The 51,732-nt window shown below is 38.0% G+C and overlaps 4 protein-coding genes across 4 annotated transcripts; 1 reads left to right on the top strand and 3 right to left on the bottom strand.

The window, feature by feature from the left end:
• Nucleotides 1-965: 965 nt before the first annotated feature.
• LOC103709314 lies at nucleotides 966-10,896 on the bottom strand. Its single transcript, XM_008794606.4, has 5 exons — nucleotides 10,293-10,896; nucleotides 9,727-9,876; nucleotides 1,858-1,953; nucleotides 1,604-1,759; nucleotides 966-1,510 (listed from the first exon to the last, which is right to left on the bottom strand). Exons 1-5 carry the CDS (start codon nucleotides 10,761-10,763, stop codon nucleotides 1,379-1,381), a joined length of 1,005 nt encoding a protein of 334 aa, XP_008792828.2. The 5' UTR covers nucleotides 10,764-10,896; the 3' UTR covers nucleotides 966-1,378.
• Nucleotides 10,897-12,272: 1,376 nt separating this feature from the next.
• LOC103709313 (UDP-N-acetylglucosamine--N-acetylmuramyl-(pentapeptide) pyrophosphoryl-undecaprenol N-acetylglucosamine transferase) lies at nucleotides 12,273-27,776 on the bottom strand. Its single transcript, XM_008794604.4, has 5 exons — nucleotides 27,486-27,776; nucleotides 26,538-27,380; nucleotides 19,779-19,887; nucleotides 17,316-17,451; nucleotides 12,273-12,643 (listed from the first exon to the last, which is right to left on the bottom strand). The coding sequence occupies exons 1-5, from the start codon at nucleotides 27,659-27,661 to the stop codon at nucleotides 12,516-12,518; spliced, it is 1,392 nt and encodes a 463-aa protein (XP_008792826.2). The 5' UTR covers nucleotides 27,662-27,776; the 3' UTR covers nucleotides 12,273-12,515.
• Nucleotides 27,777-35,087: 7,311 nt separating this feature from the next.
• LOC113462868 (heavy metal-associated isoprenylated plant protein 21-like) lies at nucleotides 35,088-36,770 on the top strand. Its single transcript, XM_039131741.1, has 3 exons — nucleotides 35,088-35,227; nucleotides 35,397-35,472; nucleotides 36,160-36,770. The coding sequence occupies exons 1-3, from the start codon at nucleotides 35,141-35,143 to the stop codon at nucleotides 36,450-36,452; spliced, it is 456 nt and encodes a 151-aa protein (XP_038987669.1). The 5' UTR covers nucleotides 35,088-35,140; the 3' UTR covers nucleotides 36,453-36,770.
• Nucleotides 36,771-42,056: 5,286 nt separating this feature from the next.
• On the bottom strand, nucleotides 42,057-46,694 carry LOC103709312 (beta-glucosidase 1-like). Its single transcript, XM_008794603.4, has 11 exons — nucleotides 46,196-46,694; nucleotides 45,956-46,014; nucleotides 45,676-45,751; nucleotides 45,503-45,574; nucleotides 45,323-45,410; nucleotides 43,916-44,159; nucleotides 43,282-43,397; nucleotides 42,979-43,199; nucleotides 42,854-42,885; nucleotides 42,573-42,675; nucleotides 42,057-42,486 (listed from the first exon to the last, which is right to left on the bottom strand). Exons 1-11 carry the CDS (start codon nucleotides 46,446-46,448, stop codon nucleotides 42,212-42,214), a joined length of 1,539 nt encoding a protein of 512 aa, XP_008792825.2. The 5' UTR covers nucleotides 46,449-46,694; the 3' UTR covers nucleotides 42,057-42,211.
• Nucleotides 46,695-51,732: the final 5,038 nt, after the last annotated feature.

Raw genomic sequence — 51,732 nt, 5'->3', positions numbered from 1 at the left:
AAAAACTGGTGGAGTAATATCAGATTCAATGACTGCAGGCTGTATTAGAAAGTTTTCATAGAGCTGGATGTAATTTGTGAATTCACATCCTGACTTTGATAGGTTATCCAATACATTGTATTGATGCCTATGTATTGTTGTATGAATATCCAATATATATGATTTTCTAGTACCTGTGAACGCCATAGTTCGAACCAGCGATGATAACATAAGTTTTCCCTGTTCTATATAACAGACCAAGAACTGAAAAAACATGATTGTTATCTGCTGACTAAATTCAGAAGTTCAAGTAACTCAACCCGCAAAATGGAGGTTACAATCTTATGCTAGTGCTAATCCATTAAGGAAGGGTATTATTTTCCACTATAAGACTATCATAACAGCCATTATAACAATTATTAAATAATAAAAATTTAAAATGGTAATTTTTGAGACAAATAACGTCCATTATAGCCGTTACAACCAACATATGCTATCTCAAAATCGAACCTCGTAACGGTGCTACTTTATCACTGTGTTAATATATGCCTAATATAAGACCGGTACGGCATATTGAATCAGTAAATTTCTCATACTATATACCGATACAAAATCGCTAACATACAATATGTCCTGCATTGAGATTAGTCATGAAAATTATCAAATACTTCCCAACCCAACCAGCTCCCAGCCTTCCCCATGTTGTACTCAAAAGACTATTTTATTATTTGAACCAATCCTACATTTGAAAGGGGTTATGTAATAATACTTCCAACTTGAACTTCACAAGTACTCTTTGGATTATTTAAGCTTAAGGATAGTAGACAACAAATATACAATCAGATTTCTTCGGCTTTAATCATAGAGACCTAAGCAGAACTTCATGCGCAGGCATGACTCGAAAAACTATAGGAAGGGATGACCACCGAAAGAAACGTACAGTGTAGAACAGACACAAGTTTCTGAAACAGAATCAAACACATACCTTACCTCTGTCAACTACAGAAATTGTCATTACACATTAGCGTAGTTACTCAACCTTCCGCAAACAACCTACAGATGCAAAAATCCAATATGAGTTGCAAAATTCAAATGTTCTCTTCTTACAGTTTGTTTGGTGCAAGCATGTTGGATTCAAGCTGAATCACAAAACTACATCAAGGCATATATAAAATGGTTGTTTGCTCAAACAAAGAGCAAGTACATGGATTCAATTTTATCTGAACCAGAACTAATTTGAAGGTTATGACCAATCCAACCAAGAGCCACGGAACCGCAACATTTCTATCAGCAAACAAAACTCCCAATGAATGCTCTGTCCATCTTGGGGTCAAAGGCCAAAAGCTATACACAGGAGGTAGGAGAAATGGTGATCTCAGTTCTGCTGCACCAGTCTGTGCTAGTCCTTGGGCACAGCTGTCTTGCAAAGAGGGCAGGCATTCTTCTGAGAGAGCCACTGCTTTATGCAACATATATGATAGCTATGACCACACTCCAGCTTTCCCATTTCATCATTTGCTTCATATTCTTCCTGTACCACAGAAGATGAAGCACTCAACCTCAAAATGTGAATGAAATGAAAACATAAAAGTAATTGAGTAGATCCAAGATAGAAATAACTTACTTGACAAATGCTGCATTTCCATTCCATTTCAGACGAGAAGTGTATGGTTGAAGCATCAAAAGTCGAGTGTTTAACTTTCCTGAGACTGCGAATGATCTCATCCTCTCTCAACCCAGTGCTCACATATCCAATCCTATCGCCTAGCTCAAGCAATTCCTGTTGAAAGGGAAAAACAAAAATCAGAAATCCAATGCCATCATCCAGTGCAACCAGAACAATCATAAGAAACACAGGAGTAGGAGAAAATCAAGCACCTCATATGACATATTATCAACATCAAGACGCCAATCCTGGTATCGATCATATACATTCATTCCTCCCAGCAATATCCTAGTTTGGAACATCATGATCTGCATATTAACACAATGTATAAGTGATAATTCAATGTCAGTGGGTAAGCAATCCTCACAGGTTCCATGCTAGATATTGAGAATGCTAGTCCTAAAGTAATATTTCCATATCTGAAACCCACAATTTACATCTTCATGTTGCTTTTTAAATTTAGGAGACAGTTAATACTCTTGTTTCATGACACAACTTGCACTTTATTCAAATGAGAAATTTAGGCAAAGCTATAGCACTCACCCTTTTCTCCATCAGCTTAAGCATTAGAGCATCTCAGATTAACTACACTAAGAGTACTAAAATTTTATCATTTAAAAATGTTTAAAGCTGACTGTTGGAGGTTATGGCTTTTGTTGAACTGACCAGAAACTCCTGTGATGAATTCAATTTTGCTTTAATAAATGAATCCACTGGCAATATATGAAAATAATTGTCAAATCCTTGAACATGTGAGAATCCATGAAGATGACCACAAGAGCGAGAATGCTGTTAAAAAAGATAGGGAATGGATATACAAAATTAAAATTTGAGTAGTATGACCTGTCACATGATTGGTAGTTTGGTACTGCTGGTGGTAGTGCTGTGTTTTGAGAAAAAGCAAACAGAAGCCCTTTTATGCAACTAATTAAAGTTTCAGTAACATGGATACAATATCAGCTTAATGGCTTAAAGCTGCAGTAGAAATTACAAGGCTAGATAAGTAAGGCTTCTTACATCTTGTATGAGGGCAATGCTTTATATATTAGGTTGAATCGACTAAATGTCAAGTGACATCATATCTTGATCTGAAGGTTTGCGGACTCAAAGGTGGCATGACCACAACGCTTACCTTGGTTGACCTCACAAACTCTGGCTACCCCTTACCAATCAACAATTAGCAAAAGTGGTTCAGTAACCTTCCAAATGAACTCTAATATAACTGTAATAGATAATCTTCAACTGATTCTGGTTGCAGCATCCCTAACTGAAGTCTATCCTGTCATGCCACTAGAAAGTTGTGCTGCCTCAAACCATAGCTTTTTTTCTAGCAAAAGGGAATGAGACCTACCTGCACCTTAATTACCAAGTCTTGATTTTTGAGGATGCACCATCCAAGAATCGAATCCAGAATCTCTAGTTGCTAAGCAGAGGGGTACGACCACTGGGGCAATCCTCAGTTCATCTTAAATCATGGATTTTATAATAATTTGCAGTAAAATTTAAACAAACAGACGTACATGAGACTAAGCAGGACCATTGATTTGCTGAGTTGGCCCAACAGGCTTTTAAGGCTGCTCGAGTAAATTAAAAATCAGCTTGAGAGAACATAGGCCATGCTTAAAGTGCAAGTGTTTTTTTTTTTTTTTGAACCTTGATGATAATTGGGCTGGTTGCAGGCCTAACAGTCAGTTTGTTGACAATGAAAAAGCAAGGCCGAGCCTTATCATAATGCATAGTACAATTCCTAGCCCCATCTCACTAAAAAGGAACAGCCAGATTATATGAATCTCAAACAAATCTACAACCCCAGTTTCAGAACTCAAATCTGCTCTGGAAGATAACCATAGTAGCTTGGAGGATCAATAAGGTCATGTTTTGCTTGTCCTACTATATTCAACCCAAATCCATCTGTCAAGCTACTTCGCTGCCTGCTACTTCCTAATAAATGCGACAAAAAAACCAGATCTTGCATTGTCTCTGAACTAGTAGTCCTTGTTGAAGCTTTGATGTCGCCACCCACTCCTGTTTCTCGACCACAACAACCATGCTGCTACTAGGCTCAGCCCACACCCAAATAGTTGCTATCAAACAGTCAATTATACCAGGCCAAGACCCATTTATACAAGGGAGCAGATCTTGTAGTTTAAGCCAAGAACAGATGCAACCTCTTGACAGTATGAAATATCAAGGACACCATTACAGTTCATCGTGACAAGATTTGCCAGGTCCTTACAGTCCATGATTTAAATCCTGCAGCCTCGTTCAAACAGCAACCCCCCCCCCCCCCCCTCTTCAATCTGGATGAGTCCGTAGGATCAGGATAAAAATAGTATGATCCAATGTTTTCGATAAAATATAAAACCATCTAAGCTATATGACCAACAAAATATGAAAGCTAAGAGTCATAATGTTATGTTTGACAACTCTATACTCTTCACTAATTTATATTAACCAAAAACATAACCATCAAGCCTTGTGTTAACTATTTGGATTCACCTGTCAGTCTTCATTTGCCTAGGTTTCCTATGTAATACTACCTCTAATGTTACTACAAACTATTTCATTTCCATTCTCACAACTTCCAACCATGTTGGCTTAAATCTTCCCTTTCTTTTCCCTTACCCTCCCTCACCAAAGCACTCCCAAATCTTTTTTTTTTGGTACACTGGCTACTCACATAGATCGAGCGTGAGCACAGCTAACAAAATCAAGAGATAGAAGACGGCTTAGGGATAGAGGAACAGATACATGACATATCCAGAGGACCTCTCCAGAGTGTTGGGCAGCAAACGAGGCAACCCAATTAGCCGTCTTGTTCGCTTTCCGGTACACGTGCATAGCTTGGAAGGCACTACACTCCCTCGCCAACCAACGCATATCTCATGGCAGCGGGTGTTCTTCCCCCCTCCGCCTCTCATTCCGTATTCACACGATCACCACGGCTGAGTCTCGCTCAAGGATGATGCTCCCAACCCCCAACACCCATCTCGCATAGGAGATTCCTTCCCATGCTACCCTGAGCTCCCAGCACTCCAAAATCTTTGTTGTATATACACATATCATCTCAATTGCTTCTGTATCATTTTGACCAGCATCAATGTAACACTTATAACTCCTCAAATATACTCATTCTTACTCTATCTACATTAGTCGTATCCAATCCATCTCAAAATTCTCATTTTTATTCCATTAAACTTGTTTCTTGACTGTTCTTTATTGCACAACATTCCAAGTTGTAGAACATTCTGAGTTACACAACACTAACAGCATTGTTGTTCGAGTTGCTAAGGCATGCTTTAATGACATAGTATAGCATTGTCATTCGAGTTGCTAAGGCATGCTTTAATGACATAGTACAACATTGTCATTCGAGTTGCTAAGACATGCTTTAATGACATAGGACCCTAAAAGCACCTCTCCACTTCACCCAGTCAGCTATATTCTGTTACCTGTCTTTAAATATATCACCACTATACTAATAGATACTATACCAATAGATCCTAGAATAACCACTACGATCACTCAATTGTATCTATTGTCTAAACAGTTTTGTTTGGGGCCTCATCCTCATTTCCATTTTCATCAAGATGGCATTCCATTAACTTCACTTTTGTTTTGCTAATTTTTAAGCCCTTATCCTCTAAGGCTTTATTTACAATCTAATTCCACATTAGTCTTGCTCTTTTCTCCTCATCAACACTATATCGCTTGTGAATAACATGTTTCATGATACATCTTCCCAAAAATCAGGAGTAAATTTATTATGGTTATCGATAAAAAGATATTGATTTAGTGCATGCTAAGCCCATTATGTTAGGGAAATACTTGTGGCACGACAATTACTCTTAACACTTATAATAGATCCAACATAGCGATACCATCTTATTATAGTGTCAGTATGCCCAGTACGATATCTGATTTGGTATACCGGATGTCGATACATCCCCCATACTGCATACGGGTATGGTATGATCAGGTACACATCAGTACTGACCCGTATGACAAATCTTGGTGCATAGTCTTCCTTAACAAAACCAACCAAATTACTTTTCTAGTACCCTATTGTAAGTTCTCTCCAAGTAGATAAATACGATTTCTAGACCTTTCCTTTTTTCACATTCTTCTACTTGCACTAAATATCTCCATTTTTTTGTCTTTGATATAGTGCTGTTTATGCACCCGTTTCCATCATAAAGCTTACCCAATTATTATTTTGGTACTCTATCATAAGTTTTCTCAAAGTTGAGAACTACCGTAAGTAGACTTTTCCCTCTTCCATTATATTTTTCTATAATTGCCCCAAGAAAAAACTTCCATTTATTTCCTCCAGAGAAAACCATCCAAGAGGGGATTGGTGTTTGGCAAACCAAATAATAGTTTCCCTTGTTGACATTTTTTACACAAAACCAAATTTATATTCGGAAATTGTTGTCCTTTTTCCTAATTTTTGTTCTATCACTCTTTTCCACAGCTTTATAGAGTGGCTCATGAATTTAGTCCCACCATAATTAGAAAGGTTTCTGACATCCCTCTTACAGATGAGTGATATAGTACTTTTCTAATCATTTTGCATTTTCTTAGATTCTAAAATCTCATTAAATAAACTAGTGAGCTAACTCATTATCCATCTCCCTTCATTTTCCAGACATCAATTGGTATGTTCGTCTAGCTCAAGTGCCTTAACCTTTGCATCCTCTTATTTACAAATTTCTCTAGTAAAAACCTCATTTAATGGTTTTTGAAAATTACCATTTCATTCTTCTTTAATTTTGTAACACTTCACAAGATTCTACATCCTGAATCTTAATGCATTTAACTTGATCTTATATCTCAAAATACCATCTCTGTTACTTTGAATATTAGTACATTTCACTCTTACCTTCCAATAGATGAAACCTATCTTATAAATTATTACCATTTTGCATCATTTTCAGCCTTCCTATATCCGTCAAAGTCCTTGATATCACATATTCTTCAGTTCTGATTATTTATCTCATTTTGTGTTAAAACACGCCACTCATGCCAAGCTACACTAGTACAGCTTTAAACTTCTTTCCTAGTATATTCCCTTTAGCAATGTAACCCTATTTCTTGTATTATTCTTTTTTTCCCACTCTACACCAAATATTACTAACTTATGACTACAATGGCATTGTTAACCCCCGCTCCCCAATGCAAGTCCACGGCTTCAAACTTTTCCTCATTCGACATTCTGGCAATGTATCATTTCCAAGGTTTGCCATACCAATCCATACCATCCCATATCAACCATACCATACCGTACCAATAAAGTATTAGTATAATACTAAGGCTCGATTCAGTATATGAACCGAATCAGTACGTACTTATCCGAACCTAGCAGAACCATCCTGTATTGCCTAATACCAACCCATACCTCTCGATTTCAGACGATAACATGGTTGGGAGTGAGAAAAATTGTTGGAAGCCTATCTTAGGATGTGCACACCGCACCATACCCAAGTGGTAACGCATTAGTACGGTTCTCAGTGCCAATGTTACAAACCCTAATCCTTTCCTTTGCAAATACATACTTTCCTAGACTCTCTTGTCCAACTTGAAAAAACCATGTAAGCACATATCAATGTGTTGGATATGCATCAAAAACTGTAGATACTTATAAAATACTTTAGCTGTATATTTAAAGATGATGGACTTTGTTTCATGGAATATACTACCACCTTTTAGAATATATTAATGATATCACCAATTTACTAGTATAGCTCTTTCAATATATTCATTAGAGATGCTAGAACTATTGAAATTCTGAATATATAAAGTAATGCAAACATGGTTCCATCTCAGACAGGTGGCTCGTCATATACCATGTGTGCTCTATTGAAGGCAAATCTCCCTACACCTGCTTAATGTGTCACTAAAGCATCATAATCTGGAAAGCCTATTAAGGTCTTACATTCTAGAGCTACAAGCTAATATAGTAATATCTCTTGTTCAAGATTCATGATACTGCAAGATCTTAGTTTGGAAAACTAATGTGTTGTCTTTTGATGCCAGGATGTGTTTGGAAGCAAGTCTAATACGATCAGATTTTTAAGTTTCAAGTTTCTGAAGTCTTATTTTATTTTTCAGTTTTTATTTAGTTGTTATTTTCTGTTTTAGTGGGTCAATAAATTATAATGAACTGCTCGCGGTTACTATTCATGCTACAATGCTGTGACAGTAACTGGGCTGTTCTGAGGTACTTTAGTCATAGTTTTCAAGTTTCTTTTGTTTGGTTAAAAATCCTAGTAACAGTCAAATATGCCTATGTTTAGAATTAGTATATTTCCTTTTGGAAAGAGTCCTAGCAAGACTAGGAAAGCAGGGCAGCTGAGGTTAAATAGCTATGTACACTACAAGGGAAAAATAGAGAATACGTGGATTTTACTCTGTGATTGAAAGTGGTCATAGACCTTCTTTCTTCTCTATCATCTTCTTCTTCCTCTATCCTACTCTCTGTCATAATATATTCCCTGTTTTTTATTCTTTGCTATTTATAACAGGAGATCACTTCTGTTTTCAGATCTAAAACTATTTACTATTAGTCTTTTCTAATCCATAATTCCAATTTGGGGTTACATGAAAGTAGGACAAGGGCAATCACCTATCGCAGGTTAAAACCTTAGTTATATTATTGTAATCATAGTTCATTTAGTAAAATAGACAACATAAGCTGATCAATAACGTACACCCTAATCTTGATCACATTAAAATCTTAAATAACATAGCATAACCATGGTCTTCCATTTGATACTTCCAATGGAACCAAGCTCTAGAACTCTCAACACCAGTCATAATATTGCTCAATTCTTGGATCAAGGACATAAAATCAATGTTATGGAGTGATAACATGCCTCGACCACCCTTTCAACTTATACTAAGCTATATTCTTTTTGCACTACTTGACAAAGTATCTACTTTGATACTTTAACAGCATTGCATAAGTAATTACAAAAATATGCCAGAGGAAATATCTAATATCACTAGGTACACAATCTCAATCCATATTAAAGTATTATTAGCATTACAAAATAATTCATGTTTTTTATAGGCTTTTGAACAGTGATTGTGCTTAAAGTAATGCAAGAACTCATATTTACAGCAACTGATTCCAATGTTTCTGCATAACAAGACCAACCTTTCCAAACTGCAACAATTAACCATACATCCTATTTAGTTCAATCAAACTACGAATTTTGAGACATGGTATCAGGTTTAAGAACACTTTATCAGAATCAAAACATCAGTGTAGATAAATTATTTCTAACATTTAACTTCACCAACACTGCAGATCACTGGTCACAGTGCAAGAGTGCTTGAAATATGAAAGGAAAATTTGGTATGTACCGACCATGACTTGAATCTTAATCTGCTAGGAAATGGTGGAAAAAATTATGGAGAATTAAAACAAAGGAAGAAATGATAATAACAAATGCTGATTGTTCAAAACTATGTAGAGTACAGCATAAAATGAAAACAAAAAATAAGCAAATATATCCATCAGAAGGTAAATGAAATCAATACCACCTCTTTGAATTTTTAAACCAAAATGCTGAACTTAATACTTTCCGATAGTATATGTTGGATCATCTATTATAAGCCGATCACAAGCAAGCAATGAAGATGATAGCCAAATGAAGGTAGAGAAAATCAGTATAAAGGATTTTTTCCATGACAGGTGCCCAATTATGAGGTGGGGATCTTGATAATGATATTTCAGGTTCCACAAGAGACCTCCTAGGATTATTGTATATGTGTTTGAATAGATTAATTTATAATTAATATGTAAAAGTCCAAGAGCTTAAGTCCATATTTTGAAAACTTTTTGATGCTGAATGAAAATAGAGGTTTCACTCAGAAACCAATTGAAAAGAACCAATAATATGCATATCCACCATCTCCACAACATGGTTATAGGAAAGACCAATAAGATAAACTTTAAAATATAAATGTAGTTTCGATCCTCTTAGGCAAAGGCCATGATAAGCATGCAGGGCAATCTTCAGGATATATAACAGATTATAATAACAAAAATGAAGGATCAGTTGTAAGCATATCACCTCTTCGATCCCGCCAGGAGAACGGCGATATCCTCGCAAATGACGAAGATGCCCTGATGGTAGGAGTTCAGGTGTTTCAAGATTCACCGGAGAATCCATAAAGGATGAGATCTGTTCTTGGTTGCTACCCCTTCTAGCAATGAAAGCCCGCTGCCAAAGAAAACAACTTGGGAAGGTCAAAACTAATTACCAAAATTTTCCCTTTTTTGGTGCCGAACATATGAAGTTATAAAGGTTGCAGGAATGGATTTTAAGGGCGGCAAAAGAGAAATCAAGGTCTTTTGCTCAAACGATTTAAAAACAAGAAAGAAAATGAGCAAAAAAGATCGAAACCCCAACTAACCTATTTTGATGATATGAACTAAAATCAATAATATCAATGTGTAAATAGAAAACAAAAAATTCTCAAGAGTTTCCAAATTGGATAGAAAGACCATGAATCAGTCAAAACCCCATGAGAATTACATCTAAAAAAACAAAAAGAGACAACAGAAAATAATAGATTTAAATCGTTAAACCCGAAAATTGGAAAGAGTCGAACGAATTCCAAGAAAAAATATGGATACCTCTCTGTGAATTCTCTCCCCCTCCGGCCTCCCACGACCGATCATCTGATGGTGGGACACGACGCAGTCCACTGAGGCATCGGCTGCAAAGGGGATCCCGGGGGCGCACCACACATCGGCGCCGACTGCCTGGGCCCGCCGCTCCTTCTTCTTCTGCTTGGCCCTCCGCCGCCGGGGCCGCTTCCCCTGCCAGTCGGCGGAGGACCGGACGACGGCGGCCGCGGCCGGGGCGAAGACCTGGGAGGAGGAAGCGGAGGCGCATCCGAGCCCCCGGAAGGCCGCGGCCGCGAAGCCCTTCTTCTTGCCGGCTGGCGGGGGAGATGTAGGGCCAGGAAGAGGGGAAGGGGGCGAAGAGAACAGTAGGTTCTGGTCGGCGGGTGTCGGGGAGATGAAGTCCTTCCGGAGGGGGAGAAGCCGGCGGAGGCCGCCGCGGCGGTCCAATGACGGCGAGGTGCCGCCGGTGGACCCCATGATCAGGGTTTCAATCGATCGGCGCCGATGGGAGAATAGCGACAAGAATAAAGAAGGGGCAGTCTTTGCTCTCCAGAAGCGTACGGCTCGCGGATTAACAATTTTTAGAGCAGAGAGAGAGAGAGAGAGAGAGAGAGAGAAGGGAGCGAGACGGAAGTCAAGAAAATGGGGCCGGTAGGGTCAAAAAGTAGAAACGGTCATTTTATTTAAGTTTTATTTTAAAAAATAATTTTTCACCAAGCACCAGGCAGCCATGAACGGGAGAGGCTGACGTTCGCTCGAACTTGGAAGCAGGCCAAGACATAATGATGGAGATAGATCACAAAAAGTATGGAAAGTGTTTTCTGAAGTCATGTCATGCTTCTTAAAAACACAGCTGTTATGTTAGATTGTTGTTAGATTTCGTCAGGGAATGCACGTGATTTTTATTTAAAAAGAAATGAGCAGTTCAAGCATGCAGACACACAATCTAGAGTAAGCTTGATAAATTTATTTTTTATATATTATTTCTTTGAACGACTAATTTTTGCAGTCCGATACGGCCGGTGGCAGGACAAAGTAGATTTCCAACGAATTGATTGAGGTCGGTGGGAAAATTTTGGGTTGTCAAAAAAAAAAAAAAAAAGAGATAGATGATGCAAATAGTACTGGCGAAATGCTTCAAGGAGGAAATTCGCTTACGTACTGATATAATTTACCCTTCCGTTAGCACAATATCAACTTGTAATGGATTTTCTTACATAAAAACTCTTAAGTGATTTGAGGAAATGGAGCAGCCAGCGTTTATAGCCTATCCCTATTTTATCTTATTAGTTATCCCTAGAATATAGGGATTAGCTGCGTCCGTGGGTGCTCCATCTCTTTGCAATGCTCTCTGCGTTATACGAATATTTAAAATATGACCATAAATAGTTCCCATATTTGAATTTATCAAATATTTTCTTATCAAATATTTTCCATAGTCATATTCTAGTGTCAGATCTTTTAATGCATCAGGAGAAATCCCCTCTTAGTTATGAGTTTCTATGCTCACACTCTTCCCTCGTGAGTCTATTACAAGGCAATTCTTTTTCTCGTGGAATCACTTGTAACAGAAGTGATTCCTGCATTGGAAATATTAGCTCCAAATTTACCGATCAATAATTTTAGTAAAACTTATAGAGGTAAATTATCTTTCAGAAACACTAAAGGAAATTGAGAGTTTTAGATTGAAGGCAAATTATAAGCATAAAATAAGAATTTAGAAAAAAAGACAATTAAAATGAACGGAATATAATGTCTGTCAATTTTGGAGCCCATCTTCCCCAATGCTCTAGCAAACATGCTCTCCAGATACCACCACCCTCTAGCGGACACCGCCATCACTTCCATGCCCAATATTTATACGGAATGCTTGCAGGAAAAATCTAGCTAGCTCCAGTATCGACCATGTGCCAAGAGGCTTGATCTCCTTTCTCTTGTTTTATTACTATGGTTTCCACTAAGCATTCAAGAAATTGATGCACAAAATTGGAAACTGATGCATTTTGAAATTCTTGAACAAATATTGTTTCAAAAAAGAAAACCTGAGTGCTATTATAATCTGAGCTAAATGAGTAACACTTGTTACACTATGACCTATAGATACATCATATAAACTTCACCATAAAATAGATTAAAATAAAACAGCAGATCGGAAGTAACGATCTCTTTTTTTTTCGAAAAAAAAAAGAAACTGGAAGCGATGATCTCCAAAAATGAAAGTAAACCATTCTATGTTACAGGTTTCACATTGGAGAGGACAACTAGAGAAAGGATGCATTTGGCAATGTCGGCAGCAGCGCTGGGCCGTGCAAATTTAAGTGCTTTCTCCGACATCTCTGCCATCAGATGCTCATTCCCTGTAAAGTTTAGAAAACATTGAGAACAAACCACCACATATACACACGCACACGGGTCAAAAAAAAGGAGTCAGATTTGCCTAACATGTAACCAGACATATATAAAAATAAGCATTACAATATAATCAAATTTTGGTCTCTAGAATTAACCACTCATGATGAGTCAGATTTGCCTTGCATATTAGAAAAAAGACATTGAAGGTATAAAGCTCGATTGATGGAATGACATTTGTGCTGTGCCAGCATATTGCATATATGAGACAAGATTACAGCTGACATACGAAAAGAATCTAGTCTAACACCTTTAGTCTTTCTTCCACCCCTCGATCTATACTATCTTCCAGTTCCCTGGATTTGGATAACACGTGTTGGAAATACTAACCTTCACACAAGTTCTCTGGCCTGGTTTCAACAACCATTCTTTCAGTTAGACTAGATCGTGCCACCAAACCAACATTGAAGATCCAGTTCCTCACCTCACAAAGCAATAATTCAGCTAAACCCTGACAGGTCCTTTAACATTCCATTTCCAGCTATACCACATCGCAGTAATCAATGAGACACAATCCCTTGTCCTATTTGCACAGACTTCAAAACCTACTGTAGCTAGTTATCACTTTGAGAATAGTACGCCAATAGTGAGAAATATACAGTAACACTCATAACCTTGTTTTGTGATTGTGTCTCTAAATGATTTTAATTCAAGTCACATCCTCAAATATCTGAGAGAACTTATAATCTGTGAACATTTCTATTAGGTTCATCTCCATACAGCCATAGATGAACTTGATCCGATCTAACTTTAACTTCACACCATTAGCAGTCTAAAGCATGGGTATGGGGTTCTTATTCCCTCATTATACACAAATTAGTTTGATATATGGACATTCTTCAGCACTCGTTGGAACATACGATGGATTGCAGAACCCCAATCCCACCACCAAATCTTGAGGTTGAGGGCCAAGAAAAGCAAATGTCCAACACATAGCCCATCAAGTGAAATATACATAATAATCAAACTAAAATGAAGCATATGAATTACATGGCTTAGACAAGATGTCTTTATCCATGAATGGCACCAAGAGCCGAACTATTTGAAAAGGAATAGAAGGGCATTATAAAGGTCAATATGAAAGCCTTGAAGATGTTTTGAGATACACCCATCTAACCATCCAAATAACTTGAAGTTTTAAGCTCAGCCAGAGATTCTAGGACTCGCTAAAACTAAAAATATAACAGAAATAAAAAAGAAAATATGGCAATATGAAAGATTAAACTAAATCTACATGCAATGATGATGATCTGCAGTCCTTTAATTCATCATAAATCCTTGTGGAAACCAAACAAAAGAAGGTTAGCCTATAATGACATTATTAGAAAGTCAATCTGGTATCTATTAGCAATTACTATAGCATTCTCGCAACAATTGGATTAACTGGAGCAAGACGTATATTTTAGATTGCAATAAAAACTGTGTTAGTACTTAATGTGGTTTCTGGTTGAGCTAGTTTACGCAAGAAACCTACAATAAGTCATGCAAGAAAATCTTAAATTGCAATGATTTTGTTAGTATCATTGCTAGAGCTTGACTTGGTCTGGAATGGTACAAATAAATACAAAACTACAAAAATTGCAAAACCTTTTTTTTTTGTCTTGTCCCCTTTGACAATCTGAAATATACATGGTATTCTGTTTAGGGGTGGCAAAATATGACCCGACCCGCCAACCCAACCCATGTTCGACCCACCATAAATAGGTTTGGATTTAGCCTAAACAGATTCGGGTCGTAAACAGGTCGACCCGTTTAACTTATTTATTAATTGGGTCGGATATGGGTTTTAGATGTCTAACCCATTTAACCTGTTTAACTCGTTTAACTATTAGGCTGATAGATAAGGGCCACAACCCACAAAGCCCAGAGCCGGCCTAACTCCCCGCCTCAGCCCTTTTTCTTTGCCTCGGCCCAATATCAACGTGAAGTCCACCCCACCATCCGCGAGGCGCAACTTCTCAGTTCCGACTTCCCACTTCTCCTTAGTTAGAGTTAGGGTCCTTAGGGAATAGGGAGGCGAAGAATCTGGAGCCCCAAAGGAGAGAAGAGGGGAGAGACACTGAGGGAGGGCGGCGCACAAACCCTAAAGTCCCTAAGTGTTCCAGTGCTCTCTATCATTCGGCCATTCCTCGTGGATTCCTCCGCTCTCGTAGAACTCTCTTCCGATTTTCTTCTCTCTTCGAGGATTTTAGATCCCTCCACGGCTCTCCTTTCGATGACTTGAACGCGTTCGGGTTTATTGTTCCCCAACCCTTTTCTCTCTCTGATTTGAATTAAATGTTTATATTCGTTGTTTCTTCTTAGATTTCATTTTCGATTGTTGAATGTTGGAATGTTTATGATGAGCTTGTTTTGATCATTTCTAGTAGTCTTCTTCAATTTTTTTTCTTTTTAAACTGTGTTTTTGGGTTAGTTCTGTTGTTTGTTGGTGGGATCCGGTGTTTTAGGGTTTGATTTGAGTGATTTCTTGTGTCTACCAATGCGTTTTTTGAGTTCTGGCTGTTTCTTTGTGATTGAGATATAAAAAAGTTTGGATCTTGGGCTGGTTTCATTTGGATCTCCTCTTTCTGGGAGTTCTTTGAGTGTTTTTGGACTTTATTAGTACCAGAGTTTGTGTTGATTTGTGAGTTTTATCTCCGTTATTTTTTTTTTAAGTTATGAGTTTTATCTTCCTTTTTTTTAACTTCTCTTCTAAATGCTAGTGGAGGAGTCCTTAATGGGTCTTTATGTTTCGAGCTTAGCCAGTTAGCAATGCATTCCTCCTTTGTTGCAGGAGCTTGTGACCGAGTTTCAGGGCACATCTAAAGAAGGTAATAGATGAGTATTAGTCTGGCTGTGCAATTTTTTTTTTGGTGGTTTTACATAAGTGAGTGCATGTTTTCTCTTAGAATCCTTGTAGTAGGGAACACATGGTTCTAGAATTACTTGCTGATAGAGAGCATTTATCATCAGCAGAGTACTGCATCTGCTTTGTTTATAGAAACTTGCTTATCAAGTTAATGGTATGAGAAAGCCTTTTGTTTTTCTGTCACCTGGATTAAGCAGCAATGTATTGATGCTTTGTTGTTAGTTGTATAATAGAATCAGAACCAGTAAATGTGCTAGGCCAGTGCCTTCTTATCATTATTAATGTTCAGCTGGAAATGGATGAATCTTTATGAGGGGTTTTTTTTTATTGCATATCTACAGTCATGTTTATGCTGTAAGACTGATTATGACGGAATCAAGTCTGAAGTTCAATGCATCTGAGGGCTGTGCTATTTTAGTTTTTCTTTACATGAAGGGTGTCTTGATCTTGAAATGATAAATTTGTAAATGTTGTGCACTGATTAAAGTTTTCTTGCTATGGAGGTTTAGAGTATCTTCTTTTGTCCGAATGACTTTTAGGACCAAGAAATCCACGTTAACAAATGTCATGTTGAGATAAATCTGTGATTTCACTCAGTTTGTCAGGTGCAATGGCCTCTCAGGTATTATCTGAAGATGAAAACAATGTGAAAGCGTTATACAGATGAGGAAAAGCCAGAGCACAACTCGGTCAAATAGATGCTGCGAGGGAGGACTTTCAAAAGGCCAAAAAGTTTGCCCCAGAAGACAAGGCTATTATGAGAGAACTGCAGCTGCTTGCTGAACATGACAAAGCTATCTATCAGAAGCAGAAAGAGATTTGTTACCATAATTTATTTTTAAATGGGATCATAAAGGTCTTGCATTGCATGTTCCTTATATTTTCTGTTAGTGTTGATGCTTGTTTTTCGTATTGAATAGAAAAGCTCTCTCTCTCTCTCTCTAACTGCTAAATTTACGTTTGGGAGAATGAATTGATTTAGTGGCAGTGGGAGCTCTGTGATCTTCTAGAAACAATTCGAATGCTGTGCCAATTTTTTACTGGTACGTATGGTGCAATCCATTTCAAGTACAGAAATTTTGCACCTATACAAACATTTACGAAGAACGTAAGCTTCTTAAAGTTTGCTCGTTTTCTCTGCTGTTTAAGAAATAACAGCCTGTAAGATGGCTATGTGTTGCCGGGCACTTCATATTTTACGTCTTATTTGGATCATATAAAATTTTAAAGGGCTACAGACTAAAGTTGTATGTGATCATAGTGATATTGGCAGGTGACTGAAGTTTGCTTGAAAAGACAGCTTCTGAAAAGCGTGGGTTAGGTTGGGTTGGGCTAAAGCCTAAGGCTAAAAGCCTAAGAGGTTACCTATTTATTAAACAGGTTAAACCGGTTTAGTTGGGCAGGTTAAATAGGTCCAAACGAGTTAAACGGGTCGGGTTGGACAAACAGGTTAAACAGGTCGGGTCGGGCAAACAGGTTACTTGTTTATTAAACAGGTTAAACGGGTCGGGTCGGGTTACCTGTTTAATAAACAGGTCAGGTTCATGTTGTAATTTTTGACCTGTTTAATAAACAGGTCAGGTTCAGGTTTATGATTTTCTGATCCGACATGCATGTGACCCGACCCGTTTATGACCTGACCCGACCTGATTGCCACCCCTAATATTTCTGTTGTATTTTTTTTATAAGGAAGGCATTTTTCAACTGAAGAACATTGAAGAAACTCCTGAAGACCTTCAAAAATCATAAAAAAATTAAAAGGGAAAACATACCTAAAATTTCATCAATTGCAGTTTGAAGACTACTTGCATCAAGTTCATCTTCTGTTAGAACCTTTGATCCAGCTATGTCCGCCATAATATATGCATTTTTTGTTTGATGATCATCCGCAGCAAAAGGTGACGGTATCTGTAAGAAAGGTTAAAAATAGGTTCAAAGAAAAAAGAATGCAGGATACAAGGAGTTAAAACTTGAATTGTAGAACTAGGGATATAGGTAAACCCAAAAGTTTTCAATCACTAGTACAACTTACACATGCACCTAGTAAAATAATTCTCAAAAGCACATCGCAGTAACTAAGATTTACATAAAAGTCTCCCATTAAGATGGTTGTACACAGCCAATCTTACATGGTTCAACGGACATCCAGGGTTCCGCATATAGGGTAATTATTGGAATCGAACTTTCCAAATAAAGTTCCAAAAATTTGGATATACTATAGCATCTTGGATAATACCTAAATGATACCTTCCGAAAGTTAATATGATTGTGCTTTTCACACTAACTATATGCAGCTAGACAAATACATACTCATATATATTATATACCACACATGCCTCTAACTTAGAATAGGTAGGTTGCTGATAATGACTGTCAATATTGTAAACTGGAATGACCATGTAAATTCCTACATCTAGTGGCAATGATAGTAACCAACTGGTCAGAGTAACTTTGTTCATTCAAATAAATATTTAGCTTATCACCAAAAAATATATATTTCGCTATGTATACGAAAGAGCAAGAGTTATATAGTAGCTATGATGCAATTAACCCTGTCTATCATATGATATAGTTTATTTTATGGCAAAGGTGTTAGATTTTATGGTCTAGCAACAGCTCATCTACCATATATATTGGAAACTCTTGGAGTTGGGCAAGCAAAACCAGACTCGACCAAGTCTCCATAGGGGAGCACATTTTTCTTTTCTTTCTTTCAGTAAACCAAGGTCCTTGCTTGCACTCACAAAGAAGGGGGAGCAACTCTATCTCTCTCTCTCTCTCATTCTTAGAAAGGCATGTGCATAGCACATGCTAAGTTCTAGTGTTTCACAAAAGTTAGGCCGTAGGTCTTGGTCATAAGGTATGGCAAACAAGGATAGGCTCATTAGAAAAGATCATCCCTGTTAGGCTCATAAGCCTTGTAGACCCATGTAGAAATTTCAAGCATAGCATATAGTTGGAGTCCCATGACGGACAGGACTCATACAGAGAAGGATCTACTTATATTTGGTTCAAGTCCCCCTCTTCTCATAACCCGGGAAAAGAAAAACTCATAAGCGACTCAAGTATGTGATTGAAAAGCCTAGAATGGCCCGACCATCACTGGTAGAAGGGTTTAAAATCATCAGGATTCTCCAATGTTGACAAATATGCTCAAAACTCTATTCCATTGTCCTACATCATCATGATCAAGGCCGTTGTCCTAACCCCATTTAGTGTCGATTTCACAATGATGATTGAAAAACATAAATAACTTGATGATCGTGACAAAATGATGTTGACAAGATTCTCCAATATTGTGTTTTTGTTGGTCCATAAAAGCTTTTGCTTTATAAACGGCATGCAGCATACCAAGTTTTTAATGTAAGATCAACAAAATGATGAACCAATGATGCAAAGAGAAAACAATTGGATAAATTAAGTGTTAAGAGAATAGAAACAAACCGAATCTTAGGAAGTTTGTGATGGTCTATTACCTATTGGTCGGGACAAGGGAGTTTTTATAAAAAAATTTTGCTAGATGGTAAGGAATTTGATTTGCTTCACTTATGACATTTAACCTCTTCTTCTAGAGGAACATTTGAAGTTAAAAAATAAACATGACATCAGGTTTAATGAATGATATATTCTTTACAAATATCAGAAGGTTATCACTAATAAGGTAATTTATTTGAGAAGCATAATATTTTATTAATAATTATATTCTTTGTTATATGGCTATAAAGGACAATATTCTTAACATAATCGACTAATTTTTTTATTGCATATTTATTTTTTACCATTACATTTTGCAAATTCTAAAATCTCTCATGATGATTCGTGATCTTACTGATGTTCCTCTTTTGCTTCTGTAAGTTCTTTAAAATGTTTATTGATTGATAATGTTTCAAGTAAAAATATCAATCATAATGAAAGTATTCGATAAATGCCATTTAAGCTACTAAGACGATATACTGCTCTATCTTACTAGCAACTAATTTTGAAGATATCATTCTTTATTTGTCCCAAAATGTTTAATAACCGACAATTGTTAAGATGAAAATATCAGTCAAAAATAAAGTATTCAATGAATGCCATTTAAGATACTGCCATATTTAGCAAATGAAATTTCATCATATTATGGTTGGACACTAAAGAAGCATTATAGTGCATGATTCTTAATTTCCTAATTGCATATTTATCTGATAGGAGTTTCATATAGTTCAATTTTGTGAAAAGAATAGCATCCTTAATACCAGAATTGATGGCTTTCCAGAAGCCAATATCTCTGTGCAAGTCATTGCTCCAGCTCGAGAAACAACAACATCAGCAGCTGCATAAGCCATATCCATCGCATGCAAGAACCTTCATTAAAAGAGCAAATTTTATTACACTAAAAATAAAAGTAATTTTATACATACACTAGAAGTTAATATACTGTTGAGATCAGCACAGACTACAATGTACAAACTTATGAATCTCAAGAACAATAGGTCAAAAAGTATAAGCAGCAAATTGAACCAAATCACAACACGCGAAATGCTGCTCTCTCTCTCTATCTATCTCTATCTCGATTTGTGTGTGTGTGTGTGTGTGTGTGTTTTATCATCTCCTATGAGAGAAAAATGACATGGTACTGGAGCAGGCCAAATAAAACAGGTAGGTGATTCACGGGAGTTATAGGATAGCCACAGGCCTCTGAAACTAGAAAAAACAGAATAAATTGAAAGGCAGCAAAGAAAGCCAGTAATGTTGTATGACTTTCAATCCTGGGAAATAAGAAGGTTGTAAACACATGAAACGAGTAGGATATAACAAAGTGAATTTTCCTTGTGATATTCCAATAGGCCAATGTTCAATTCCATTGCAGATGCAGCTTTTGCAAGCACCAGAAGCAACCAATTCATGGAACATATTTCTTTAGGTTGAGTTTTTCATAAAATAGTTTTGTATGTGATTAAACTCAAATTAGGCCTTGAGATACAACCTGTCCTAACTTCAAGGACCTGCTAATCCTTTTTTAAAAGCTTTGTCCAAGGTAAGAATCGCTTTTATCTGGGGGTTGAGATTTGCTATAGCTGCAAGTTCCTATGTGGAAATACAAAAATGGAAAAATTCCAATAATGTTAAGAAATTCACAGCTTTCTACTAGAATTGATGAAGATATCAGAAACAGAAAGAAGATTGCAGAACTCAAGGAAGATGATAGCCCTCAAACAATGTCGGTCTTAATCAACTGAGATTTATTGGTCAGCTCCAACATCTAAACTGCGAAATCTTTTAACTGGTAGAAACCTCTGCATCGCTTCGTCATATTTGACCAGATGAGGGCATTGGACATACCAGAGATCAACAGGGACTTTATATTACTGCTTATGCTAGGTGGATTCCAGGGATCGTCAACATTACACATGAAATGAAAGCTTGCCTTAAAATCCTGCATATTTTTGACAAATCAACTCTATGTATAACAAAGAAACTTTTCATAAACATGAAAACCAAATTGCTTCAAACCCGATTGAGCTACACGAGCCATGGCAGTTGAATATGACTTCAAATGTTAAGAGGCATTGTATTAAATTAGACAACTGGGCACTCAAGCTTCTTGGAGAGGCTGATCACTTGCTGCTGCTTCTGAAAACAAGACTGTCAAAAGAATTGGCAATACGATTCTAATTGTGATCCTGAGCTCACCACTTTATAGGTGAGGATGCTAATGGGTACCATATATATCATACGTGAATGAAACTCTTTAATCAATTGTAAGAGTTCCAAGGCAAACCATATTTTCTTCTTGGGTGGAGGGTTAACATGCTGTAAAGCAACGAATACAAAAGAACAGAGTTAAATTTATTATTTTAAATATTCACAAGTCGAACCAATTGAGGATAAAGTGATAGAACCACTATATGGTACTAGCATGTGCAGTGAAGATCTAATATGGACCTTATTTAGGAGAGAGCAATTCAAGATAGATACAAAGACCAAAGTTACCTGGTTTCCGGTTGCAAACGAGGACATGGGATAAGTTAAAATGACGGCAAATGTGACAGGAACAAATTGTGAAGAATATTAAGCCCAACCCAGCAATTGGGAAGGCTTGTTTATTCAGAGTCATGATTAATAAGTTTGGTTTCCCACAAGAAGAATACCAGATTCTTTTGAAAAAACATGCAGATGGAAAAATGTTTTCAAATGAACAGTACATCAAGAAACGGTGTCTTTATAATGGTGCATGGAAAAAAGATAGATTAATTAAAAAACTGTCAGATATCAGGAAATGAGACAACTAAGAGAAATTAGCTAGAACTTTGACATAACACATATGATGAATCACATGCAAAGATGCAGGACTAACATATAAAGCATAATATTGTGATGATTCCACATTTTTAGGCAGGAACCTCGCTGATAAATTTCACAAAGCATGGAAGTCGAAAATCTTATCTAAAGATAATGCAGATGAGCAAATGGCTTAATACCAATCCTCCAATGGTTAAGTATGTAGATTCAAGAAACTTTATGTCATAAAGGAACGCCTTATAAATATCCCACCTTGGCCTTTCCAGAGGAGGGAGAGTTAATCAGGGAGAACGGGTATCATAAATAAGATGACCAGATATCGGAAACAAATAGTGAGTAAAAAACAATCAGATAATGATATATTATATTAATTACTAAGCATTGTCGTGATTACATGTGCTTCCTCAGTGGACAAGAAGTCAAAAGACTTGGGAGATCCATTACAACCTTTTTGTTTTTATTATATTGTTTCATGTCATGGGAATTGACATCATTTTACCATCAGAATAGAACATTTATAGAGCCACTAGAACCTGAGATTTTATATACAAGATATATACATATATATATATGTGTGTGTGTGTGTGTGTGTGTGTGTGTCATGAAAATTGTCATAACCACATGCAACACCATTCCCTCAAGCAAAAGAGGATAACAATGAATACATATATGTGCAAATCCTTGATGAAAAAGCTTCGAAATGACCTCGTATGGCCCAGTAGACACAGCTAAGTCCAAATCATAAATGTCAATATACTTCCATGGCAACATGAATACCCCATAGACATAGACTTCATACTATTAAAACATTACTACGTTAACACTTGCCAGCTTGTTGTCTCTAATCTAAAAGGGTCATCTATAAGGATCAAGCTATAAACTATAAAACATTGAAAATGTATTAAGACAGCTTCCGAATTTTATAACTACCTTCTATCAAATATCAAAATCCAGCCATTCTAACTTTGACCAAAAAAGTGCCTACCATAAAATTTAGGAGGTCCCTTGATGAGTAAAGAAGACCATGCTATTGGCTATGCCACTCAAGCCCATGCAAACAAGAAATAAGCCTTCAAGACATCCATTAATCATGAACGTGACAAAACAAGGAAACACGAGAAAAGTGAAATCTTATCTTATAATCTAATATAAAAGTATTTTATGATCACTAAAATCTTTTGTTGCATAGTAGTATAACATGTTCAATGAGAATAACTTGATTTTTATGTTATTGAAACACCACCATTTTTATTTCCGGTTATTAAGGAAAAAGAAGAAAATATAATAAGTTAACAAGGCATAAAGAAAAGTTGAAAATAGAAAAGTTTATGGCCATATAGTTATTTAGAATGAAATCAATATTAACAGAATTTTATATACATCTTCATATCTCCATCATGAAGATAAATATTGCTCATTCCCACCCAATGTAGAGATAAGGGGGTCTGTCAATAGATCAGGTTCTGACTTCAATTTGGGTCTATTAGTCAAGTTAAGTAATTTTTTAACCCAAAAAGCCAATTATGACTGAAACAAATGGCTTGACTCAATAATCAGACCGGCTCAAACCCAAAATTAATAAAATACACAAATTCCTGCATGCCCTTCTTGCTGCGTGTCGACATAACTAAAACTCAGCCATATGCTTGGTTATTTCAGGTTTGTGTGGACTGCTTCCAAGCAACAAGCTTGCTCCAAATGCTCAAAGATGTTCAGCTTCATGCTTTAAGCGGAGAAGTTTGATGAAAATTTTTTGCTCGTGGCAAAAGAAGGTAAAGGCCCCTCCAGTTCTACAGGGCCACCATAAGGCTTTATCAGGAAAAAGCACATGAAGACTAAAACCATAGGCTATGAAGCTTAGCTTATGTGCCTAGCAAATGAGATGGAGTACAATATGATAGATGAGAAGATTAGTGCAAATATACCATTTAAGCTGGAGAAATTATGCATAACAAAAACCCCTTCAAACATGTTGCACCCAAAAGATATATTTGTACAGGCTTTGCATGAATAATAATACAGTGATATTGGATCATATGAATGTCTTCAATAAAATCATGAAAGATCACTCAATATTGATCTGAAATTGGAAGAAGACGAAAAGGCACTTATGTTTCTATGTCCCTGCCACCAACCTACAAGCAGCTAGGGGCACCTATTCTTTGTGGGATGGATAAGGTAGTATAAAGATGTTACTGAGACTCTCTTATCTAAATGTGATTAGGAAGTGGCCAAGTGTCAATGAATCAAAGACTGGCGGATTGGCAACATGTTGAAGGAATCATGAGAAATGTGCTTGACCCAAATCAAGAATGAAAGGTGTGAAAGTTGCAATTATTTCCATAAAAAAAAGAGCAAATGAAGGAACAAAAAAGGATTACATAACATTTGAAAATAGAAAATAAATACTATGATGTGAAGTTTGCAGCAAAAGATAGTTCAGATGGTAATAAGCAATTGATTCTCGCAATCTCCTATAGCATTGATTTTTTTTACATGATGCAGGATATCAGACTTTGGGTGTTTTTATCTTGTGCCCTAATAAAGACTTGCGGATCATTTTAACCCACTATTGGTGGAACAATTCTTATAAGGACTGCAGGACAGCTATGGTGAAGGAAATACTCCTTTCATGTAAGCTAGTTCACACTCAAGTAGTGAAATCTAAAGGCTATCTTGTTTTACACATTCCACCCCCTTGAAGATGTTTGAACCTATTTGCTAGATGTCATTTGGGCAGTCTCCTTGTTAGCTGCTTCATCCAAGCGTTAAGTTTGCAATTGGTTCAGAGTTAAAGGACATCTAAATAGAATAAAGGCCAAACTTTTTTATTCTACGTTATCCCGCCAAATGTTAGAACAGTAACTAATTTATTTTAAGAGAAAAGTGGATATTTTAAAAGGTCGGTAAAGCTACTTTTTCCAACTAGCTTTAAACTATTCCACCTTATAGGCTGCATTGGTTCCAGGATAGTTAACTAAGGGGCAGCTAAAGTAGAATCCACCATTTAACCATGTAGCTGGAAAAAGTGATGTTTGGCTGCTTCTCTACTAACCTTATGGGGAGTGGCAAGAAAGCTATTTGGTTGCAAAAAGCATGAGTTAAGTGGTTAAGGCCCATTTTTGTGCTGTATGGACAACAATGTCCTTATACATTGTCTCCATAGAAAAAATGATGATTTTGGGGTAATAAAATAATGTGGGGAGCAATGTCCTTATACATTGTCTATTCTAGGCTATTCCTAGAATGGTCTTGGTGAAGCTAGCTTGGGCTATTAGCCACCACCACCTCGCTGGAGAAGATGGTACAGGGAGATCCGACTTCTAGGAATAACCTTGGTGAAGTTGGATTGGACCATCGACGAACACCACCTTGTTGGTAAAGATGGCATTAGGAGATCCAACCACCGAGTTCGACCTCCATGGCCGCCAAGCAAGCTTCGGTGAGGCCGAGAGTGCAGATCCACCACTGGCAACAATGGGAATCAGAACCAACGATGGAGAATCATGGGGTAGCACTGATGAGCACCAACAAAAAGCGACAAAAAGAAGTGGTTATGGCCCACCGACCAACACAAAACCCATGCCATCGGGATTGTGACTAGGAGTTGGCTAGGATGGTGAAGGATCCACAATGCTGCCGAGAATGGGAGTGGGGAAGAAGGGTGGGGCGCAGTGAAAGAGGACCCTCCCAAACCTAGCCACAATAATAAATGGGGGAGTTAACAAGACAAGCGTTACATAGTAGGAAAATAAGGGGATTAGGGCTTAAGTATCTTTAACCATAGTTGGTTTGTGGGTGTTGACAAACTAAGTTTAACCAGCTAAAAAGTTAAGGTGTTTGGTTAGTTAAATGAATAACCACCACTTGATTGAAGGTTATCCATGAATCAAACGCAGCCGTAGGGTGTCATAGTTTATTTCAGAGTAAAGTGGGTGGAGCATGTTAACCCATTTACTCTAGGTTAACTTTGCAATCAAATACAGCTTAATAGAGTTGGAATAAGGCAACTTCTAATTTGTTTACCCACAATATAATGGCATCCTCCTTGATACCGGGTTTGGCGTGTCCATCATTGACAATCTTCAGTTGATCTAGAATCCAAATTATGATTTCATCTATATGCTGAAATTGCCATACTTGTCATTTAAGACCCATCACATTTGGGGTTGAATTATGATTAACAGTTCGACTCACAGAAGAATTTTGTTAGGCATGAAGAAAAGAAGTTGAATGTAGATAAAGGTGATTACTTATCCCAGACACCTATAGATAAGGGAATTTAGCTTTCTGGCCACTATTAGTTTAGGTTACAATAGGATACAATAGTCAAACACAATACACAAAAGACTGATGCCTTTCAGTTAAGCAACGCAAGACAATCTTGTATCTTAGTCCCCTGAATTTATAGGAGGTCTCCTTTTAAAGGCCTCATATGTATGGCTGTTACAGTTCGCTTTTCTCACCTTATTCATTTATCTTTTCATGCCGCATACAAATATTAAGCATCAAAAGAGTTTAAACTCCACATAAGTGTTGGACTCTTTTAGACACAAATGATACTGGCATCTACAAAATCTTTAGGTTCAAACCCTTAGCCCACCATCGAACATTCAGGTTGAAGTGCTTCAATTACTTAAACAGTCTGGAACAAGAAAATAACGAATTAATTTTTTAAAAAAAATAGCAAAGGTGAGTATAGAAAGACTCACGGGGTGAGCAGCAACCGCCGGTTGTTCTTGACAAGGCTCTCCATCTCACGGTATCCCTCAGCCCCTGTCTGCCATATAATGTATCTGTTCTTGTGCTCCAGAAGCATCTCATAGTACATGTTCAGAACAGTAACGTTGATGGCACCGGCACCCGCCGAGCCCCCTAGCACAAGCACCACCTGAGCCTTATCCGACCCAGCCTTGGGGAAGAAATGAGACCGGGCTACCGCCTTGGAAGTGTACCTCCTCAGAGAAAGCCTGACGGGATTCCCATACACCAGGCACTTCTTCTTGGGGAAATGCTTCACGCAGCCATTGAACGCAAGGAAGATCTTCTCGGCGTACGGCGCCAAGACCCTGTTGGTGAGCCCGGGGAAGCTGTTCTGCTCCTGGATCGCGATCTTGATTCCCGAGAGGACAGCGGCGAAACACACGGGGGCGGCGACGTACCCGCCGGTGCCGACCACGATCTGGGGGCGGAACTCGCGGAGGATCTTCCAGCTGGCGGCGACGGAGCAGAGCAGGTGGAAGGGGAGCAGGAGGTTCATGGGGTGGAAGAAGGGACGGACGAGGCGGGACCGGGGGACGGTGGCATAGTCGTAGCCCGCGGTGGGGACAGCGACGCCCTCCATGCCGGTGGCGCTGCCGATGAAGAGGATCTTGGCATCGGGGCACGCGTTCTTGAGCTCGTCGGCGATGGCGATCGCCGGGTAGATGTGGCCACCGGAGCCTCCGCCGGAGAATACAACGCGGAGCTCGGCGCCGGGTGTCGGGATCGGGGTGGAGCTGGGGAGGTCGGTGCTCTCGCGGTCGACGGCGAGGCAGCAGGTGAGGAGCTGGGCCCTGGGAGGAAAGAAAGAAAAAAAGAAAAAAAGAAAGAACGTAACAAGTCAAAAGGTTTAAAGAAAGAAGAGGAGAGAAGGCGTTATGTGGGCCGATAATACCTGCCTTCTTCTGTTGGTGGCGGTGGCGGCGGCGGTGGCGGTGGCGGTTGCGGTGGCGGTGGTGGGCAGGAGGAGTGCTGGAGTTCTTGCTAGACTTATTTGACTTAGAGGGAAGGAAGGGTAATTTCGGAATTTGGTTGAGAGGAGGAAGGGAAGAGGGAGAGAAGCTGCGGCGGCCATGGGAGCTTCGGGAAGCGCTGCAGATTCATGAGCTTACTGGTCACTGCATATAGAGTCGAGTGAGGGAGACCGGGCAGTCCAGAGGAAACGGGCGCGGTGTTTCGGTTCGGTGACTGCACGTTTTCGACAGCTGTATAGCCCGCCTACGGTGCAAAGCAGGCACCATCCCGATTCCCGAATACCGTCCTGTGTTTGCCTCGCATGGGCTGGGTTGGGTTTCCGGCTACTCGGCTTCTTCAAGCTGACTCGGTGAGACCGAGAGCAACCATTTTTGTACCTTTGAGAATATATTTTATATAATTCAAATTTATTGTCTTTAAAATTTTATATCACAACTCAGCCTGCCAAACGACGGTACATATTCAATAAAATTAATAGATAATCAAATCTTCAAACAATTAACACGATTAATTATAGCCCGGCACGATCTCGACATATTTTTAAAAAAAATATCGTAAACAACCAGCTTAGCAGATAAGAAAAGTGCCTGATTACAATACATTTAAAAAGAAATATTATAACCATCCCGATCAGAAGATATGAAAAGCACTTAACTGCTTGTTCGTGAATCGTGCAATCCTAATTGCACAAATTCGCATTCTCTCCTCTATAACTATCAAGAATAGGGACCCTCAAGTATAAAGAAAGATCTGAATACGATACTCTCATACTTTTATCTCTCTTTTATCTCTCCTGCTTTCTCTTGAAAGACATATTCCAATGACCCTCTGATTGTTTTATGTGGTTGCAGAACAACTCCAACACCATGCTACATTCCTCCAACTCAACTGAGCAGAGCAGCTCATCCGCCAGCTCGTCCACCCATTAAGTTAGATTTTAAGCAATAATAGAATTGTGCTAGAGGAAATGTCCTCTTCTTTTGAGGTTTTTCTAGAAATCTAAAAGAGATAAAGTCTGGTCGAAATAACCACCATTCCACCAATCAACCCCAACAGGAATCCAATGACTCCCAACCTAGCTCTCAATGGTCTCTGACTTTACAACCAACTTTTAAAGTGGTAACGGTCGAGCAATATAATATGCTAGTCCAATAAGTGTAGATTCTGACGAAGGTAGTTCGGGGTATGCAATGTCTGAATCAGCAAACTACTGCCGTGTCATCAGATCATCAGGATGGCTTAGCACAACACATTGATCGTTGCCTAGAAAACTTCAGCTGACACATAGAAGATGATCATCCTAGTGTTCATTCTGAAATGGGCTCTAGCCTGAGAAATTCGAAATTCTCCTAGCCGAAAAAGCTCTCTAAGAGATAGGCCAATCTCAATTGAATGATCGAGGAGATGAACAACAAGATCGAAGGCCTGAGAGAAAGGCAAGCCGGCTACGGAGAAGATCTGGAGATTAAAACCAACCCACTATTCTCCAAGATGATTATAGATGAACCATTGCCAAGAAGATTCAAGATACCCCAATTTGAGATGTATGATGGCACCTCGGACCCGATGGACCACCTTGAAAGTTTTAAGGCTTTCATGATGTTTTAGAGAGCAACTAATATAGTTTTATGTCAAGCTTTTCCAGCCACTCTAAGAAAAGCAGTTTGCCTCTAGTATTCTAGTCTTCGAGCAGGATCTATTCATTCTTTCGATCAGCTCAGCCGCCAGTTCATGGCTCACTTTGTGAGCAGCCGGAAGCAGAAGAAACATACCATCAGTCTATTTGCAGTGAAGCAAAGAAAAGATGGGTTCCTCATAAGCTACATCAACTACTTCAACATGGAGATGTTGGAGATTCATGACCTGGATGAGAAAATCGCATATCAATAGTAAGGAGCGGGTTGAAATCTTCTCACTTCTACCTCTGCTTGGAAAAGAGGACTCCTAATGATATGGGCAAGCTGCTATCTCGAGTTAAAAAATATACTAAGGCCGAAGAGGCAATAGCAGCTCAAAGGGAAGAAAACTAAGACAGAAAGGGCAGAAAAGGATGTTGAGAAGAAAAAGAAGAACCGAGAAAGAGGCCCAAAAATGATAGGGATGGTTGCCAATGACAGAGGAGCCCACCACCAAGGTTTGAGAGGTATACTCATCTCAACATACCTAGAGCCCAATTTCAGATAGAAATAGAATGTCGGGAGTATTTGCAATGACTAAAGAAGATAAAGACACCTTCAGCTATTACGAATCCTAAAAAATATTATTATTTCGATAGGGAGCACAACCACAACATTAAAGAGTGCACTCAACTAAAGAACAAGACCGAGGCTCTAATTCACCAAGGATATCTTGGTTGGTACATATAAAAATGACATCAAGAAGAAGGAGCATGGTGGGACAAACTTACCTAAAAAGCTAGAACACCGCTGGCCCATAGTGGGGGTCATTAATATCATCTCAAGCAGACCTGCAACAAGAGGGTCGAGTTTGTTGGCATGGAAAACTTACGCTTGAGCAGCCAGATCAGGAGATTCAACCCTGAAGAGACCAAAATCTAAGGAAGTCATATCTTCCTTTGATGTTGACTTGGGGGAGGTGCAAACCCCCCATGATGATGCAGTTGTAGTCTCTCTTATAGTAGCAAATTATGTTGTAAGAAGAGTTTTGTAGATAATGAAAGCACTGCATATATCTTGTTCTATGAGGCATTTTAAAAAATAAATTTGCCAGTCGATTGGCTAAGGAGAGTTGACTCGCTTTTGATCGGTTTTTACGAAGACCCTATATCGGTGGAGAGAGTAATCACCTTTTTAGTCACAACCGACCAAGAACCTCGATAGGCGACCATCATCCTAGACTTTCTAGTCCAACAGGTTTCCTCAGCATACAACGCAATCCTTGGTCAATCCAAATTAAACAAAATACAAGTTGTGGTATCCACTTACCACCTGATGATAAGATTCTCCATCAAGGGCGACTAAGTGGTGGCTCGGCAATGCCACATGGCCACCCTCAGAAAAAAATATCAAACCCTTAGAAATATTGCCCATTCAAGGTCTCGATGTCCGACATGAACAAAAGGAACAACGTGGGGAACCAGCTGAGGAACTCATCTCCATCCTACTTTTCGATGAGGGAGATAGCCAAGTAATCCATATCGGCTCATTGCATGATAAGAAAATGAAGAACCGACTTATCCAATTCTTCTACTCCAGCGCCGATGTGTTCGCTCGGTCAGCCATTAATATGCTAGGTATAGATCTTTTTGTTATGATACACAGGTTGAATGTAGACCTCAAGCATTGGCCAATATGGTAAAAAAGAGAAGCTTCGCCCCTGAGCGACAACAAGCCATCAACAAAGAGGTCAATAAGCTCCTGAAGGTCGAGATCATCAATGAAACGACTAATCTAAAATGGATAGCCAACATGGTGCTCATCAAAAAGGCCAACAGATGGAATATCTACATCGATTTCATCGATCTTAACAAAGCTGGCACAAAAAATAGCTATCTACTTTCGAGGATCAACCAACTTGTTGATGCTTCCTTGTGTCACTAGCTTCTTAATTTTATGAATGCATTCTTAGGATACAATCAGATCAGGATATACCCCAAGGATGAGCAGAAAATGGCGTTCATCATTGACAAAGGGTTATATTGTTTTTGGATGATACCATTTAGATTGAAGAACACCAGAGCTATATATCAACGGCTGGTTAATTGAGTCTTTAGGGATTAGATCGGCTGGAACATAGACATATACATGGACGACATGCTTGTGAAGAGCCATCAGGCTAAACATCATGTCACCAATCTATATGGAGCCTTCCATACTTTAAGGAAATGCAGTATGAAGCTCCATCTAAGCAAATATGCATTCAAAGTCACCTCGAGGACGTTTTTGGGTTTCATAGTAACCCAACGAGGAATTAAAGCCAACCTAGAGAAGATCCGAGCAGTGTTGGCAATGATTATTCCAAAGACAGTCAAAGAAGCCCTGCGGCCTACTGATCGGATAATTGCTTTAAGCCTATTTGTGTCTAGGTCGGTAGAAAGGTGTCTCCCCCTTTTCAGGATCCTACAAAATGCCAGAAAGTTTGAATGGACCAAAGAATGCCAATTCAATCAGCTAAAGCAATACCTCAGGTCTTCGCCACTCCTCACTAAACCTGAGGTCAGAGAGAATCTGTATCTCTACATAGTCGTCTTTTTCTTAGCAATTTGCTCGATTCTTGTTAGGGAAGACCATGAAAATCAAAGGTTTGTCTACTATATGAGCAAGCTACTTCGGGATACCGAAGCAAGGTACCCAAGAATAGAGAAAATGGCATATACCTTGATTATTTCAGCTCGAAGATTATGACTGCACTTTCAAGCTCATACCATCATAGTGATGGTTGGTCAACTGTTGAAGTAGGTACATATACTTTTGGCCGCTTGGTCAAGTAGATCGTTGAGCTAGGAGAGTTCGATACAAATTATTGGCCCAAAGCTGCCATTAAAGCACAGATACTTGCTGACTTCCTTATTGAGTGTACTTTGCTGAAGAAAGCTGAGTATGAAGACCAAACAGAAGCCAAAGCCGAGTCTAAGCAACACAAATCAGGGGTACGACTTTTTTGGACACTCTATGTTGATGGGTTCTCCAATATAGAAGGATGCAGAGCTGAGCAGATCCTCGCCAACCTTGAGGATGTCATGGCCGAGCATGCCCTGAGGTTTAACTTCAAGACCTCCAACAATGAAGCGGATCCATGGTAGTGATCATCGGATGGAGGTTAGCCTAAGCTATTGGGGTAAACCAAATCAAGACCTCCAATGATTCCTAACTGGTCATTAACCAAGTTCGAGAAGAGTCTAAAACCCGAGATCCTATAATGTTGAAGTAGCTGCAGAAGGTGAAGGAGATCTCCTCTCCTATCGATAAATTTGACATTCAACAGGCTCATTGACTGCCTTGTTTGATGGGCGCCCATCTCTTGATGGCTGCCATCTACAGTTGCACTACACTCTGTGGTGTGGCATGCACACGCAAAGGATCCATGCTCCATATCAGTCTGATCAAATGCCTTCTTAAATTTGAAAAGCTACGGTTGCGGGCAACGTGTATCTATTGAATGAGAATATGAACGCTTTGTCCTCCCTCGTTTCCAGCTCTCTTTCTAACAAATCCAATTGGAGGAACAACAAAAACATACTAGACGTAGCTCGGTTTGCCGTTCTTGTAAACTGGGGTCTTCTTTGCACCTTTCTTTTTTCTTCCCCTTTTGTCCCCTTTGAAGTTTAATGGCCAGGAGACTCCACCCAAATTAAAAGAAGAAACAAAAAATATGGAAGGACAAAAGCAATAAAAAGAGTACAATTTAGTTTCGACCGTTGATTACATTGTGGCATCACTATAAAAAAACTATAGAAATTAACCTTATATTCAATAGACACTAAACCTAATCAAAGTCTGCAGCCTGATCAACTCCAAACTTGACTCAGCCGAATTTATGCAGTGATGATCTCTGCCAACGCACACACTGGGTCACAATTGCAGTCAGTGTTGATGCCATATCTATTTATATCCAAAACTCATCCGAGGTTATCTGGATCCAGAATTTCTGCCAAAGTAGATTCCTTTTATTATTCACCAAGTTGGTTTAGCAGGACTCCAATCTGCACACATGGTGTTGCTAGTGCAAGAGACCATTACTAAAGTTTTGAAGGCATAAGCATCAACATTCTTTGTCCTAAGTATCAGATATTTGGTTTGGAACTATTTAACTTCTTTTTGCCGCATCTGTTCCTCTTCTCCTCTGACAATGTAACTCATCTCTGCCCCCATCTCTGTTGTAAATACGATTAATCTTCAATAAAAACCGGGTGGCTCCTTTTGCCTCTCTTTTACATCAAAAAAAGTTTTGAAGGTATGGATGCTTCTCCTGGGGTCAATAGAATGATGTACTAAATGTGTTTTAAAAGAAACTAAAAGAAAAAAAAAATCTAGATTTTCAGGAACTTGTAGATCAGTGGCCTCCTGTTGTTAAATGCGAAGCCATATATATCATAAAACCCGAAGAATGAAGGGACAATAGATCAATTAGATTTATAGCTGTGGGAAGTCATGCTCATGGATTTGGTAGGAATCAACTCCAAACAAATGCAGCCAATGACCACCACACCCTGAGACTTCTAATTCATACGGAGAAGCAAACCGAGGAAACAGAGGAAGAAAAAGAACAGTTTGATGATTACACAATTAGAGGCAAAGGGAGATGTGGGATTTTATACATCTTTAGGTACGAGAGGACAATTTGTACCTCCTCTCAGTTTTAGAAGACGTAACTATTTTCTTTGTGAATTGTCCATTAGAGATATAATTCAATTAAATTTTAAAAAGATCCAGAATTTTTTTTTAAAAAAAACACTGATAAAATTACCTTAGTCTGATTTTATCTAATATCCTCTCAAATAAATTCTGATTTACATGATAGTTTCCACAAACAATTTATACCACTCACCATGAATCTGTGATGGATCTTAACTGCAACCCACATATTATTCTGCCTAGTGTGCACCAACAACAATTATATGCACGACACCTTCACACATGTATGTATGAATGAAAACAATTTGAATGGCATGAAACAATGTGCAAGAAAAATTAGAAAGAAAAAAAGATCTATACAGTCAAAGGTCCATGATAGTGGAAAAATCTATGATGGAGATGTGTCCCCAAACATTTGTATTATAATAGTAGAGATTATTCAGTGCATGACAACACACCAAAAGATTGTCCTGTTTTTAAACAAAGGAGGAAGCTATTATCATAAGCTGAAGGTTTGTTCTACTAGCTAGGGAAGAACCATGAGTTGAGTTTTATAGGTGGACTTGATTTGTAGCATCCAAAAGGAGAGCAAGGAAAAATATTAGCCAAAATAGAATAATGAGATGATAAGTTCTAACTTCTCAATTTCATCAAGTGTTCAAGATATTTGAAAAATAATCACTGTTTGAGCAGTTGAAGACCAATCAGCCTTTGGAAAGAAAATGTTTAGCTGCAAAGGGGGACCATGCTTGCTTGGTGGCACCCATTAGAAGAACAAACTATGGTGCCAACAAAGAGATCATGGCAACCTCCGCAAGCCCAGCTGTAGAAATTTCCCATCACATGTGGCTTCCATCATGGTGCCAAGAACCAATTACATCAGGCACCGAAAGCGCCATGCCACCAGTTTTCGACAGTAGGGTTTGTATAAGTGATGGAAACCATTACCAGAATTAATGGTATGAAGGATGGCTTTGGGCTTTTATGTATGTATAACGACAGTCGATCGATCTTACGCCACATGGCTTTGATCGAGACTTCACAGGATTTTTCTTATGGTGGATGCACACCGGTCACTCTTATATAGTTAAATTAATTCAGATTTACTAGAGGAAATTATTAATAATTAGCAGGCAATAGGAGCTGCTAGAAGATAATAATTCAGCATCCTACTCATATAAATACACTAGTTCTCCTTCCATTTTCCTCAACCTCTCTGTCTCTCTCGCTCTCTCTCTCTCTCGAGTGTGTGTGTGTGAGGCAAAATGGGTGCACTTGACTACCTGTCCAACTTTTGCAGTGTTGCAGACACAAGAAGAGCATTGAAAAGGAAAAAAAGAAAGCCACTGCAGGTGAGAAGAGCATCATCAGGACCATAAACAACCGTTTGTATTGCTTTCTCTCTTTTTTCTTGTAGAGCATAAGAACTTGAGAAGAGAAATGGAGTTTTCTTTTTCCCCTGCATAACATATTTCGACAAGAATCTAAAGAGTTTTATCTGGTTTGTTTGGGGTCAATCAGACTGTGGACATCAAGGTGAAGATGGACTGTGATGGTTGTGAAAGGAGAGTGAAGCATGCTGTTAGCTCATTAAAAGGTGACAAATCTCTCTTTCTCTATTTCATATTGTTCTTAAATAATGTTTGAGTGAGTCAGATTGGAGAACAGAGTCGTGTGACTAATATAATATAGATGAAATTTAATGGTTTCTTCAAGTTAACAGAAAGGTATCTAAACTTAATTGACGGGCACTACTTATAATCTTTAAATTTAAAGAATAAACTCAGTAAGGTGGTGAAATTCCCCTGTTAGCAACACTGACAGGGAAGAGAGAGAGAGAGAGAGAGAGAGAGAGAGAGAGAGTATGAAACAAATTTATAAGAAGAGGTCGATTATTTATTCCTCACCAAGCCTATCCTTATGGTTATACATCAACAGAAACTACGCAATGTTTCATGGAACTCAATATAAAAGCCTGAATAGGTCACCAGTTTGAGTTTCTTATTTTCTTGTGTCTCAGTAAGTACTTTTTTGTTATGCTCTTTTCTGTAAGTAGAATACTAGAAACTGAGAAGAAGAATAGGAAGAAGAAGAAGAGGAGGTCGGATGGCCTAATTAAAGCACTAGATGAAGTCTGTCTTTAAAAAAATAGAGAACAGAGGAAGAAAGATATGTTTCTCTTAGGAGATAATTCCAGATGCTAGATAAAATTGCCCTTATATCCGGTAAAGAAGGGATATAATTTCTGATTTCGACATGAAACTGAACTGGGCATTGTCTTTAGGTGTGACATCAGTGAACGTGAGCCGAAAGCAAAGCAGGGTGACGGTCACCGGCCACATCGAACCGAACAAGGTCCTGAAGAAGGTGAAGAGCACAGGAAAGGTGGCAGAGTTCTGGCCCTACGTCCCTTACAACTTGGTTGCTTACCCTTACGTTGCCGGGGCCTACGACAAGAAGGCACCTTCCGGCTTTGTACGCAATGTGGCCCAGGCAGTGCCTAACCCTCATGCACCCGAAGAGAAATACATGGCATTCTTCAGTGACGAGAACCCAAATGCATGCTCCATCATGTGAAAGAGCTCAGTGAACTTGGTAAGGGGTTGATGGGGAGAATTAATGCTACACAGGATGATACGGTTTTGTTACAGGGAAGAAGAAGCTCTTGTCAATAGGTTTTGGAGTGTTTTTGATAAATCTAGTCAGTCTGTTACTTCCTTTCAGATGCAGCAGGGATAGCTTTTGCTTTCATTACTTTGGAGTTAGGTACGAGTGTGGTGTTGAGTTTCTGCATTTCTTTTTCATTTTGTAATCGATCATGTAACGTTTTGAGGGTGTTTTATGTATATTAGCATAACTTATGAAAAAGTGGAGGCTCTGATCTTGAATGTTTAATTTGAATGTTGTTTGGCATATTAAGGAAAAATAACATATCTAATAAGAATTAAGGAGAGAACTGATTATTAATTGATTATTCTGGTCATAATATAGTTCTCTAATGGATATTTATTTGGAATGCAGAGCTTTTTGTTGATTAGTATGCCATTAGATTGCTCATCGTATAGTTTGCTCAAGTTTACAATTATATAATACTGATCACTATCAGCTTACCTATATCCAAAGGAAATTAGAGGGACTCAGAGAGTATATTTGGTAGCTAAGTGCCACGTGGGCAACTAGGAAAAGCTTCCAAACAAATACTTACTAATTCTCATTGCTAAAGAGGAGTAGGTGACTGATCTGGAAACAATAATTCATCCGAGAACCACACTTCTCACTTAAAAATAATAAGGTCGCACCTCCTTTCACCGCCCATACAAAGGATTTTGCCTTAAAAATGAAGTGAAAACAACAGCTTACTGCTTTGCTGCTACGAAAAGAGGAACCACAACTTAAAGCTTAAATCATTAGGGTAAATAGAAATACTCATCATCCTTGCGTATGTCCTATGCACTCTAGCTTTTAACTCCACTTTAAGATTGGAAAAGGAAAGAAAAGATTCAACTTACAACATATTTACCCCAGTTTTTAGGTTACTACAAAATTAGGATGTGTACAAAATTTAACTAGGTAATACTGATACAAACTATATAAGCACTAATGGTAATTGAAATACTACAGAGAGATTACTAAGAAATCCAAGAGAAAATCATACTCTCGTTTTACTTAACATCAATTGTTCAACTATATTAATGAAAAGAAAGTAAAGGAGATAAAAATATGTTTTTTGTGTTTGCAAATCAAAAATAGAAGAAACAAAAATGTTTTGTGGTCCATCCAACAATAACCTGTTGGTGCCGCTGCAAATCATGAAAGATCGGCCAAACAAAGAAGAGAATTAGGGCCAAGGGTCCACACCATCAATAAACTATAAGCTTATAGGGCAACAATGAGCCGAACTTTGTTGACAAGGAGATTAAGCTATAAAAAAGTACTACTTATTTGCTGCCTCTCCAGCATTGTTTGTTTGCGAGGACAGCCATGTTGCGCCACTTTGAATGATGTTAATCTTTGGTAAAGCAAAACAAGTTTGATTGAAAAACATTATCATATCAAGTTGGGTAATGAGTATGGACGGTGGTCGCGATCCTGGATTAAGGCAATAATTCAAGGGCTTATTAAATTAATTACCAGACGAAAGCTCTATCTTTAAGTAAAGCTCAATGATTTAGTAAATCTGATAACTTTAGGATTGTAAACCGACCCGTCATTGATTAGGTTCCCTTAGGTGCAAAAAGAAATTATTGTGCATACATCAACAAAGGGATTTATGCCACCATGAGAGCTTGCTGGCATAATTGCAGAGGCAGTGGAGGGCAAATATTATAATATAGTAGTTATCAAGACAAAGAAGTTAGCTTTATTTCAGGATATATATCCAAGTTTGAAGGATTCTCTCTCTCTGTGTATATGTTTGTATATGCAAATGGTTTGAACTCGGAAAAACTAGGGAATACAAGCATAAAGGTCAACTAATTCGCAGGCAGACGCTACCCGACCAGGAATAAAAAAGGGGGCAGGCTCTATGCCTCTATGGTACTTTAAATGGGCTATGTCATGATTGATGTAGTTGGTTTCATAATCCTTGTAAGTTTATATTGGACGACAAAAATTTAGAAAGCATGATTGGAGTAATGCAGGCAGGTTTAAAGACTAGTAAACAAACAGATTAGGGAATTTTCAAAATGATTCATTACAGAAAGTCATTGTCTTTAATAAGACTAGGAGCATTTGAGAAGTGCAAGTAATATCAACTTCAAATGAATATAATTATATGGGGCGAGCACTGAGAAAAAAATATGGAGCGGGCTTCTTATTTTGCCACATTTCTCTTAGTACCATCTAAAAGTCCATGACTTCTCTTACTAATAGAGTTGTTAGTCCCGTGATTAAAAAAATCAAAAAAAAGAAAGGAAGTCGCACGTGGTATCTTTTTTTCTTCCTCATTTCCAAAACATGCTTTTTATCGGTACATACTTCATGGCTAGGTAATACACATCGAACAAATTAGTCATATAGAAAGCCTACATATATATTTAGGTAAATTGATATGTAATTTATAGAATATGGTATTCACTAGTGCACAATACACAATCAGATGATGCATACTTAACAAATTAGTCATCTAGGAACCTAATACACAACTCCAAGCAAATCGATACAATAGTTTTCAAAATATTATATTTGCCAATACATATTACATGGCCGGATAATACACACTCATCAACTTTCTAATACATACTATAAGCTTTTTTGATACATATTCAGCAACAATCAAATATATGCATCTAGATAAATCAATACACAGTTTCTAAAACATGCTTTTGGCCCGTATGCACTATATAGCTAAGCGATATATTCCAAGTAAAGTTAGTTATTGAGCAAGCTAATACACACCTCTAGATAAATTGATATATAGTTTTCAGAATATGGTATTCATTAATACCAGTATGCACTTTTGTAATTTTGTCTAATATAAGAAATTATATATATATCATTCCTTAGATTTTATAAACTCTTAGGTGTAAAGATTCTGAAAAAGAGAGAGATTGGAGGAGAGAAAGGAACTAAAGAAAAGAAGGAAAACCTTACAGATGGGAGAGATGACCTAATACGAAAGAGAATAAATGAAGAGGCTTGACGAGAAAAAGAAATGATGCATATGCAATTTTTTTTTTTTATATAGGAATAATGAACTTCACTAGTATGGAGAGTTTTTTCCTATTTTACTTTTGGATTTCCTCTTTAAAATAGATGCCAGAGAAAACGTAGCAAAATAGGAATCTCGTCCTATATGATATTCTATAGTGTCTGCCTCATATAATTTTTGTTCACTTCAAACAACCAAGGGTCCAATTTAGTGTAAATCTTGTTAGTTAAGAAATTAATTATACAACTGGAACAAGATATCTTCAAATGATTGTGAGGAACAGTGTCCCTTTCTGAGTGCCAGATGAGAGCAATGACACGGAGAAAACAAATTATTGTAACTAAGACACTGGGCCAGCTACCTTAGGCTTTGAATTGAAGCCTACTGATAGCATGAATTATTTAAGTCCTTCCGTATGACAAACATTTTCCAGATCATTCTAACCCCCTCCACAAGCATAGAGTAAATTAACAAAATAAACACCTGGAGCTTAGCTGACCTTCTATTAGGTTTGCCTCTTTTTCAGAAGCTCACTCAACATCCCACAGATATTTGTAGAAGGCTGTGGATTGGGGTGCAAGACAGGTTTTTGCATCATTATGCACCATCGTCCATGAAGTATGGAAGAAGAAACGCCGGGTGATGCATTTTGATTTGACTGCACTTGAAGCAATGCGGCTAACTACGCTGTGGCCGAAGCTTTGCACTGTCATAACCTAGGACCTCACTCAAAAAGATTCGCAAGATCTATCCAGCAAATAACCGATGTGAGACTAAACACACACCCGCATGGATCCTTGCATACTTCCTCCCTTCAAATCCAATCACATGATTGGCCCGTGGGCCATTTGTCACAACGTAAAACTCGATCCAAAATGGCTAGCTGGAATATATTATTTGGGTTCTTAATCCTATATAAGTACTCAAGATTTATCCAGCGAATAACTGACATGGAACTAAGCACACGCCCGCACGGGTCGTCATATGCACCCCTTCCAGTTATGAGTACTCATAATAGGCATTATAATGCCGTATTAGTATTTATAGAACATAATTTTACTCTATAAAATTGCAATTCATATGTAAACATATGATATTGCATAACAGAATATTCTTATAATAATATAAACATATAATGCAATAGTGCGTTAGTAATGTGAATTTTAGAATATTAATGTTCCTTATTTTAAGCATGCATTTTTTACATAAATTTTCACCGGTAGGTTGCCGAAATGGGGGAAGAAAAGGCAATGAAAGAGAGAGGTCTGGAAGAAGAGCTGAGAACTTGAAGGTATATTATGTGGTCCCTTTCCCATCTGGTGAGTAGTTTTGAGAGGGGATGGAATGCCTCGCTTTTGAGAAACTGGCCAGTTTTGCCTACGCTCCGGCAGACCAAAGTCACAGTCCACAAAGTTCCAGCCTAGTTTCTCCTTTTTAGACTACTACTTCTCCAATGGCTTTGAGTGAGGGCCCAAAGAATTGTCCAATGGACTACACTCTGTCAGATCCATCATTGAAGAGAGAGCTCAGCTCTATCCAGTGTAACACAAACTTCTAGTGAAAAATTCTGTTCATCAGACTGGTAAAAAATGTTTCATCAACATGAACATATAAAAGAGAACTATATGCAAACCACTGACATTCCAACATAATTGTTATTTTAGTATTGAGTTATAGATATATCGAAAAGATCTTATGCTGAAGGTGGCATCACTGTGGATGGCCCTGCAGACCTATTATCGCAGTCATCAAGGAAAAAAAAGAGGGGGAATCCTCACTAGGCACAAAAGCTTAGTGATCATTAGTGAGCACAAACATTCTGGAAGCCTAACGAACATGTGAATTGATTAATATGTATGAACAAATACATGTAAATTTGGGAAATTGAATTAGGAGAGAGCGTAACATTTGATCAAGGACAATACAAATACTAGCGCAACTGAAGAGTTGAACCCTTTTTTTTGCAAGTTAGCAGGGTCGCTGCTTGGATATGAATCAGGTCATGCTCAACCTGGGTTAAAAAACTTTATCCAACCTATCTATTGATGATTGGATTACAAAGAACAAACCCTAGTATCCAACCTATTTATTGTACATGGTCTACCTGGGGCATAATTTGTCACTCATCTCTCAAAACTAACCAAGAAGAGGGAGTCCATGGTTTGGCTTATGCCAGCTTCACTTTCTTTTTATTTTAAGGAGACTATAAAAATTTTAGGATTTCTTTTTAATTTATTTCTAGCCATGAATTGCGCGTGCAAGTGATCAGTGATTCCACATATAGATCCAGAGTGGAAGATTAGAATCATCTATTCTCCATACGACGTCATAGCCAAAACCTTATAAAATACTAAGAAATGAAAATGTGTTGAAGCTTGCTTATTAATTTGTCATTCCATCCATCTTTTGAGTTTTTTTCAGATTATATACTGTTATCTCTCAAATGGTGTTATTGTTTTTTCTTTCTATATTATTAAACTTGGTTCCTATAATCTTTCTTGAGCATCCAAGAACTTCAACAATTAGCATACTTCAAATGCAAGAGTCTCTTGTGCATATACCAAAATTCTAACCATCTCCTTTATTACCACAAGAAGCTCAACTTGAACAATCAGACTTGTTACTTCAGCCAACACAATGATACAACAAAAAGGCAGCAAGTAGACAATAAACATGACCGAAGCCACTACTTTTTCCTCCGAAGCATCTCTCCGAACCAATATGCTGACATCTTAGGGTACCGCTTTAGGGTTCTATAGTCAACATAGACCACCCCAAATCTTGATGTGTAACCTAATTTCCATTCGAAGTTATCAAGCAAAGACCAAGCAAAGTAACCGATCACGTTTGCACCATCATCAATTGCCCTCTTGAGCTCAGTTATATAAGACTTGTAGTAATTGATTCTTGTTGTATCATGCAAACCTTTTGGTAAAGTGATGTTACCAGGATCATCCATTCCTGTCATCATAGCAAACCAAGTGAGGGGGAAATTTTTTTAATAAAAGAAGAAGAAGAAGAAGAGAAATGGTTTGTGTATTTGATACCATTTTCAGATAGGATCACAGTTGGGTTGCCATACTGTTCCTTAACATAGCTCACTGCTTTGTACATCCCCCATGGGACAATGTACAGCCAATCAGAATGTGCCTGCAAATTTTGTTCCAGTTTTTTCCATTCAACACTGCCAGCTTATCTTGTTTAAGCAAATAAATGAGTTATAATTATTGAGTTTATAATTTTGGGAATACAAGATATAGAACTTTTAAAACTATTATAATATCATCAATCAAGAATTAACGTCAAAGACACAGAAAAATTGTATTACCCGCGGTCCAATAGGTACACCGTTGCGCTCATCTGCAAAATTGAGGAGAAACCACAAGAGAGTTAATTAGAAGTAATAAAATGTTAGGCACGGTTTTAGCATCCTGCAGGGAGTTGAGGACTCACAAGCAAATCCACAATTCCAATCATTCGCATAACGAGTGGGCTTTTGTGGTGCAGGAAGAAGCGGATGATACATGTAGTAAGTAGTATATTGGTTGATTCCCACATAATCTATAGACCCTTTCACCATCTTAATCTCTTCCACTGTGAATTTTGGAAGCCTCTCTTTAACTATCTCCTGCATTGTCTTTGGGTACTCACCATAGACAATAGGGTGAAGAAACCTGCAAAGTAGGATAGAGGAAGATCAAACATTTGTTAGTGTAATGAATGTTTCTCATTCCTTCACAATGTTTTGATAATTACCATCCCAAATGGAAATCCCTTGCTCTTTGAGCTGCTGCTTGGTCAGCTTTCGAAATGGTCAGAGGTTCATACCAAACAAAATCCAGGAGAATTCCAATCCTGCCTTTCTGTGTAGCCTGTCATGCATGATTTTATTGGCAATCATTAATTGCTGCATAAGATGTTCATAACAAAAAGCATCCAAGAGAATCCAATTCTTATTTCCAGTTTAGCCTGTCAAGTATTATTATCTGGGAGCACCTATAATTTTTGTTTCACCACTACAAATTTGCCTTAAGAGTCTTCTGAAACTAATGATTTGAATTATATCCTCCCAAGAATCATCCTGCTTGAAAACCTTAATATATAGGCTTCCAGTCAACGATCATCGGCAATGATCATTTAAAACAACTAATTTTGTCCCACTTCTTCTTTATCAGCATATCAATCAAAAGTGCTCACTCAAATTAATTGTTATGATTAATAGCAGTGTTCACATGACTTTTGGTGTGGAGCTGTAGGAGGGCAGAATGTTAAAAGCCCACACCATTACTTGTAAAGAAGCAATCCATTCACTATTTTCAGGATAGTCTAAGCATAGGAATTCAAGCTGTTTTTTTTTTTTTTTTTTTGGGCTAAGACAGGTAATTCATACCTGATACTTCTCCCGGTACCTCTTAACAGCAGCAGCATGAGATAAGATGAGATTATGGGCAACAATATAAGGCTCAGTAGCAGAGTTCCCACCGGCTGAACAGTTTGTACACCTTCCTGGGGCAAATTTACCCTCATCATATCCAAGAGCTGCCACCACCCTTGGCTCATTGAAAGTGAACCAATTTTTCACTCTATCACCAAATGTCTTGAAACAAAAGTCAGCAAAATCTGCGTATGCCTCCCTGCATGTCATGAATCAAAGATCTAGCTCTAAACCATTTGACTCTTTTCTTCAGAAATAATGGAAAGAATGGAGATTTTGCTATTCTGGTTTCATTAATCTTATGGACTAGGGAAACCAGAGGTGTGCCCTGGTGTGTCTGGTCTCCTTTACTACTAAGAAAATCATATATTTTGTAGAATACATTTGATTGCACAAACAGTGAATTTATGTGTGAAAAACAAAGTAAACATAGCTTTTCATTTTTTCTAATATACACAAAAAAGAAAGTGGAAGAATATATCAGCACGTCGATAGATCCTATGCATGCACATGTTTGGATGTTGTCTGAAAAAGAACTGAGAGGTTTTTGTCACTTAAAGATCATCCAATCCTTTAAAGTTGTGTGGTCTTCAAAAAGAAGGCTTCACAGTTGTGATAATTGCAGATCCATTTCAATTCAAAATTATAGACTAGAAATGTCCTCGAGCGAAGCCACAGGGGCCAAACTAATTTAAACTTTGATTCCGGCCAAACTAACTTTCAAGAACTGTAAAGTTTTTGGGCAACCCTTGCCGGAGCCGAGCCCACCTCAAACACTTGAAATTATTTATCCAGCATGAAAAAAATTACGTAAATGCTTATATTGATGCTTCTTTTCCTCTCTACATATACACCAAGGAAAAAATTATTAGAAAAAAAAGTGCAGATTAAGATAATATTAGATCATAAATTTGTTCTTTTTTCTTCTTTAACAAACTTTTGAGTACATACCCTCTTCTCATGCCAACTACATTCTTTGTTTTTCTAAAAAGTAATGAAGTATTGATATTAGGTTGGAATTTTCTTTTGTTTTGTTATAAGAGCAGTTGTTATGAAAATCTACAAGCATAGATTATTGAATACATGATTACATAACTAATAGTGAGAGTCCTATTTTTCGTGAGGAATAAATCTTGAGCAAGGAAGTCATAATAAAAAGAACAGCCATCAACATGGCAAAACACATTTAGTGAAGAACCAGAGACTATCATCTTTTCCTAGTGCTAGATTGGTTTCTTTCTTTTGAGGTTTTAGGTTTAGTCCTTGTATTTCTTTTGTTTTCTTTTCTTTTTGAAATGAATGAAAGGTTTTATCCTTTTTCTTCTCAAAAAAAGAAGTAGAGCTTAAAAATTATAAACTTACACAATTTTTGGGCTTAACAGACCATTGTACTGCACCTCAAGTGCTTCTGGGAGGTCATAGTGATAGAGATTTGCATACGGTGTAACACCTGACATAAAAAATACATATAAATTAGTAATTATGACGACCAATCCATGGACTTGATACAGAGATGGTTTCCATTTCGAAGATGCAGCATACCTTGTTTTAGCATGTAGTCTATAAGTCGATTGTAATACGCCACTCCCTTCCAATTTACCTTCCCCACTCCATCTACATTGATAGCAAAATAAGACAGAACAGCCGAGTAAATTCTGTAAACTTATAAGAACCCATTTACTCAGATAAATTCTTAGCATCAAAATCTTGGTTACTTGGAAATATCCGAGACCACGAGATCGAGAACCGATACCCATCGAAATTCATCTTCTTCATGATGTCCACATCCTCCTGCACCACCAATCCAATGTGTAATGCGAAACTTAGAGAGAGAAGTAGTGCAAGGATTCAGAAAACAAATTCCAGAACTGATAACTGAAACCCAGCCCAGCCAATTTCCACTCACTGAGTTAACTCAGTGAAAATGACTCGGTAACTGCTCCCCCTACTGGAACGAGTTCCCGAGTTAACTCCTTTTTTTTTTTTATTGCTTACCTTGTAGCGATGGTACTCGTCTACCGAAATGTCCGCAGTGGCATTATTTGCGATCTCCCCTGTTTCGAGTAAATAAATAAAAATAAATAGCATAAAAAAGAGAGAGTCGACTCAGTGAGCCAACAAGGGAAGCGATCAATAAATCCAGTTTCTTTAATAAAGAAACGGGAAAAAAGAAAGGAAAACTTGAAAGGGTACAGGGGATGGATGGATGGACGGACGGGTGGGGTTTATTTTTACCTGGGATCTTGACGAAGGCGTCCCAGATGCTGGGGCCGCGCCCGTCCTTGAGCGCCATGCCCTCCACCTGGTACGCCGACGCCGCCGTGCCAAAGACGAACCCGGCCGGGAAGGCCGCCCGGCCGAGCCCACCCGTGTCGAGACGGGCCCTCGACGGCGGGTTGGCGGCGCCTGCAGCCGCGGCCGCGGCGGCGGAGCACCCGACCACCGCGAGAATAAAGAGTAGGAGTAGGTGGCGGCCGAGGGAACTCATATCCAAAACCGAGAACGAGTGATGGGGAAAGGAAGGGGGATTAATTTGAGCAGGGCTGTGAGAGTGTGGCGGAGAATTTATAGAGCAAAGCGAGGTGTGATAGTTTGTCTGGATCGACTTTTTCTTCTGATGATGATAAGGGGGTGAAGATGTTTTCGGCGGACGATTACTACTTCCTGGTTTTATCTACTTCTGCGTGCAAGTCTCCGGGCGAACTGAAGGGTATCCGAGGAGGAGAGAAGAGAAGATCAGAAACAGAGCGAATCTCATGGGATTTATTGTCGGGTCCACAGTGAATCATTGAGTCATGTCGGTCGGTAATAAAATTGTATGGTAGTTTTTTAAATCTAGGCACATGGGAAGAAAGAACTGCCGCGTTTGTTACGCCGGTGACCATCCCGAGATGAAGATAATGTCGACGAAAACGATGACATCATCATATTTGACCCCAAATTATCTCAACTTTTTAAATCACCGTCTAATCCGATAATGAAATATCTATTTTTGAGATCAAAATTTAAAATCATCTAGATCTTGAACTGAAATTTAAGAATAAAAATATCCTTCAATCTAATAAAAAATTGGTACTTTTTATTTCTAAGAAAAAAACCAGCAGTTCTAAAATCTGAATTATTAGAAGATTATTTTTCTTTAGGGGGAAAAACGGAATTATTTTTGAAAGTTAGTATCTTTTCCTAGAAAAAATATTCATATGATCTAAAAACAAAAGAAAAAAAAAATTCAGAGTGTTCATATAATAAAAATTAATTCAAAAAATATATAAGCTAAGCTGGAAGCTTATCAAATTAATTCATGAGTTGCTAAACAAATTAAAGTAAATACATGATCACAACAAAAATTAATAATATCAAATAAATATAAAAGTCTCTTTCTCTGAAAGTGAAAATAGGGGGGAGGCCGGGGAGCCCTCTTGCCGGCTCTCATCTGTTATAATAATTTACAAATGTACAAGTATAATATATCAAAATATTATAAATAATTTTTTTATTATTTAAAAATAATGCTTAGAATTTAGTTGAGCTCGATCATACATCTAAAAGCTAGACCAAGTTTCTGAGTTAAAGTAACAGGCTTAAACTTGGATTCTAGATCAATGAAAGGTGAGCTGGATCGTTAAAGTTTTGAAGTAGTAGATCGGCCTTGGACAGATAGTCGTTGCTTTGTATGATTCAAAAATTAGTAAAAGATTACAGTTTTTGAGCTACCATTAATTGATAGGCGAATGGTATGGCTGACTGCATATTTTTTTTTATGATTTATCATTTTGAAGATTTTCTATGAAAGGATTTGGGCGGAGATTTTTTTTTTTTTCCGATCTTGTTAGTTTGCTGTTGTAAAAAAAAGAAAGAAAAAATCGGCGAAAATCATAGAAGAGGATCATCACATGGCACGGGTTCCAAAATCCAATCTTGCGCGTAATACCTTCAGGCCTGGATCTGGCACGGATGAGATGCGCTGCTTTTCTCGAGGAGCGGGACCGGTAATTTATTTGACGCACCAAGATCGACGACGTTCGGATTTCATCTATGGCGCCAAAGAATGATTCATTTTTTCGCAATGTGCACCGTTGGATCGCACAATACTAGCAACGAGATCTGTGCAGATAGATGGAGAAAAAAAGATTCCAAATTCTCTGAGATTTGTAGGCGATATGATCCAACGGTTGGTGACGCAAAAGATACAACGCGATCCCGTGGATCGCAAAGCCACCCTCAGAACGTCCAGTATATCCTGTACTCCAATTTTTTCCCCTTATAATATTGTGAAGGGTGAATTAATTATTGAGTGCTGATAATATCACGCGTTTGACGACAAAACGTCGAGCATCATCCCATCTGCTAATCTTTTGAACAGAGACTGGTCAAGCACTCCATAAAGCTTGGTCCCCAACTTGTTTGTGATTTTCTTGTGGCTATTTTGATCCCACGTGAAAGATATACATGCGTTTCTTTGGACTCAGCTTCTGATGTAGCAGAGTGTGCTCATATTAGAGCAGCATGACCTGCCGATATATATATATATATATATATATATATATATATATATATATATATATATATATATATATATATATATATATATATATATATATATATATATATATATATATATATATAAGTATACATGCAATCTCGAAGCCTATATAAAGCGAAAATCAACGGTGCATGATATGCTTCTAAAATTAAAATAGATCTAGATATTTATTATTATTATTATTATTATTATCATTATTTGTACAACGGCGGTTCACATCCTACTGACGATCAACAAAATTACAAAACAACAAAACAGATAAAAATCCGGCAGTCTGTCCCGCTCCATCCACACAAATCTGCCAGGATGATGGGCCACATAGAATGCAACTCAATCAGCTGCTCCATTTTCTTTTCTGTAAATTTATGTAGTTTGATAATCAACTAGTATCTATCGTGTACATTGCTTATATCTTATTTAAAACAAACAAATAAATAGATGGTTGTTGAGTCTATCTCTTTTTTGATTGTATTTCTCTCTTTTCTCCGGAGCTCCAAAAATATTTACTCGTTCATAATTGACCGAGTTGGGGTAGTTTCTATTTCTAGTAAAGAAATTTGAGTAATTTCCTTAAAACAACAATCATGACGAACACTGTTATATTGATAATATAAAGTTGACCGTAAAAGTATGACAATGAACTCAAAGCCACCCAAGACACTCCGATCTTTACCGATAATGTCTTCATAACGGCAATCTTGATGCAATATTTGAATGTAGGATTGGAATGATGCGAAATATTAAATCCATCACTTTTATTCATGGAATTTCTTTCTTTTCTTCCAAGGCTTCAAAAGCTATCCTCCTTGCATGGACATAATTTATTGGATCTTCTTCTTCTTTTTTTTCTTCAGGTAAAGGAGTTTGGGTAATTTCTTTACAACAACAATCTTGACGAACACTAGTGAAAATATCAAGTGGATTCCAACTAGCCACTGTGGTCACCGGCTGATTGACTAATAGTCAACAAGAAGAGCCTTGGGATGAACTAAGAGCCATTCGCTCTTTCTAGCATGTGGCTAATATCTTTAAAAAAGGAACGTTCTTAACATCTTAATGAATGACAACGGCAATATCAAGTGGACTCTAGCCTGACATTGTGGTCCACCTAACCTATAGAAATCAATGACAAGAGTCTTGGGACGAATTGAGAGCCATTCTTTATTGGCTGGTGGGCTTACAAGAAGATTTTGGTGTTTCTTGTTGACCATAGATGTATTCTACCAAAAATTTGTGTTCAGGCTAGGGCTGCAAATGGGTTTGATCGGGGTCACTCAGACCCGATCTGGTTGAAAATCAGGTCGGATCAAGTCGGGCCCATGCTTACAAATTTTGATCCGACGGGTTATTCAGGTCAGATCGGGTCTGTATTTATGTATTTTTATATTCAAAGTTCCACTATATAATAGTAAATAACATCAAGCAAAAAAAAGATCAGATCAGGTCCAGGTCCGAGTCAAGATTAGGTGGACCCGACCCGACCCGAAAAATAGAACGGGTCCAAATTTAGAATCCGGTTCGGCCCCACGGGTTCTAAAATTCGGTTAAGGTCGGGTCTTATGCGGGTCGAGTCGGATTGGGTCACGAGTCGACCCGACCCATTTGCAATGCTAGTTAAGGCAAGCCCAAGAGTCTAATGCACCATAGATGTCCTTCCAAATTGCTTTCAAGATCAAGTGAAGGAAGGCTACATGTAGGTACTTGTAGATGCTCAAGCAACTCAAATTTCGCATCGCCAGTCATCGGACGATTTGCCATAGCTAGCAAGCATTTCAAAATTTTAACAGCAATGTATGCAGAATTGCGAAATGTAACCACTCCCATTTGACATGGCATTCTTGGCACTCACTTCCCATTACATCTTAAATCAAATTGTTTAGAATCTAAACAGATGACATTGGCCACAACTCCAAATTCTCATTTGTGCTACAGAAGTTGCTGAACTTGACAACTCTTCAAAATGCCATCAAATGTCTGAAAACCTAGGAAACCTCGCAGTCATCCAGTGAATTTGATGTGCAGATAAATCTTGAGGACGCTATAAAACTGCCCGAGGGCATGAGGTTTGTTTGGAATTGGATTTCCCTTCTCTTTCTTGCATATTTTGTGAGGGGATCAAACCAAACTCAAAAGCAACTAGACCATCAACCAAGCCCAATTCGTGCTCTTTTACACTAATTTGTTTGGTGGGTCGTGTCGGTTTTAATCAGTTGTTATGAATCAAGTGTTTTTTTTGGTCAGATTGGGTCTTGTTGGGCTGCTAAAAATCGTGCTGGTTTAGATCCAGCTACCATGTAGGTGAAAATATTCTAACAGTAGCTTTTATAGCACACAGTACAATATATTTTATGTCAAAGTTCGAATAATGAACTGATGACATGTTTTAGGAACAACGCTTGTGGTTGATTGTGTGGGGTTAGAGTTGTATCTTCAGCAGGAACAAATGATTGATCTTCTTTCATGCCGACGACTGTCGGATCATGTTCTACGTATATCTCAAAGCATTCTAAACTATTTCATTCATCTATTTGTACAGATCCTGAAGCGATCATTGCACTTTCTAATGGTGCATTCGCATGAAGAAAAAATAATCCTTCTTTCATGTAAAAGAAACAACCCGTTTTTTGAAAATATAAAGAATCAAATTGCAGCCATGTTCCAAGAGGAAAGACACAGCATTGTGCTATTAAGCAAAATAAGCTGAATATATAATTCTAAATTATATCTTGTTTTTTGAAATAATTTGGTAATGCACAGTGATCTTTAGATCCCATGATCTATGCTCAATTTATAATATATTATATCAGATGTTCGTTTAGACAATGAATATGTTGTCCTCCAATATATCTATATACGCAAAATAAGTTGCAGCTAGTTGAATATATGGCTACAATAGACTGTGTAGCCCCAAGATCCAGCCTGGACTGGGACCCCACCTAACTCGATAACACCCAATCCAACGCAAATAAAAATATTTGTACAAAGAACTTGGAATATTCATATACACAATTAGTTTGTCAATTACATCAATGAGTGGTTGAGCTAAGATAGGTATTTTGCAAAAATATTATAATAATTTCTTTTTAAGATGACTTGTTATAATGCAAATATATTGTTGTGTTGGTACCTGTATGAGAATTATGATAATATATAATAATGTTTGTTCATTTTTAGAAGATGGTGCAGTCCTAAAATTACGACATGAGACTGGACCTAGACCAACCTAGCT

The sequence above is a fragment of the Phoenix dactylifera genome, chromosome 11, assembly GCF_009389715.1.
Source record: "Phoenix dactylifera cultivar Barhee BC4 chromosome 11, palm_55x_up_171113_PBpolish2nd_filt_p, whole genome shotgun sequence".
NCBI classification, from domain to species: domain Eukaryota; kingdom Viridiplantae; phylum Streptophyta; class Magnoliopsida; order Arecales; family Arecaceae; genus Phoenix; species Phoenix dactylifera.
Note: the sequence above shows the minus strand (reverse complement) of the source record. Positions and strands in the feature narration are given on the sequence as shown.

Excerpts from the sequence above, each read along its gene's own strand:
- LOC103709313 (XM_008794604.4), bottom strand. The coding sequence starts at position 27,661 with ATGGCCGCCGCAGCTTCTCTCCCTCTTCCCTTCCTCCTCTCAACCAAA. Across the intron at positions 17,452-19,778 it reads CTGGAAAGCCATCAATTCTG|ATACCGTCACCTTTTGCTGC; the intron begins GTATTAAGGATG and ends CCTTTCTTACAG. Across the intron at positions 12,644-17,315 it reads TGCAATTGATGAAATTTTAG|GGAATGAGCATCTGATGGCA; the intron begins GTATGTTTTCCC and ends TAAACTTTACAG.
- LOC103709312 (XM_008794603.4), bottom strand. The coding sequence starts at position 46,448 with ATGAGTTCCCTCGGCCGCCACCTACTCCTACTCTTTATTCTCGCGGTG. Across the intron at positions 42,676-42,853 it reads GTGTACCTATTGGACCGCGG|GCACATTCTGATTGGCTGTA; the intron begins GTAATACAATTT and ends CAAAATTTGCAG. Across the intron at positions 42,487-42,572 it reads TGTGATCCTATCTGAAAATG|GAATGGATGATCCTGGTAAC; the intron begins GTATCAAATACA and ends CTATGATGACAG.
- LOC113462868 (XM_039131741.1), top strand. The coding sequence starts at position 35,141 with ATGGGTGCACTTGACTACCTGTCCAACTTTTGCAGTGTTGCAGACACA. Across the intron at positions 35,228-35,396 it reads AAAAAAGAAAGCCACTGCAG|ACTGTGGACATCAAGGTGAA; the intron begins GTGAGAAGAGCA and ends GGGGTCAATCAG. Across the intron at positions 35,473-36,159 it reads TGCTGTTAGCTCATTAAAAG|GTGTGACATCAGTGAACGTG; the intron begins GTGACAAATCTC and ends CATTGTCTTTAG.
- LOC103709314 (XM_008794606.4), bottom strand. The coding sequence starts at position 10,763 with ATGGGGTCCACCGGCGGCACCTCGCCGTCATTGGACCGCCGCGGCGGC. Across the intron at positions 1,954-9,726 it reads CTCCTGGCGGGATCGAAGAG|ATCATGATGTTCCAAACTAG; the intron begins GTGATATGCTTA and ends GTTAATATGCAG. Across the intron at positions 1,760-1,857 it reads TTGATAATATGTCATATGAG|GAATTGCTTGAGCTAGGCGA; the intron begins GTGCTTGATTTT and ends CCCTTTCAACAG.